Source organism: Panthera uncia, chromosome B1 (genome assembly GCF_023721935.1).
Source record: "Panthera uncia isolate 11264 chromosome B1, Puncia_PCG_1.0, whole genome shotgun sequence".
Lineage (NCBI taxonomy): Eukaryota > Metazoa > Chordata > Mammalia > Carnivora > Felidae > Panthera > Panthera uncia.
In genome coordinates this window covers 198,201,862-198,273,950 of record NC_064811.1, presented here as the reverse complement: position 1 = coordinate 198,273,950, position 72,089 = coordinate 198,201,862, and positions in this window count along the sequence as shown.

Genomic DNA, 72,089 nt, shown 5'->3' with positions numbered 1-72,089 from the left:
ACCTGTACGATGTGCAGCAGGGGGCTGAGGCCACTGCACTGGCTGGTGTCTGGGAAAGGTTTTAAGAGAGTGAAGCATGAGCATTCTCATCACAGGGAGAAACTTTTTTATCTTCTTTTTACTGTATTTACATGAGATGATGGATGCTAATTAACCCTCTATGGTGATCATTTCACGACCCACGCAGAGCAAACTTCTGCCGCACACTGGAACCTTATACAGGAAAACCTTGCATCGTGACTAACTTGCTCTGCGAGTGTTCCGCAAGACGAGCAAACGTTTCTCATGAATTTAACCTGACGAATGAGCCACGTCTTGCAATCCGAGGAGTACATGATGCCGAATGTCACGTGATCACAACTGAGCCAATGGTTCTCTCTCTCTCTCTCTCCGCGGGACTGTGGGTGATCGTCTCCCATGCTCGGATGCTCGGTCTCAGGCTGCGGTGTTTGTAGAAATCACGTTGGAAGGTGCCCACCACTGGCACTCGTGTATTTTCTGTCACTTCCAAGCACCTACGGACAGGCCTTGGCTTTTCCATCCAAGAGGGAGCTTAGGAATGTTCTGCTTCATTCTAGGTCAGGCTGCCTGCAGACAGACCCTTTCTCCTGCTGCCCTATCGCCAGTTACATTAAATGCAGTATATGACAATAGTTTATTAATACCGCACTGTAGTCAACATCTGTGCGAGCACATACAATGGCCGCCATGCAGACGAAGATTCCATGGAGCCAGGAGATAGCAGTGAATCCATTAGCGAAAGTCATTCTACACAACAACCCCTGTCTCTCTTGTCTCCCTCACACCAGCCACGAAGGTTTTCAAAGTGCAGGTTAACTTGTCTGTTTTTCTTCACATTTTGTATTTGCTTTATTACTTTCTATTATATTACAGCACTGTAATCATTTTTATATGCAGATTTTTGGGTTGTGGAATGAACCATCTGAGTTGTCACTGTTTCTTATGGGGGATTCGCTTTGATAAACGAATGCTTTGGATTAGAGGCATGTTTCCGGAATGAATTAGGCTCGCAAACCAAGGGTTTTCTGTACAGGGATGTAGGTCAATTATTTCTCAGTGCAACTGGAAAAAAAAGTTAAAAGATTAATGTTCACATTATTATTCCGTTTCAAGACAAAACTGAGGTCGATGGAGGTGAAGGGATTTTTGCAAATCTATGCAGCCTACAAAACTAATAACAAGGGCCAACTGTGTGCCGGTGGGTGCATTGATTGGTGCCGCCTCACCGTGCTCTAGGCTGCAGCGCACTGCAGCTCCCATGGTGTAGATGGGGAAACTGAGGCACGGGCAGCCGAAAACTGCGCCCCAACAACTCAAGGTCCTAAGCTGCTGAGTAGCAGACGGATGGCTGTGCCTCGGCTGTTGTGTCCACTTTCTGTCTCGACTATTTACAGCTAAATAAAGATACTTGACACATGACGAGCTGCTTCCCCTCACATGGCTTCTGTGCCGACACTGCTTGGTTCTTCGGATTTCTGTGCGTATTTTATTTTATTTATTTTATTTAAACATTTTTGTTTAATGTTTATTTTTGAGACACAGAGAGAGAGGCAGAGAGAGAGGGAGACACAGAATCCGAAGCAGGCTCCAGGCTCTGAGCTGTCGGCACAGAGCCCGACGCGGGGCTTGAATTCGTGAGCTGTGAAGTCGGACACTTAACCAACTTAACTGAGCCACCCAGGGGCCCCAGGATCTCTATACGTATTTTAGAGCAAGCTCCTCAAAGTCCACAAACACCTTCATTGCCGACTGGATTTGGGTTGATTTCCTGTAACAACTGTGTTAACATGTCTATCGTACTGGGTTTGAACCTTCCGCTTGATGAACGTTTGTGTGTACGTCTTTAGAACGTACTTCTAGAATTTTCTCCAGAAAGGTCCTAGCACTGTCTGGTTTATTTGAGCATTTATTATTGTGTGGCTACTGTTGAGTTTTTCTTTTCCTGTAGGATTTTCAATTTGGTTGCCTTTGGTGTGAAATGTTGGGTCCTTGCCTAATGTCCTCTATCCAACAATCCAAGGTCAAGCAGTGTACATGACAAGGAACCACATTATCACCATCAAAGTAAACTCTCCCGGAAGGACACTCTCTTGGTCATCCCAGATGTTGCCAGCTACCTTGTCCAGCAAGCCACTGTCACCGTTCAGGCAGAAGACAACACTTCGCGTTCTCACAGCGGAGGTCCTGTCTCCACCAGGTGGGGCCCCTGTGGGAACCGCACGTTCCTGAGCATGTGACTCCCAGATAAGGTGGGTGGGCACCCTTCATGTCTCCACCCTCTCAGCTCCAAGTCTTGTCCTAGAGCCTCCACGGCCACCACAGCTGAGGAGCGTGATGCCTCCAGAACAACCGTGCTGCTCGTTGCACTGTATTTCCATTCTGATTTAATGTGTAGGATCCTGTAAAGACGTTGCATCCCAGTAAAGGATTCTGATTATTTGGATCCCTTTGGATCCTCTGTCTTCGTGGTTGTGGCACGTGACCACTGGCATTAATTATGGCCCAGCTTTTGGAAGGATGCCTCAGTTTTCAGAGCTAGGAGCAACATTCAGAGTTTCTTGGATTTGTTATTTCCTGCTAAAACTGATAGTATACCTTTTTTTCCCGGTTAAAAGTTATACTAGATGAACCTACACTATGTAAAAGAAAATAATAAGCATAGACACCCAGACAGAAACACAAATTCATAGCTCTACTGACTGTCATTACCAGCAGAACGAGATTACACAAATCTTCTGACACGTAGATTTTCTTACACGTACTGTCTACACATTCATATATATATATATATATATATTTGTAAAGAATAGTAACATTGCCCTTTCCTTGTTAACCCTTAAGTCCTTTTCCCCCCATTAATGCACGGATAAGGACCTCTCATTCCATGCTAAGGAGATTTAGTGATAGCAGTGACCCCCTGGTTCCTCTTCAATTTAATTTTTGTCATTTTCCTCTATCGTGTTGAAAAGTTTCCTTTGCGTTATTAGTCTGATTTTTTTTATTCTCACGACTATCTGCTGTATATTATTGAATGCTATTTTGCTTTTAGAGAAATGATCATATGGCGATTATCATTCAATAGATTATGCAGTGAATTACGTTGACAGGTCCCCTGATGTTGAATAATTCCTGCATTCTTGATATAAACCCTACTTGTTCAGGGCATATTTTTCAACTGGTATTGATTTCATGTCACTTATATTCTAGTTGAGAATACATCCATAATGGAAATTGCCTATAATTTCCTTCGCTGTTCTTTGCTTGTCCAATTTTGCTATCAAGATTATAATTACCACAAAGATGATTAGAGAAGATCTCTCTCTTATTTTTCATATCTATTCCTTGAATTTGGAAAACCACAAAAACGCTCTCTCTCTATCCCTTTTGGTGTCTGCCTTTCTCCTTTTTTTTTTCAGGGAACCCCACCCTCTGGCTCTTCGATCAAACATCTTCCCAAGGACTCACGTGAAGGGACTTTGCAGATATGACCGGCTGCATCAGGTGCCTTAATATATGGAGGTTACCCAAGGGGTCCCGACCCCTCAGGGAAGCCCTTCGAGCAGGCCGTTTCCTCTGGCCGATGGAAGGAGAGGAACGATTGACGTGTGTGGCAGAGTGAACGCGGCCTTGGCAGTTGGCGACGGAGGCAGCCTGTGACAAGGAAGGCGGACAGCCCCCGTCCAGCTGGCCATCCACAAGGAATGGGAACCCCCCACCCCCCGCGTCCAGAAGAGCTGGGTTCTGGCTCACCACGTGGATGAGGGTGGACTTGAATTCTTCCTCCACAGCCTGTGGGGAAGGGCCCAGCCAGCCTCCCTCCTTGACTTGGGCTTCTGGTGCCCTTCTCCCCCAAGCTGGCCACTCTCCCGAGGCTTCTCACCTGGAAAACCATGAGCTAGTAAGTGGGCGTTGTTGTAGCTGCTAATCTTATGCTGATTTTTCCCGTGGTGATATAGAACTCTAGGCAGTGACAGGTGAACGCAGGTGTTTGATACTTTAACCACCTTTATATGGTATTAATTAGTTGATTTCAATATTAGATATGTTGCTGAATTTGAATCATTATATTTTATAGACTCTTGCCTTTACAAGTTCTGTTTATATACATATATAATATGTGAGTTTGCAAGTAAATGTGAAAAAATAGACAAGGTAGTCAATATTCTAAAAAAAGTATAATTACCCAAATTGATTCCAAAAGATATCCCTAAACTACAAATAAACAAATAATCATTAAATAAATCATTAAATAAAGTATAAGGTAGTCAACATGCACACATATTTTAATTTTTTATCGAAACAACTTTTTTTAATGTGCATTTATTTTTGAGAGAGAGACGGAGAGAGCACGAGCGAGGGAGGGGCAGAGAGAGAGGGAGACACAGAATCCGAAGCAGGCTCCGGGCTCTGAGCTGTCAGCCCAAGGCTCGAACCCACGAATGGTGAGATTGTGACCTGAGTTGAAGTTGGACGCTTACCTGACTGAGCCACCCAGGCGCCCCAACACACACACACATACACACACACACACACACACACACACACACATATTTTAAAAGGTCTTTACCACTTTATCGATTTGCTGGGATTTAACAAAAAAAGTAAATGAATGGGGCCAGGTTGGTGACTGCTACCAGAGAGGGGGGTGACAGACAAGGAAGCAAAAATAAACCCTGGGACCCCAGAGCAGGGTCAGTCATTGGCATACACTCTTGCTTAGCAGAACATATATAAAGATGTCTGGGCATACACAGAAATAAGTATAGACGTCTTTGTATACATGGGCTGGAATGTACATCTGAGAATATATATTATACATATTGTAAATTACACATGTATGTATAATCATAGTTATGTGTGTGTACATGGGGTGGGATAGATATAGGAGGATATATATTATATGTATTACGCATTGCATGCATATATGGAATTGTCAGTATGTGTGTGTACATGGCGTGGAATGCATCCTGAGTATGGATATGGTGAACGACCTAAGGCAAGAGAAGGCCTGGAAGATTCATGCTTTGTAACAATGACCATGCCCCAAATCTTGGTGTCTAAATATTATTCCCCAAAGAGGGCACCAGATCTCCTTGAGAAATGCACTAAGGTAGGGGAGAAGGTAAACCTGGATCATCATGTAGTGTCAGGACACAGGGAAGTGCTCTGAAAACGGAAAGGTGGAGGGGGAAGTGTCAAAGGGACACAGGAGCCAGCCGGAAAGACCTCCCAGTGACAAAGGGCGGAACAATTTGCAGACTAACAGTAACATCATATTCTATCAAAACCCAAAGTGTAAACTAGATAGATATGAGTCCACACTGGTAAAAATGTATCACGACATGGAGGAGAAAAGATAAAATCTGTCTCACCGAATAATTTGAAATAGGACGTGTAGCCACTCCGTCCATCCTCAGGGGTGGGCTGGCCTCCTAGGAGCCGCTCACGAGAGGGAGACTAGTAACGTGCCGTGAGGAAGCTGGCAGACGGCACTGCAGCCAAGCAGTGAAGGCGAATGTCAGAGGAGCTGGCATGTGACCGTCACACATCACCGGGTGTGACAGGAGGAGAAGGGCATTTCACAGCTGCAGGATTCTTTCAAAACCCGAAACCGACCAGTGACTTCAGTCTAATCATGAAAAAAAAAAACAAAACAGACACACCCTAATTTGAAGGATTCTACGGAACACCTTATCAGGACTCCTGGAAACTCTCAAGGTCATGAAATACAACAAGGAACGGAGAAACTCACAGTTCCGTGAAGAAACTCACATTCTTCATGGAGAAGACACGAAGACTGGATGATGTCATATGGCGTCCCAGATGGGTCCTGGGCAGAAAAGGGATATTAATGGAAAAGCTTGTGAAATTTGAGAGAATCCTGTAGTTTAGTGAGTAATTAAAAAAAAATCATTACTCGTGGCATGACCTTAGAGAGTGGTCTTGGTGTGGCCACCATGTTGGTGACCGTATGTTGTCGCTCTGCGTCACCTCGGCCGCACGGCACACGTTTCTACGCTCAGCTCTTCCTTTGTCCTCTCAGTCTCTGTCATCCCCGTGATTTTTATTCTAAGCCAGTAGTTACTTCAGTTTGTCTGGTTTCAAGACTGTTATTGTTCTCATATCTTTTGTTTATGATGATGATGTGTCAAGGCAGCCGTCTTTCTGTTGCCTCTACCGCAATCTATTAAAACTTTCCACTTTTATCTTTATTACGGATTGGTGTGTGGAATCCACTCCGTCATTCCATAGCTGAGCGCTTCATTTTATCTCAGGGTAAGAGCGGTTCAAGAATGGGGTGATGAGGGGCGCCTGGGTGGCGCAGTCGGTTGGGCGTCCGACTTCAGCCAGGTCACGATCTCGCGGTCCGTGAGTTCGAGCCCCGCGTCAGGCTCTGGGCTGATGGCTCAGAGCCTGGAGCCTGTTTCTGATTCTGTGTCTCCCTCTCTCTCTGCCCCTCCCCCATTCATGCTCTGTCTCTCTCTGTCACAAAAATAAATAAACGTTGAAAAAAAAAATTAAAAAAAAAAAAAAGAATGGGGTGATGATGAAGATGGGGAGTGAGGATGTTTTGGGCACATTAGTTGGTTAAAAATGGCTAAAAATGGTTAAAAATGACTTTGTGTTTAAAATTAACAGATTGTTTTTGTTTTCACCACGTTGATATTGGTGAAAGTGTTATTGGAATCGCAATAAGAAGATATGCCACTCTCTTTTGTAATTCATTAAATACCCAGACATATTGGAGGAAGAAAAAAAAGCTGAGTCCACGTCTGGGAGATGAAATGCATAAGATGAGCCTAGAACATCTTATCAGGAAGCAAGAAAGCTCACAAAGATACCAGCGACTTGTCAAAAGGATTCAGAAGTCACTACATGGGACTCGCAGTACTCACAGAAGGGACCATCTCAGAAGCAATAAGGATCATAACATCAAAGGATTGAAACACATTAAATATGTTTAAATCATAAGTTTAAGTTCTCTCCCCTAAAAAAAAATGAAGGGAGAGAAAAACCCAATTTAATATCACTAGATGGCACTAGGAATCTAATTTATTATTTCTATTCTTTTTCAAAATATTAAAAAAAGAATCTCAAGCATTTATCATAATTTCCTGGTATATATGGAGGCTCAGTTTAACCAAATGATGGGGTATTAGTGTCCTAGGGCTACTGTGACAAAGTGGCACAAGCTGAGTAGCTCAAACAGCACAGATTCATTGTCTCATAGTTCTAGAAGTCAGAAGTTCAAAACCAAGGTGTCCATTGGCTGGGCCATTTCCTCTGAACACTCAGGCAGAGCTCTTTCCTTGCCTCTTCTAGGCTTTGGTGGCTCCAGGCATCCCTCAGCTGGTGGCCCCATCACTCAGTCTCTGCCTCAGTCTTCACATGGCCTTCCCTTCTTCTCCCTGTGTTTCCTCTGCATATCTCTCATAAAGTCACTTGTCATTGGGTGTAAGATTCACTCAGATTACCCAAGATGATGTCATCTCAAGATCCTTACTCACAGTTGCAAAGTCTCCCTTTCCAATAAAGTCACATTCACAGTTTCCAGGAGTCAGGACATGGACCCACATTTTGGGGGGGCCAATATTCAACCTGCTGCAGAGGGGAAGAAGTTTCTCTAGAGAAATATTCAGCTAAGATTTTTTTTGAGAGAAGTTATACATTCAAATATTACTATGTTGCAACACTTTTTGAAATAAGGGACCTAGGTAATATAAAATGGTGGTTAAAAACTCAAAAAAGGACAACCAGATACTATGAGGATTCTGAGGCCCCATCATCTATGAAGTAAGTATTCAGGCCAAAATCATGGAATTTGGTCAAGCTTCCTGGTTTAGCTAACATTTTAAAGGCAATAATGAGGGTGGAGAAACAGGGTCAACAGAGCCAATGGAATTCAATCTACAAAATCTACGCTAAAAGACATTGTCCAAAATTAAAGTGCCAAGGAGGTGACTGACCTATATATTAAAAGAGAAATATCAATGATCATGATGCACATACCTGATTTTGCTCCTGATATAAGTACACCGTTAGAAGATTAAGGTACAATAAGGATATTTGGAAGTTTATTGGATGTTTAATGACATTATGATGATACTGTTGTATTTAGATAGAATAATAGTGTTGTGTGTGTCTGTAAAATGATTTTTATATTTAGATGCACATACTGAATTTCACGTGGATGAAGTTATAAAAGGTTTGAAATTTATTCCAGGAAGTAATGTATGGGGGGCGGGGAGGCAAAAATGGATACAGGATAGAGTTGCAAATGAAACAAAACTGGGCATGCATTGATAATTATTTAATCTAGATAATGGGCATATGGAATTTAACATATTTTTAACTCTATTTCTGGAATGTTTAAATTTTTTTAATAAGAAAACTCTCAAACCACTTTAGGTAAAATGTCATCAAGCAATATGACCTCACTTTTAAAAAATAAAGGCACATCTCATTTGCAATCGCTTACGTGGTTCCAATAATTAAGCGTCAACTTTCAAAAGTGCTTTTGGCCTCTCAAACTGAGAAACTTTTTATCGGCCCCACAATTTCACTGCAGGAGTTGAGTAACTAGCATTTTGTCTGAGTGACTGACGAGTAGGGAAAAATATCTGCTGTTCCCTTTCACATATTTTCACCATAAATAAGGAAAACATATGCTCTTGCTGGATTTATCGTCAGATATGTCAACTTTTTCCTTATTTCCCGGCCATGGTCGCATAATTCAAAGTGAAGTATCTATCAATGTGAGTTATGTCACTGGGTATTCGTTAGAAGATCTTTAATATAGAAAAGACATGTTTCCTCTAAACATAATGTTGCTTATATTTGACTTAAGTATTTCACACTTCCACGATTTCAGATGTCACGTATATGGGTCATTCTCACGCTTTCAATCTTAACAGTATCTACACGTTTCCACATGTACTCAATTTGGAGAGACTCTAAGATACGCATGGGGATGTGGAAACCTCTTGGACCATATTGACAGGGTTATCAGAGTAAGTAATTTGGGGACATGTACCTTAGCTTTGTGTCACCATCAATGTTGAGTAAGAACAGCAGTCTTTCTACAGTCCACGCACTCATGCGATGAAAATAGAATGAGTCCTTCTATGCAAAGTAGGCAATGTGATGTAGTTAAGAATATGTGCTTTGCCACCCAATGGCTTTGTTATTAGGACAAGTGACCTACCCCCGCAAAACCCTGGGATCCCCAATTGTCACCTGTGACTTTGAGGGGATAATACCACCTACTAGTTGGGATTGCGTGAGGATTAAGTGAGATCACGGATGCAAAAACCTCAGAGGACATCCCATGCACGCAGCAAAAGCTAATCCCTGTAGACTCTGTAACATACACGCCATTGCACTAAGTTCTCTTGAGATAAAAAGACGTAATAGATGTTGCTGCTTTCCTCAAAGAACTTAATCAAACGATGACACACTTGAGTGTGTGAGAAATGCCATCCAAGAATGGACTAGCCATGAAGATAGGCCCAGATCTCCTTTCAAAGGGAAGACAGGGGGTCCTGCTGGGAAGGGCATTCAGCAGAGAGACCCCAGCTCTCTGCTCCTTCAGGGTTGGGCACTTCTTTAGAGATTCGCTTTGTCCCAAGCCCGGCGACTCCAGAGCAGCCGACATCCAGGCGGAGTGGGGGCATCCCGGCCTGCCACCTTGGGCCGGCGGGTGAGCAGGGGGGCAGGCTCATCGCCACAGGTGTCCGCGGGGCTAGCAGAGTCTTTGTCCAGCTCCCGTTCCCCATCTCCCTCTGCCCAACCTCCTTCTTCCCGCTTCCTCCCGTGAGATGTGTGCACATGCACCCACCTCCATCTCATGTCTGAGTCCAGAGAACGGACTGGTGGCAGGGCGCACCAGCTGGGGTCTGAGGAAGAGGGTAACAAGGTGGGCTTCCAGTTGGGCTCCGCCACCTTGGAGCTGGGTCCCTGCGTGGCACACCCCGACGCCATTGTTCTCTCCGGAGCTCTGGTTGGGTCGACCATGGCTTTCTCCGACCGGTCCGGCCTCCTTTCCCTCTTCCAAGGTGATGATTCCTCATAAACAGCACACGGCACAAACTCGGCCTCGTCCCTGTTTCCCGGGGCTTCGACCCCCAGCCAAGGGCTACAGAAGCGTCTGCAGGCCTGACCCTTGGCTTGGTTGTCACCTGTGAAGAGGTGCAGGGATGGCCGGACACGCGGTGGGAGGGCTACGTTTCCGCAGAGATGTCAGGGTAGGACACACGTACCCAGGCGTCTTTGGAAGAGGAAAGTTTCTACGGGAGGAGCACAACCTCGAGGGTTAAATGAGTCAGAGCATAAACGACGAGAATTGAATTTGGCAAGAGAACTCGTGTCTGGAGAGGCGGCTGTGGACAGGCAGGGGTGAGCTCCGGGGACGGGCGTCACTCCCCAGTTTCTTCTGCACCACAAAACCGAAGGGCTCACCAGCAGGATGCATTCTGTTTCCCGTGACTAATCAGTCAGCAAATACTCGATGGCTGGTGAGCTCTCAGGAGGCGGTGGTGCGGGAATCGAACCCCCGGCGTGCCCGCCTGCCTGCGTCGCTAGGGAGGAACCGGCCGTGCACTTGTAGGGCCGCAAAGGGCCCCCGGATTGGCCGTAGAGGGGACCGGCTTTTCCTCTCCTGACATCTCATCTCCGTTCTCATGTTTCAGCTCCTGTTGAAGTGGAATAATGGAAACGCTACTTTTTTAGAGTTATTTCGTTTAAAATTAGGATTCTGGAAGATTCCATTGGTCTTTGTGTCTCAAAGGAAAATATGCCCAATAGTGGGTTTTTAAATCTCTGTCTGGTTTTCTAACATTAAGAGCAGCATGGAGTTTCCAGCCGGCACACCGGCCGTGGTCCTGGGAGCGGCAAGCCTGCATGCATCTGGGCTTTGCCTTGGCCGTGAGGGCTGCGATCCCCTCCCCACAGGACCGTGGCGGGGATTGGTGTCTGCGACATGCGTTAGCGTGCCTTTGATACTATAGTCAGTATAGTTCAGTGGCCATAGTTCAGTGGCCATAGTTCAGTGGCCATAGTTCAGTGGCTCAAGGAAGAAATTTCTTTTTTTTTTTTAAGTTTATGTATTTATTTTGAGAGAGAGAGGGAGAGACAGAATCCCAAGCAGGCTCGGCGCTGTCAGCACAGAGCCCGACGCGGGGCTCGAACTCACGGACCACGAGATCATGACCGGAGCCAAGATCAAGTGTTGGACGTTTAACTGACTGAACCACCCAGGTGCACCTCAACAGAGTAATTTCGAACCCGAAGAAATACTTTAATAATCTGTCAGTTTTATTTCCATTTCTATTATGCTCCTGTATCTTTTCTGATATTTAAAATTTGTTTTCACCCTCCCCTTGTTCTTTGAACATCTCCAGCCTACCCCACCTGTGCCTCATGGGGTTGCCTGGCATGTCCCGGGAGGGACAGTAAAGTAAAATCGACGATTTTGCTTATCGGCATCATCTGTACTTTCTACCCCAGGAAATGGGGGCTCAGGGGAGGTTAGGAAACGCCGAAGCACAATCACAGGGTTTCAGGTGGACGTTCCGCACGTCAAAGGATATTCTTCTGTCCTGGGGTCTCCGGCCCGAGCACCACGCTGACCCTCTGCGTTCAGGCTCGGTTCAGTTACTCCAGCCTCTGCCACCTTCTGAGCACCTTCCCGCCCCTGCCCGGCACCTGCCAGCCCTCCCATTGGTTGCACGCCCTTCCTCTGCCAGCACTTTGGGGAGAAACCAGACTAGGGTTGTTCTCAGATGCCCTCAGTCCACGGTCTTATTCTGAAAGTATCCACATCAGGCAGTAAGTGACTTCCGTTTTGATTACGAGTCCGTACCCTGTCTGACCCTAAAGGAAAAGACTGACCGGACAGCATTGCAATTAATACCTTCCCTTTATCAAAAGACACCACTCAGGAAGTAAAGAAGTAAGGGCAGGGCAGAAGGTACTTGCTGCAAACACTACCCAGATAAGGCATAAATATGCCCAGATAAGGCATAAATATGCCCAGATAAGGCATAAGTATGACAAGACCTGCTACAAATCAGTCAGGACGTTGTCCTCACCACCATCCCTACTGTCCTCACGGTCGGCACGCCCAGAGAGCGGGCAGGGGAGCTGAAGAGGGACCGCACAGAAAGGGTATCCCAAACACACCCCGTCGGGGGTGCACGGCGCTCCTGGGGGTACCACTGTGTCTTCAGAGACGCAAACCACACGGGGACGTCTTCCAGAATATCTGTGAGCAGGAGATAGATATATTACCTATAATAGTATATAGATATATTACCTATATAATATATACATATCTTATAGGTATATAGATATACCAGGGGTATATTCAGACCCTGAGTTGGTGTGGCTGGAGCACGACGTGCAGGCAACACGAGGGACTGTTCTCTGAATGGGTTTCACGAGAACGCTTCGCTTCCTGCCCGTCAGACCCAGACCCAGACGGACTCAGGCTGCTTCTCCCTCGGATGCCACGCGCAGGGAGGGCATCACATCGGACCGTAACTTCCCAGGTGAAGGGAGTAGTATTTGGTCCTTGCGGTTTCTCGTCATGTGTAAATAGAGCCATTTATCCGGGTGGAGAAAAGCCTTTGTGGATGGCTTTGACCTACTGAGCTAATGAAAGGAAAAGAGGGAGGGAAAGAGAGAGAACTTATTTTTATGATGCGCCGGCTCCTACTATTACTCGTGGCTCCTTTGATGAAGTTGCACAATGTAATTTTCACACTAGATAAAAAGGGTGGTGGGGTTATGAGAAAAATAAGATTGTGATGAGCGCTGATCTTCTGAAGATGATCATAATAAGACGAAAAGCAGACAGACGCCAGCCTGGCGTGGATTCCATTATTGCATCCAGAGGTGCTATGTGTGTTCACGGTGAGAGATTTTACTAAGTCCGATAGTTTACCCTGGAAATTGATGCCCCTTTTTGGGGGGGGAGTTAATGCTTTATTCTTTGGGAACATTGGAGAACATGGTGTGCGTAAAGAAACAACGGATTTATAAAGAAAAGAGCAAAAGCAAACAGAATGCCTACTTTGTAAAATAAGTTAAGCACTTCCATTTCCACTAGCGGCTTCTAATATTTGTTCATCAGAACATTCATTTCTGGGTTGGGAACACGAGGTCAGCCCCTGAGACCGGACATCGGCTGGCGGTGGGTTTCGGTTACGGACATGCGTAGGTATAAACAGGGGGCAAAAGAGAATGGGCGCAAGAATCCGTGTAATAAAGTGGATTTTCCAGTGTTTTCTTTTTTTCTGGCCACGCTAGAAAACTTAGCATGATGAATTCATCTTGAAAATAAAATGTGCCTATATTGATAGTTTTATATTTGGGAACAAATCCATACCATCCAATCAATCCTTGTGTGTGTGTGTGTGTGTGTGTGTGTGTGTGTGTGTTTATAAGATAACTGAGACACAGCATGGGTGTTTGAGTTCCTGGTGACCACACCGCCTCTTTTCTGGTAGAGCCGGGACCAGTTTGTGTCTTATTTTCTTAGTTCAATATCCCGATGTGTCTAAATTTGTTAGATGCATGACTACATTACGTTTTTGCAAGTTGATGGCTTAGAAGTTGATGTTGCAGGAGTGCATTCGAGTCCTGCAAGGTTGCAGCTTCATGCTGGTAGTTGCCTCTCGGGAACTCACTGAACTTCCTGGAAGCCTGGGGGGAGCCCTGGCCTGATGCTGTGACCCTGCCTTGATCTCACCTACCTGTTTCATCCCCTTAATGTGTCACGGGACATATACACCCTAGCATTTTAGATTTTACCCGGTCCAAAAGAAACTGCCAATTAGAATACTCAAATGATTGCAACCCTCTGAAATTAAGGTCTCAAAAGAGAAGAAGACAACTGACATAAGCCCCAAATTAATAAAAATAATACTAGAAGGGGTAGTGGTAATAATAACAGTGATAGTAATAGAACAAGAATTCCCTTGGTTTATGAGTCAGACACTGTTCTCACCACTGCCTCGGCCTTTTGCCAACCACGTGGGTTGGGGGGGGGTGCGTAGCTGTCATGTCATTGTACAGATGAGAACATTGAGGGCAGAGCATGTAAACACATTGGCAAAGTCACATATTTAGCTTCGGCAGAGGCAGGTTTCTACCTAAGGCATTTTGATTGCAGAATATGCTACACGTATCCCCGAATATCAAATCTGTTAGGTCCTCATTAAAGTGAGTCTGACTCCACAGGATAGAATATGGCTAAATTTGCAACCGCAGCGTTGATGGCGTGTCCTGTCTGGTCCACGCACGTCCTCACCGCTGCCCGGGTACGTTAGTTCTCCCCAGACTCCTTTGTGGAAAGGACTGACTGCGTTTCCTTGGTGTTCTTTCGTCCCAATGCTCCAGAGTAGACATATTTTGGAATGACGAATAAATGTGGAGTAAGACAGCTTACGGGACGAGAGAGGGAAAGTGTGGACAAAACCAAAGAAGGATACCAATAGACATGTCACACAAATAATAACTTCTGAGAAGCCTCCTGAAACTTAGGACCCACGCATGTATCGTTTTCAAGCATGTCTTCTTAGGAACAGTTTGGGATAGAAATAAAATGATTTTAGAATATTCATAAGACTTGCAAATTAAATATAGTCCCTCTCAAAGAAAAATTAACATTTGTTTTTCACACGGGCACCTGCTAATTTGAAATTCCATTGTAAAATAAAATGCCTTCTTTTCCCCTATGGAATTGGGACCCCTGAAGGATCTGCACGTGTACAAGGGCTTTAGGTTTGACTTTTGGAAAGCAGCTCTCCTTGGGAATTAATTTCCAGAGAGGGGAATCTCTTTTCTATGATGGATTCCAGAGAGACAGACATTTGGCTCCAAACTTTTAAAAGTTGTTAGATGAATCGACAGCCGCACAGTACACGCTGTGAGACTAACCCTCTGGCGTAGCATCTAGTCTACGGGCCGCGGGGCTGTGTACCATCGCACCAGGCGTGCGTTATGCAAAAGTTCTGGCCTGCTGGGGACATCACAAGGCCTCCCCTGACCCTGGACAGTCAGGTTGATCCTCACACACTCAACGTGTCCAGCTGGGAAATAAGACATTGATATCTGCCCATCCTTATCTGGCAGTGCGGTTGCAAGGACCCGGCGTTATGGTGTCTCGGAAAGGCTTATTAAATGTATCAATGACCAAATGTTTGTTGTTGTCAAGCGATAAGAAATTAGACTTTAAATCGTAGCCATGTTGTGTTCATTGCCCCTAATGTTTACCACTCAGAATATACACTCAGCGGCAGGGCATACATGTAGGGGTTGCTCTCAGACTTTGCAGCCGAGTGTAACCGGAATCCGTCCCCAAATCAGCTGGTGGAGTCGCGCTACGACTCATCCGAGTATTTTGTCTGTGCCTTTCTTTTCTGATGTGAGACTTACTCTGAGTTTCTGGTTTGTAGTCCTCCAAAGGAACAATACTAGACAGTTGTCCAAAATATCCCTTGCCACGGCCTGAGAGCGAGAGCCTCTAGACGAAGAAGTCTGGGGATGCGTGTAGGTTTAGCAGGGAAGCTACGGTGGAAATCAAAGGTGGACAGGTTGCTTCCCGATGCCCTGGAGATCCGGGAGAACCAAACAACACATCTGCTTGTACTTTTGGTTGGCTACAGGACACATCCTATCTTCCTTGAAGAGGCTGTGTGTGCGTCTCCCCCACCGGGCGGGACGGACTGGAGGCTGGTGCCCCTTACGCACCTGTCTCCTCCCAGGCTTTGTTCCAAACGGTGTTGCTGTGAAAACCTCCCATTAAATGATTTTGCTCTAAAATATTGATACGACGATCTTCGATGCAGACGCGTTGACATTCAGAAATCCTCCCAACATTAGAATAGGGAAAAGCTACCTCACTGGTCAGTAGATGGCGAACTTGCTACACGGGAGAGGAGCTTTGTTTTTTCTGATAGACCGTTCACTGAATTTTTGTTCCAAAATGTTTTAAGAGCTGCTTTAAATTGGCAGTATATTTAGTTTATTGTAAAGCTGACCCTTCCCTCTGAGAGACGTGTGCATTTATATCAAAGTTCCTGTCTTTCAGGTACTGTAGGCAAGGGCCCTAATTCGTATAAACAAAGGGCACCCTTTCAACCGACAGCATGTAGCAGGGTTTTAATTCTTATTTTCTTTCAAAATATGCTCCCCAGCAGTTACCACACATAACAGCTCCACCTGAAAGAAATACATATGGTCGCTGGAAATAAAATGGAGAGCCCGTGTCCGTGCTATCATTCCTTCATGCTTATGTGTTACTGCTTTAATATTTTGTGACCATGGGGCACCTGGGTGGCTCAGTCAGTTGAGCGTCTGACTCTTGATTTCAGCTCCGGTCATGATCTCACAGTTCGTGGGATTGAGCCCTGCATTGGGCTCTGTGCTAACAGCGTGGAGCCTGCTTGAGATTCTCTCTCTCCCTTTCTCTCTGCCTCTCTCTTGCTCGTGCTCTATCTCTGTCTCTCTCTCTCAAAAATAAACACACAAAAAATTAAAAACAAAAAACCCAAACCTTTAGAAGAAGTCACAGCGGAGAAGTGGAGAATCGCAGTGAATAGGGAGCTAAGTAAATATCCCCTCTCGTGGGACATTGAATAAACGCCCCGGGTTGAGCCAAAGATCCAGCTTATCTATTTTAGAGACACCCCAGAGAACAGGGGCGTGACGTCACGACTATTTTGTCACAATCACGGGTCACGGACACAGAAAGGACTCAGCACGATGCCCGCTCCGTGTCCACCGTGGGTGGCGGTGGCTTCTCTGTTCACTGCTTGCCACTTTCCCTCTCTTGCGGCTGGAATGCTGACATGGTTTCTTTCTGTTGTTTTTGCTTGGTTTTCTTTTTTTCTCTGTGGTTTTGGTTTTCATTTCTTGGCGTTTCGTTCATGTGCTCTTGGCGGGAATTCTTACAAGATGGTGTAGCTATTATGGCAAACATTATGGAGGCTCCCCAAAAAAACAAAAATAGAACTATCATGTGATCCAGCAAGCCCACTCTGGAAGCATTCACTAATCACAATAGTCAAGCTATGGAAGCAACCCAAATGTCCATCGACAGATGTATCGATAAAGAAAATGTGGTTTATATGCACAGTAGAGTATCATTAAGCCTTAAATAAAGAAGGAAGTTCTACCATTTGCGACGACGTGGACGAACTTGGAGGACATTATGCTCAGTGAGATAAACCAGTGACAGAAGGACAAACGCTACGAGATCTCCCTTATATGTGGAATCTAAAATAGCCTCAGAGAAGCAGAGACAACGGTGCTTGAGGACAAGGGGAAATGGGAATAAAGAGATGTTGTGCAGTAGATATAAAGTTTCAGTTTTGCAAGGTGAATAAATTCCAAATTGTCTCTACAGAGCAGTGCCTAGGGCAGCGAGGTTTTGTACGCTAAAATTTTGTTAGGAGCATAGATATCACGTTCAGAGTACTTAAAATAACTAAACCAACCCAATAAAAGAGGCAAAAGGAAACCTTCCGAGGTCATGGATGTGTCTGTCGCGTTGATGGTGGTGCTGATCTCACGGGTCTTTGTATACGTCCAGTCTCATCAAATGGCACACATTAAATATGGACAGCTTTTGTATATCAATTATACGTCAATGAAGCTGCTTAAAAAATTGACTTTTTCGCTCACGTATCTGGTGCCAGGGCCTCTCCATGTGAATTCTTTGTGCTTTCTCATAGCATGATGGTTTCCAGATAGTTGAACTGATGTAGAGCCTAGCTTCGCTCCTGGAGGCCTGGAGGGTCGGGATAGGTTGCGTATGACCTGGCCGTGGGAGTCCTGGGATCTCCCATCTCCCATAATCAATTGGCAAAGAAAAAGCATTAAGTCCGGCCCCGGCTCAAGGGGAGGAAAATTAGACCTCTCTTCCTGGGGGAAGGTGTAGGAAAGAATCTCCAGCCATCTCGGATCTACCAAAAGAAGTACAAAAAGGAAAATTCAATGAGTTCATAGGGAGATTAGGATTCCAGGGTAGAGCCTTTCAGTTTAATGCATTTGATAGTATAATTTTATATGGAAAATGGATGGAAAGGTTTTCCTGTGCTGCAGGTGCTGAAATCACGATGTGTTATAGCTGGAGGAAGGCTTTACAGGGACATCCATTATCTCATGCACATCCAAAGTTTGCAGGCTCTAGAACCAGATTGAATCAGCCACAGGCCTGCAGGAGGCATTCACCTCCTTCTCCTCTGCCTGGCTTCACTTTCTTACTGATGATAAAGAATTGTATTGTCTCCCAGGTTATGCAAATTGCTGTCTGTCCTTTTGTGAAATAAAGTGGCTGGTTTTGAAGGTGCATGCGTACGGTGTCATCGCAAATCTGTATCTGTTTCCATTCATTAATTTTAATCATAAGGATGTTTTTGTCACAATATAATCTGACCGCGTCCTTCCTCCGTTTGTGAAAAAAACACTCCTATAAGGTTAGAAGCGTCCATCATCGTCTCAGATCAAAGATCAATTACACAAAAATCCATAGAGTGGTTCGAATGTGCTACACTTGTCCATAATTAATGACATGTCTCGTTTCTAACTCCCTTATGGGCCTTCAGGTAGAGGCCTGTCTAAGCAGAGTCTTATCTGTCTCCCTCTTGTCTTAATCTAGAATGTGATCTGTTTTTAAACATCAGGTATCTACTTGAGATGACATTTATATTTTACAGTCTTTTTCCCCCCCTAAGTGAGGACTTAAGAGTAACATTTTTTTTTCCCTATCCGGTAAAATCCACATCCTTGTGAGCTTTATTTTCAGGAGATATCATTTTAAATGACGTTGAGAACTTGCGGTTTCTTTTGATCGTCAATGCTGACTGTCCTATGGAGTCCTTAAGCATTTGAATGTAATGGCCAATTATGGTAAACTACAGGTAAAAGAAAATACCTTTTAAAATATATCAAAAAAAACATACACTCCTAGGACACGGAGAGCTCATTCTAAACTCTGCCATTCTTTATTTTGGGACCGCGGCACAGTGTAATTTGAGCGATTCGTGCAGGTTCATTCATTCAGTAAGAATGTGTGTCGGTCACGGGGCTGGTCTACTGGAAGTCCCCACACTCTATATCTTTTATAAAAATATCTCAAACGTTTGGGAAGGAATTGGTAAAGCCAAACAAAAACTCAAGAGGCCACAAATAGAGTAGCAACGTTTTGTTTCAGGTTTTGTTTTCTATCCGATGTACTTTGGGTTCAAAATCCAGACAGTGTGCAAACCAACGAAGGAACGACCTCAACTTTTGTGGATTATGACTGCGTGTACATCCCCAGAACTCGAAATGACCATGCACCGGCTTGAACCTATAAGCTTCTGGGCCATGCGACCTCACGTTCCCTCACACGAATGTCTTACGGTGAAATGACATCTACTTTCCCCTACATGTTCCAAAATGATATCAAAATATGTCTGGTGAAAGTTAAAGAGTTGATTTACTGAACTAGCTAACGATCTCCTTCTCTGCGCCCTTCTTCCTAATTTAAACTATCGGAACGGATCAATGTAGGTTTAAGAAAATGTAAGGATGGGTATATGAATCAGTAGGAATATTGTAACATTTGCATCATGGAGATGCTTTCAAAGTTCATTTTATCAGAGTATGTCATGCGGGTCAGGGACCTTGCCCCTGCTACCGGGTAACACCGGCTGTCACATCAGAGGATAGCCATCAAGAGCTAAGGACCAGGAACCTGGCCAGTGTGTTTTCACTCTGCGCTTGAACATGAACAAGTAGCTGCAAGTGTGTAACGTGACCAGTCAGGACGGGGGCCACACCCGTGGAAGGACTTGCCCCATGCAGGGGAAATGAAGGTTTGCAGAGGGGCGGATCCCCCCAAAGCCACCTGAACAACCCACCGGCTGGCCGTGGCTCCCACTGCCTGGCCCACGCCTCCGGGACCGCATGTGCTACAACACATCTCGGATCCCCACTTACTCGCCTCCCTGGCGGTTCAGTGAGGTCTGGCGTGCTTAATTCAGGATACTGAGCCATCCTCTGGCATTTTCTCAGGTCTTTGCTCATGATACGGCCTCAACTTGTAAAAGCGTTAAGCGTTGTGAGGGTGTTGATTGTATCCATTATTGGGGAAGGCGTGGTCTGGCGCGAAGCTACTAATTTGGCGAACACGCAGGGCTTTTGAAAAAATTGAGCGACACGTTAATAATCACCATCCGTTGAGCCCTTACTGAATCCCCTGCCCAGTGCTGACAGATTCATGGGCGCTGATCTCCTTTCATCTACGTGACAACCTGTCGAGTTCCGAACGTCAGTGAATCTCATCGTGCAGTTGGTGGGGGAGACGCGCCAGAGCCAGAGCTCGGGTTTACTGCAGGAGCCGTCAGCCTCAAGCGGTCTTACTGCTTGGGACCCCCTCACCAAAGTGTTCAGAAGTGGTCAGCTTGCTGCCATGTCATCATCTCTTCCCGGCACCCTGTTTCCGCAGACTCCCGGAAACCCGAACTCCTGTGCTTTGCTTTCTTTGGAACCAAGTAATGAGAATTTGGCAGAAGGCAGTCTCGGGCTGGAGAGCCCTCACCACGGTGACGGCCTCCACTGTATACGTGGGGGCATAAAACTGCGGGTTCGTGGATGCACAATATCTGGCCACATCTTCCAGTGAAAACGCTATCTGAGAGCTATTTTTCCCTTTGCTTTTCTTTCTTTCTCTTTCTTTCTTTCTTTCTTTCTTTCTGTTTCTTTCTTTCTTTCTTTCTTTCTCTTTCTTTCTTTCTTTCTTTCCTTCTTTCTTTCTTTCTTTCTTTCTTTCTTATAATTTAAGGACTCGTTTAATTTTAATTTTTTAAAACCCGTTTCATTTTCTCTTCCATGCCAGAAGCAGGGAAGGAGACAATTTTAGTTGGAAATGATTATTCATTTGGATGTGAAAAAATGGAAATATGTTTACTCAATTCTAATAATGTGTGATCTCTAAATAGTGAAAAAAATGCACTCTTGTTGCTATAGCAACTAGACATTTTCTTCAGTGTCTCTATTTTTTTTTTTATGCTGGATTCAAATGCAATGGCAATTTTTATATTATGCTTACCGCTCGCAACGTTTCTCCTCCAATCCACCTTGCATAGCTTTGCTCAAAAGGTCTGTGGGTGACAGATGCCACTCCGAGACGTCATAAGACCTCCTGGGATACGTATGAATGTATGGCCATGTGCGAATATGAAGACCTCCACGACATTAAGTAAAATGGTATGACAGGGTGGGACCCTCCAAAGTGATTTTTACCCAGTCACATTTAAGGCAATGGCAAGAAAATTGAGGGAGCTCTAAGGATTTGGGGTAAAGATTTTTTTAAAAAACTGTGGAGGAGGTCTTCAAGCATGAGGGGATCTGTATCATGTGAAAGAAATGTCCCCTGGCATTATTTTATTCTTTTTCTTCTATTTAAAATTCCTGATGGAACTGGCCACACGACCGGAAGAGATGACTCTTACCCCTCCTGCAATCTGATGTTCCCAGTGCCTAAGACCGCTCTGTGGACTGATGCATTCCTTCTAAGACGTCATGGGGTCTCTAGCCTGCGTCCGACGTGTTGGTCATCCTGAGGCCATAGAACCGAGCAACACTGTCGAGGTGACCACTCCTGAGAAGCTGCTGGGCTCCGCCCTTACCCTTACCCTTACTCTTACTCTTACCCTTACCCTTACCCTCCAGCTGGAGCCCCCGAGCAGAGATTTGCTGAAAGTTCCAGCGATGTAAGTGTTTACCTAATAGGAATTGGTTATCGGCAACCTTTCCGCCCTGTATCTCTCCATTGGTGACGGTTAGGTCACCGCTGGATGAAGGACAAATCCCTCGGGATTACTGTGGCGCTGTGTCACGTGTATAACGGGAGGGAAATCAACCCCCGGATTCACAGAGCCCACCGGTGGTGGAGGCTGGCATCCAGGCCATGCTGTTTCTGACATACCAGCTGGCCTCCGACAGGATGCCACACAGCTGAGCCCTGGATGCCGCTGAGGATCCGGTCTGCATCCGTGTTCCTCAGTCCCAACCAAACCCTTCCCCCTCTGAGCCAAGGCTTGGATATGTTCTGAGCACTGCCCCGCATGCTGTTTGGCTCCTGAGCGCTCTAATGAGACATGCTTGATACACGAACAACCCGAGACACAGGGCAAAAGCAGTTCTCCAAGGTGCGGCCTGTGGGTGGCCAACACTCTCATTTAGAGCCTGGGGTCTCTGGAGTCGGCGTCCTAGCAACTCAGAACCCTTGGCCTGCCTTCTCTTCAGGCCTCTTCTCATCTTACAGCAGTTTTCACCAGGTCGGTCCTACTAAAGGGAACTGATGGCATCTTCTTTCGCACCTGCTGGGATGATGACCGATGGGGATCCTGAAACCAACTCCATCCACATCTGGCACTTCCTGCCCTACGTCTACTTGCCCTCTTGACTCCTGCCTCGCGTTCTGTCTGCTGCAACGTTTCACTCAACAGGAACACAAGCTATAAAAGCTCTCTTAACATAATAATTAAAAGAATCCTCCTTTGTCTCCAGGAGATCCTTTATGCCTTGCATCCTCTAGAGACTCCGGAAACTTCTCGGGAGGGACTTCTGTAATAGCTGTGTCGAGCTCCCAGGTGAGGACGGCGGGCCTACGCACTTGAGCGTGGCTGGCCCGGGAGAATCTGAGTCCTTCTCATCTTAGAACTGTGTCCAGAAAGCTGTGATGCGTGGCTCTGCACGGAGTCTGGCGTGGCCAGGACAGCTTACCCCGCGCAGCCTGCTGGGCAAAGGTCAGGGCCCAGAGGTCATATGTAAGATGCAGGCTGGGGCCTGACTCCTCCGTCTGGCCCCGCGGGGCCAATCCAACCGTCTCCTCCGCCCTCACTGGTTGACCCACATCATTCTCTCTGCTGGATTTTTTCCGTCTCCCCAAACTAGAAACGCTGGTGTGTGGGCCCCCCAGGCGCTGACTTGGCCGCTTCTCTCCTCCTTCTGCGTCCGTGCCTCAGGTCTGTTGGAGTTCAAGGACACCAGGCAAGGGGAGGCAATGACACCACTCAGGCATCGAACTGGGAAGGACCATCTGAGGACTCGATGCAAAGGGAGCAGAGTAGATCCTTAGGCTGACGTCGTGTCAGCCCAGACCCCAGAGTCCACGAGACCTCAGGCCGAAGGTGCAGTGCAGACCCAATATTGGTGGGGCCTCCAAGAAAACTAGAGAAATAAACAAAGGCCACCCAGACTGGAGCAAACTAAGGCTATTTCTGCCGAGCTTGCTAGGGCCGAGGAATCACCGCTCGTGCCAGTGGAGACCCAGGCGGACAGAGGATGGAGAGAGCTTCCCAGTGAAGAGGGACAGTCAGACGTTTTTACTGCAGTCTGTTGGCCGGGGACGCCGAAAAAGGGTGTTCTCTGTCATCGGCTTGGGGATGTGTCTGGCTTTCTCTGAGTCGTCCTGAATTGTCGGTGGGGGCAAAACCAGAGGGAAGCTGGCCGTCACACACCAGGCTCTGGCGTTTCCGGGCTGGTTGCACAAACGGGGTGGGTCAGAGATCCGTTGCCACTTGTGGCCTGGCCACCAACCCTGTGTCAGTCAGTCTTTCCATCTCTTCCAGAATCCAGACTCACCTCCAATGTCCTCGCCACTCCCCTACTCAACTTCTCGACACTAACGCGCTCAAAATTTAACCCCTGACTCGACGCTATCCTTTGAGACTTGTCCCTTTCCCAACCCTTTCTCTGCTCAGATGCCACCTCCCCCGACAGGGCTGTTTTGATCATGTTTCCCAAAGAGGTGCCCCCTTCCCCACGTCTCGGTCCCCAGCACCCATCTGTACCCAAAATGCTGGTGTTCACCTCCAACGTGACTTTCATTGAAGATGCTCGCACGGTTGTCTCCCGATAGCATGGCACAGTTCAGCTTGTCCAAAGTCAGACTCCTGACGCCCCTCCACCCCGACAATCCAGCCATCTTTCTGCGTCTGTCTGCCCATCTGACGGTCACCCACCCCCACCCGTGGTTGTCCTGTCCACGGTCTGACTTCATCTGCACTGCCAGGGGCCGAGAGCTCTGTCTGAACAGTAAACGCAAGGAAGTAAAAACCAAATAAATCCACTGTGCTGTCTGTCGAATGTGTGTCTTTCGCAACAAAGATGTAGAATGAAACAGAGAAATTAGACTGAGTTTATGCGTAGCTTTTGCTTTCAATTAATCTGAATGCTCCAGGGGGTTGCAATGTGACAGGAGGTAGAGCTGAGACGTGATGGGTCAAGTGCAGACAGTCATAGCGTATAGACAGATGGACAGGCAGTCAGGCCCACTGGTGTGAAATGCTAGAGCGTTACTCCCTGGGGGACCCAACAGGCTGTGGGCCAAATTGGGAAGAGGAGTATCCCGGCTCACTTGCGTTTCTTCCCTGTGGTTGGCATTTCTGGCTGCTCGGTCTTTGCTTTAATCGCTCAAGAGCATGAAACCCTGGCTCCCACCTCGTTCGTCTTCACCCCGTGTTCCTTCCCGCTAACGCCAGGACTGGAAAGACACGGACCCTCCCGCAGACTCACTGCCGTGGTTGTTACAGTGATAACTTACTTATCAGCGAGCGTGTGGATAATGTGGAACTCAAGGTAGAAAGCTGGGTGATGCTAGCTGGCGAGGGGGGGCAGCGATCTGGTAAAAGGGGGCTCCCCTGACTCCTCGCTTCTTACAGGCTGAATCCGGGCTTTGGAGGGGGCAGCAGGGCATGGGAGGGGAACCCCACGGGGCAGCTGGTGGGAGGCACAGCATCCCAGCGGCGAGCGCTGCCCCCTCCATGGTTGACCAGACGGCCGGGCCTTCTCCATTGTGACCATACACTTGACACCCTTGGAAATATTTAAAAATAAAGGCTTGTTGATGTTTACCTAAGAGTACCCCCTGCGATCGATCAAAAAACTGGAAAGGTGCCCTAAGTACTCATTTTGTGGAAGTTAAACGTGAAAATGTTTTTTATTCTTCTTATTTAAAGGGAATGTCTTTGTCCCTTTATGTGAGTTGGCAATCTACAAATCTTATGTGCTTTTTCTGTAATCCTACACAGAGTTAAATCCCCAGTTCCTGATAAAAATCTCTATACCTAGAAACTTAGGTGAAAAACCCCATTTGAAACCATTAACCTTGCCTGAAATGGATATATTTAAGGAACAGCAGAACAGGTATCTTAGAAGAAAAGCTAATGAGTATTGGCTAAAAATTGATTTCAAACCCTTTTGCTCTTTTTGCACATTTTATGGCTGTAATAAAGTATGTGAGATAGAAAATATGCCTGAGAAATTTACATTCCTAAGGAATTAATTTTAATTCTTAGTATATCTGAGAAAAGGACAATTGCGTTGATTTTTTCCCCCTTGATTTTGGTTTCTTTTTAAAGTTCTTTCTTCCAAGGAATGAATGATTGTTTCCTTCTGATGAACAAAGCCACAAAGTTATATTCACTGCCTGGGTCAATGAGATTTTTTTCACACGAGGTGTTTACATAACATTCGAGTCTCTGCCTTTTTGTTATGTGGCCGGTATTTTTTTTTCTCAATAGTTCTGGAACTTTCAGCAAGTGGAAAGCAAAGCTGACTGAGGAAGGAGAGAGAGAGCAATGGAGATGGAGAGAGAGGGAGAGAGAGAGAACAGAAGGAGGAGGAGGGAGAGAGAGAGAGAAGGAGATGGAGAGAGGGAGAAAAGAGAAGGAGGAGAGAGGGAGGGAGGGAGTGAAAGAGAGATGAATGAATGAAGGAGAGCATTAAAGACGTGGCCACTCTGAATCCCTTGCAGAAACCAGAAGTACCATGGCCCCAGTTTGTGGAAATGTCCAGCTGGAACAGGGTGGTGCAGACAGACTTCCAGAAGCCACAGAGGACAGATACACTCCCAGGAGACCTGAAGGACCCTAACAGAGTGCCTGAAGGCCAACATCTCTCAACCATAAGCCCCAATCCAACCATCAGAGGAACGCATCTGTTGGAAGGTTTGCATGTTTCAAGGGCAAACATTCTTGATAAATGAAGTAGGAATTTAGAAGGGGGCTGGGCTGATGGATTTTGTCTGTCCTGTTCTAGCAGTGAGGGAACAGTGTCCCCTTACGCTAGGGAAAGGAGGGGAAGAGAGAAGACATGAGCCTGGTGGTCCCCAGGCGAGACTCTTGTGTGCACAACTGGGTCTGTGAGCTCAGAGCAGTCGCTGTGGGGCTCCATGTCCTGTACCCCCAGTCTCAGGTGGCGTTCAGAACCAGGGAGCCGAGGAAGGTCCCTGAGGTCATGGACATCAGTAGAAGACAGAGGGGTTCTGAGGAAGAAAGTGAAGAATACAAACACTAAAAGATAAGAAAAGAAATCTCACAAAATGTGGATTCAAAATGGAATCAGTGTGTCGAGGATAATGTAAAAGATACTATCTCTAGGGGTGCCCGGGGGGCCTCAGTCACTTAAGCGTCTGACCCTCGATCTCAGCTCAGGTCATGATCTCAGGGTTTGTGGGATCGAGCCCTGAGTCAGGCTCTGCGCTGAGAGGGTGGAGATTGCTCTGGATTCTCTCTCTCCCTCACTGTCTGCCCTTCCCCTGCTCACTCTTTCTGTTGCAACAGAAATAAATAGTCATTTAAAAAAAAGGAAGGTACTTCTCTTGATCAGTTAAAAAATTAGTTTCACCAACAGACAAAACCTTCGCTCACGGTCAAGTCTAACATGTCAGCCGGATCCATTTCCGACGGAGACATAGATGGCGGTCTCCATCCAGGAGCACCAACCACCAGACGCTTTCTTTCTACCACACAAGAAATGGCTTTTTCACTCAACAAAACAATCTGGGATGGAGTTTCTACCATTAACTGCGTCATGCGACACTGTCATCGTTTCCACATCTTATCCCACCAAACCACTCAGGCTTCTCAAGGGTGCCGACTGTGGACTTGGTCCCTGTGTCCCTGGGTGTCCGCCCTCCCACCAACCCTGCAACGTGGGAAACCAGCCACACGCTCGGTCAGTGGGTAAACTTAAGTTGAAAACAAAGTAAGCTTAAAATCTCTTTAAAAGAAAAAGTTGAAAACGTTTTGAGGTTTGTCTCAGATGTGCAGATCGGAGGCCATCTCACATCTGAGAACCTTCCTGTTCCGTCCTTTGTTTCCACCGGTTTAAGGCACAGGATGTGGAGAGTCCCTGTCTCTTGCCTTGAATTTATCTATTTCATTTCTAATTAGAATATAGAGACTCACAAAGATTGACATTTCTCAGAAATTCAAAGTAAGAACGTGTTTCAGAGGTCGCCCGGGCTCACTCCCAGCTGGGTCCCTGGGTAACACTTGAATAATTTCTACAAAATATGAATCAGCCCCAGCTATGGGCCTCTCTTCACACACTTCTATGCACCTCATTTGGCATTCAGGAAAATTTTAAATGATTAGAAAGTTCTTAGCCATCTTCAACCAGTTATTTCGATCTTTTTAACTCTTCCGACGACTTAGATACAGGCATGATCTTCAAGATTTTTACCGAAGGCATTTTCTTTCCTTTCTGGGTGATTTAGGCAAGAACCTTTCACTTCCAACTTCTGTATGCTGCACCCTCGGCGTTTGAAGGTCTCCAAACCTTCGTCAAGGCACGAAGCGCAGACTTACCACCTCGTGTAGAAACGCGGGAGATTCAACACAAGAGAACTGAGATGTCAGAGATGCAAGGTGGCCTTTTCGTAGGAGCTGGACCTCCAGATGGCATCGGAATGTTGGAGCTTCAGTACTCTTAATAGGCATGGAGACTTAAAAGAAAGATTTGATTTTAAATCCTGAATACCCTGGCTTCCGACAGCCTTCCTGGTCTCGATAAAGGAATCGCCTGAGCAAGCAGGAGACAGAGATGGGTGTTGGAGTGTCTTTCTCGGCAGACCACAGGCTGTGTCTGAACAAATGCTCTGATTTCATGTAAACAAATGGTTTAATGGGCTTTATCTTACTTTGTATCACAAATAGAAAGAAATTCAGAGGGCAAAGAGGCACAAGATAGCCTGTTAAAGACACTGTGTAAATCAATACTCTCATGAGACACCACTGAGTGCTTTTGAATCAACAGCTAATGTGGACAGAAGGCCAAGGTAAGGAACACTTAGGGTTTTTTTTTGTTTGTTTGTTTTTTGTTTTTTGAAGAGGGGCCTATAAATATGACGGCTTAATTTCACGAAAAAAAGAGGACCTATAAATGTGGCAGCTCAATTTTAAAAAGTTAATGTACTCATTCAAATTTACATCAAAGGAAAGCTGGAAAAATATTCTAAAAAGAATATCTAATAAATAAACTCATAGAATAGTGTTTCTCATTAGGTAGGGACTATTTTTCATGTTTCACATAGAATATCAAGCATTTAATGGTTTTTATGTCCTCTGTAAGAGCCACTCATTGAGCCATTGAGATAACCAATAGGCAATCTATTCCCTTCACTGTCTTCACTCCATAAAGTTGAACTTTCACGGGTTTGCTTAAATTAGTCTGGGGGAAAACCAGGGATGATCAGAAACTGGCAGGGGTGGAGATGTCACCTCACAGGTGCCCAGGTTTCGACCCTCCTGATGTTTCCTTCTCAGTTCAAACCTGTATTTGTAAATTTTTACTCTGATATAATTTGAAATGCATCAGAAGTTACAATAATAGTAAAACAAAGTCATATATTTAAAAAAAATTTTTTAACGTTTATTCATTTTTGAGAGGCAGAGAGAGACAGAGCATGAGCAGGGAAGGGGCAGAGAAAGAGGGAGACAGAGAATCCGAAGCAGGCTCCAGGCTCCGAGCTGTCAGCACAGAGCCCGACGCGGGGCTCGAACTCACGAGCTGTGAGATCATGACCTGAGCCGAAGTTGGATGCCCAACCGACTGAGCCACCCAGGGGCCCCCAGAAAATTCATATAATTTTAACCAGATTCATATTGACATACTTGCTTTCTCTCTTCCATCCTTTTCTCTCCTGCTCCTTATACACATGCACACACACACATGCACGTGCACACACACGCAAACACACATGCAAACACGCATTCAGCACACATACATATATACGCATGAACACAATACACTTAACATATACGTGTGCATGTATACACACCTGTGTGCACATATACACACTCGTGTGCGCACACACACACGTGCACATGCAAGCACACCCACATACACATAGGGACACACACATTTTCTGAACATCTTGAGAAAAAATCGGGAACGAGAAGTGCTTTGTCACTGACATTTTTCAGTGTGATTTTCCTAAGAACAAGGGCATGACTTTCTGTGACCAAAGCACCACCATCAGAATATGGGAAGTTACTTTGATATAATGCAGTTGACTGTTCCCTTTGATTCAATCGTCTCAAAAATGGCGTTTGTGGCGATGACCCTGACCTTTACCTCCATGCTCCAGGCTCAGGGTCTAACTCCCTTTTAATTTAGGAAATATCCTAAGCTTTTCTTGTCTTTGTCCTTCTTCTTGATGATACTTTCGAGGGGTATAGATCATTAATTTGCAAAATGTGCCACAATTTAGATTAGTCTGAAATTTCCTCAAGTATATATAGAGATGATGAATTTTGGCAAGAAACCACCAACGTGGCATTGAATACTTCTTCATGAAAGCCGTAAGGAGGGACAGACACTGTGTCCTTTTTTCCCAGTATATGAGATAGTGACTTTGATATCTTACTGAGGTGGTAAAAATATAATGTAATAATTTACCCCTTTTGATTAATAAGTAATTTGTGGAAAGGTAATTTGAAATGATGTAAATATCCTGTTTGTTTTCAAATTTTTAGCTACTAATTTCAGACTTCACTGATGATCTTTTAAATCTATCATTCTTCCATATTTATTACATGATAATATCAGTATGGGATGCTGACTTTGTATTTTATTCTGCTTCTATTTTGTATCTATTTTACTCAACAGGATAATCTTTTACTGTTATTATTTATTCAGTGTTCATATTTTCCCATATACGGCCACTGGGGACTGTTTCAGGCTAGTGCCCTGGTCTTTTTGACATGTCCCCAAGTTTACTGAAATTTTCCTCATTTTCTGGAACAACAAGATGTCGAAAGCTCATATTCTTAATGTTTCCATTTCAAGAATGAACCATTTTCCAAGAAACTGACTCCCTTTAGTGGAAAAGGCAATTTATATGCCAAGATCATGGGGTTAGAATGGCCAATGACTGCTAAAATGTCATGGATTTCAGGCTGTCTCAATGGACAGAGATAGAGTGATATGCACGTGCAATGTGTGTGTGCATTTTCCATATCCATCTCTGCCTGTCTATATATCGATCCGTCATCAATACCTATCATCTATCTATCTATCTATCTATCTATTATCTGTCTGTCTATCCATCTATCCATCTTTCATCTACCTATTATCATTATCTATCTAACTTACCAGTAACACTGGAGTATGTATGAATAGCTCCCATTGTAATTTCATTCCAGTCTTGAAGGGTAAATTTGAGGATTCTATTTTTCTATATCGATTCCCAGTCCCCCAGCAGGAAAAAAGAAGGGAAACAATACTACTGCCTCTTATTCTCTTCATTGAGAATACTGGAGACATCTTGTCTCAGTCCTAGAATACAAAAAGGTAGTTTTAGAATTACTAACCCATATTACAATGAAAGGCAAGATAATTCAAGTTCTTCTTAGAATAAGGTCAAGATTCAAGATTCTTTGTCTGGTTTTAATGCGAGTGTGGCGCTGGCCTCATAAAGGGGTTGGGAGGATTTCCTCCTCTTTCATTTTATGGGGTTGTTTTTGTTTGTTTAGAATTGATATTATTTTCTCTTTTTAATGGTATTTTAGACTTCAATAAAATCTTGAGGCTTGGAATTTTAATTGTTAATAGATTTTTTATTGCAAATTCTAGAATTGTAATGGACAGAGATCTTTTCAGGTTATCGATTTCCCTCGAGTGAATTTGGTGATGCCTTGATGCAGGTCTATCAAGAAATTGGCCCATCTCACCTAAGGTGTGGAATTTATAGGCATAGTTATTCCCATGCTATCACAACGTAAAACTTTTTGTTTTTTTCTTAGTATGGCTAAAAGTTTATCAGTTTTATTGCTTTTCTCAAATAACCAACCTTTTCATTGATTTTTCTGTCTTTTCATTTTTTCTTAAAATCATTGTTTCTTGCTGTAACCTTTATTTTCCTCCATCTACTTGTACGAGGTTTATGTTGCCCTTCTTTTTCTAGTTTCTTTAAGTTAACATTTAGATAAATGATTTGACAGCCTTATTCTTTTCTAATAAAGACACCGAATGCTGTAATTTCCCTACAGCCACTGGTTAGCCTGGGTCCTGCATATTCTGACGTGATGATTTTTCATTTACATTCCACTCATGGTAATTTTTGTTGTTGTGGAGACCTTCTCTCTGTCCTGTGAGTTATTTAAAATTGTCTACTTACTCCCCAAATATTTGGGGATTGTTCAGATAGTTTATATCATTGATTTTTACTTTAATACCATTATGGTTTGGGCATGTTTTGTATAATTTTTTTCTTTCAAATCTAAGAGGTTTTCCTTATGGCCCACAGTATGGCCAATCTTCTTAAGTCTTGTATGGAAATATTCTTGAAAAGAATGGTATATCCCACTGCTGAGTTGGGCGTTCTATCGATGACAGTTGAAGACATCAGGCTGATGACACTGGGGACGTCTTCCTTGTCCTTGCCGATCTCACAGCTCATTGTCCTATGAGTCACAGACTGGAGGGTGCAGAAGTCCTGCACTGAGTGTGGGTTTGTTCCCTCTCTCACTTCGTTCCATATCTGTGTCAGGTGTTCAGAAGCTCTGCTGCCGGGAGATTCAAGTTTAGGATTGTAATGTCCTTTTGGATAATTGACCCCGTTTGTATAATGCAATCCCAGCTTGTTTTTAGCCACGTTCCTTGTTCTGACACCTGTTTTGTCTGATTATAATGTGATGACTCTAGCCTCCCTTGTCTCCTATCGCTTTATATCAAAGTTGGTTTCCTGCAGGCAGGGGAAAGTGTCTCTTTTGTATGCAATCTGACTCACTCTATTTTTTATCGGTGTGTTTACAGCATTCTCATGTAATGCGGTCACTCATATGTTTGGATTAAAATCTGTCATCTCTTAGAGTGTTTTTGTTGTTGTCTATAATGGTTCTGTCTCTTCTCTACTTATTCTGCCCTCCTTTTCTGCCTCTTCTTTTAATTGTGCATCCTTTTTGAATCCATTCTATCTCCTTGCCTCATCTATGAGGTACATCTCTTGTATTTATTTACTTTTTCAGGAGATCCCTTTGGGGTTACAACATACACCTCAAAAGAATCAGAGTCTGCCTTTTATGGCCAGGACTTCACAATAATTTATGCTCAAATTTCCCATCACGTTGCTTGAACTATTTTCTCAGAGTCCACTTTTGCATATGGTAGAAACACACAAGCTATTGCGACTATTTTTGTCTTGAATGAGTTATCTTTTAGAGCATTTCACACCAAGAAACATAACATTTAATTATACTTTTATTTTTTTCCATTTGCAGGGTTCTTCATTTCCCTGTGTAGATCCACATTTCAGTAAGAAACATTTTTCAAGCCTAAAGACTTTCCTTTAACATTTCTTATAGGCTGGGTCTCCTGGAAATTAGTCCTCTCTCTCTTTTTCTCTTTTTTTTTTTTTTTTTTTTTTTTTTTTTTTTTTTTTGATCTGAGAAAGACTTTAGTTCTCAATCATTTTCGAAAGACTTTTGCTGGGCATAGAATTAAGATTGACAGTTTTTATTCTTATAGTACGTTGAATATGCAGCTTAGTTATCTTCTGGCTTACAGGGGTTCTGATGTGAAATCTGCCGCAATCCTTATCCATTTTTCCTCTAAAAAAATGAGGTATTTCTTTTTTCCCCGGCTCCTTTCTAGATTTCCATGTCAGATAGTTGCAAAACGTGTGTCATATCTGAGCCGTTTCTGATGATTTCTCTGTTGGTGGGACGTGGGTTGTTCATTCTCGCCTTTTATGTGCCTCATCGATTATTTTGTCCCGAGCCATACATGTTGTGGAGGACAACAGTGACCACGGTGGATAGTTCCTGTCTGGAGGGGGCACTACTTTCCTGTATGAGGCCTTCCGCGTGGGATCTGCATTGATGTACTTGGGTGTGTGTCTGAGATTTTGTGGCTACGGTGACCCTTCATGCCCACAACTTCCAAATTCTTCTAGAGACGCCATGTTTCTGGGGTGAGAGGGGGCTGGCTTTTTTTGATTCTGAGCTTCCTGATGTGCTCGGCAAGGGCACCTTTACAAGCTCTGAGCCTTTCTTGTCCCTCCAAGGGTAGTAACTCTTACCACACATTATTCAAACCTGTGGCAGGATGGACGGGACCTAATGTAAGAGGCTTAATTCCTCAGGTTGAAAAGAAGAGACTGCCACCCTTCTTTTTTCATCGGATCCTTTGTTCTAGAAAACATAACCGTAAGCATTTTCTCCTCTTTTTGAAATATATAGGAGTCCTTTTATTTGTTTCTTTTTTTAATGTTTATTTATTTTTGAGAGAGAGAGAGACAAAGCATGAGTGGGGAAGGGGCAGAGAGAGAGGGGGATACAGAACCTGAAGCAGGCTCCAGGCTCTGAGCTGTCAGCACAGAGCCCGACGCGGGGCTCAGACTCACGAACAGCGAGATCATGACCTGAGCTGAAGTAGGACCCTTAACTGACTGAGCCACCCAGGCGCCCCTATATGAGTCCTTTTAAATGTTAGCTAGGACTTGTGTCAGTTTTGTGACCCAGGAATGCCTGGGCCAAGGACCTGAGGGCCGTGTCACTAAAATGCCAACACCAGGTGAGAGAGATCCCCTCTCTCTCCCATGTTCCGTAGGAAGGTGGGAGCCTAACCCAGGTGGGCGCCTTGCTCTAAGTTGCCAAACTCCGTCCTGCCAAGAAGATGTGAAAACTGTGTTTCTCTCTGAACAAAGCCCTTTGGCAAACACGGCAGTCACCCCAACTACCAGGGGAATTGAGTAGGAGCGCATTCTGACCCATGGTGCCTTCTTATCCTGGTCCTTGAGGACTAGCTGCTGTTTATCATAATGATGTGGTGTGAAGCGTGGGGGTTCGGAGCTGACGGTGCAAATGGGTGGTTTTATTTATAAAGCACAGGGACAGGACTCATGGGCAGAAAAAGCTGCCCTGGGCTTATGACTGGTGACTGATTATTTACCTTCAGGTTGGGGAGGGGTCCGGGATTGTATTCCTGGCTGCACACGGGGGCGGATCCTGCAAATGCAGTATTGACTTTCATGACAAACAATAAACCTATTTTGTTTTGGCATTTAAAAAATGTGACAGAACCTTAGAATAGTAACAAGTCTGTTCACAGCCTGTATCGGAGAAAACAGGTGTAATTACTGTCAGCCTTAACGATGATTGTTTCTTCAAGATGGCTTTTTTTCTGTTCATCTATCAATATTAAACACCCCCTACAATTCATGGGATTTTTTTTTCCTTCTTAAATAGCATAAAAGTCTTAGTTTAACTCATTTTTAAATTTCCTGAATAGGTGATTGTCATTAGGAAATGTGAGGCTAATTATTTTTAGCTCTGCAGTTACCTGTTTCCACCTTAACGCGGTTGTCTATTCGCCGCTTTCTTGCTGGTAAAAAAAGTGAATGACATCTTAAAGGAAGAAAAGTGTGCTCTCCACTGGTATCAGCAGGCTGTCTGTCGCGAGTTCTAACTTCAGTAACTCCGTTGGAATTTATATTTATTTGCAAACGTGTTTTTAGCTTCTACCGACGTCCCTTTTACAGTTGTTTCAATGTATTAAAGAATTCTATAGGGGCGCCTGGGTGGCTCAGTCGGCTAAGCGTCCGACTTCAGCTCAGGTCACGATCTCACGGTCCGTGAGTTTGAGCCCCGCGTCGGGCTCTGGGCTGATGGCTCGGAGCCTGGAGCCTGCTTCTGATTCTGTGTCTCCCTCTCTCTGTGACCCTCCCCCGTTCATGCTCTGTCTCTCTCTGTCTCAAAAATAAATAAACGTTAAAAAAATATTAAAAAAAAAAAAAAGAATTCTATAGTATTCAGTTTGGGAGGGCCTTTCTGATTTCCTGCTTGCTCTCATGCCCGGGCCCAGTTTCTTTATGGACTTTGTAAATGGGAATTGTGACAGTCTCGCAAGGCCGGGCTTGAGTGTGTTCTCTATCCCGAGAGCACTTGCCTTTGTGTCTGAGGATGCTACCAACCTGGACCCCTTGCAGTGAGGACTGCTTGGGGGTCCCCAAACCACTCGGGACACGCGTGTCCAGTTGCACTGGAGAGCAGGCCGCGATGATGCCATACGGGATGGTGGGTGGTCTGAACCACGGACTGAGAGAGAATGATCTCTTGTCATTTCTCGTGAGTCGGTTTGCTGTAGAATGTTCTCTCACGGCATGTACAGTCCTTCGATGGCCCTGGTTCTATTTTGGCGTCTCAATTCTTCATTTCCTGCCCTGTTATGGCCCAAAGTGTCATAAGTCCTAAAACCAAGCTTCTGTTCCCAGAGTCGGGCTTGGCTTGACCACAGTCACGGCCTCCATATCAAGCTGCCCGTCCAGGGTCTGCCAGGAGGTTCATCGTGGGGCCCTTACGGGTTTTCCTCACTTTTAATTTTTCCACCAAACCAACCATTTGTTTTGCCATGGTTATGCTGAAACCTAGGTTCCTGAAAGTGATGAGCCCTGTATTGAGATATTTTCTATGTCTGTTCAAGTCTATCCCCCTCCAGCTGCCTCAGTTACAGGCACAGTTAACCTACAGGTGGGCCTTCCCTTTCCAAAGGCCTCTGCCCGTGGTGTCCTGGGTCCTCCCATATCAGTAATCTCTGTCTTGCCTCAATTTTTCCCCCTTCCATTAAATGATTGCTCGTTTACTCTCCAGTACCCCTCTCTGATTGACTCTGTGTTACCCCTCCCCGAGGGACTCAACTTTTCTTGTGATTCGTCTCTAGTCTTGATGAATCTGCTTCTAGATAATTCTCAACCCGTACTCAGTGACATCAAAACGTGCGCTCAGCTGATCCGGTGTCAAAAGGTTCGGTCCCACCTGACTTCATGTATCACATGTGGACACACTCATACTATATCTTACAATTTTCTCTTAAAATTTGTAAGTATTGATTCTACCTCTCCCTTCTTACTCTCAAAACTCTTTTCCAAAACTCTAGTCATCGAAAGTTGAGGGAATTGCAATATTTACGACTCAGCATGTTCATTTAGCCCTGATGACCCCTATAAATTCATTTTCTGTAAAGAGTTTTCATTATTCCACTACCCTGACAAATTTGTCTTAAAGCCTTACTGTTCAGCCACGATCGAAGGTAAGCATTCCACTCTTGGGGTGTCATCTCCCACATCCTTTCCGATCTATGTATGCAATTTTGCATCCAATTTCTTTCCAGAAGATTTTCTTTATACGAGGGTTAATTCCTCTCTTGTTCTAAGAACACAAGTTAATCCTTGCCCCTTTTTCCCTTCATGGTTTTCTCTTAGGTAGAATCTCGTGACTTTTTGAAATTACACAGTCCTCAAACTGCACAGTGAGTTGTACCCTTCCTGGAAAGACTTTTGTGGTAATTCTGATTCTCATGGAGCTATTTCTACCCTAAATACTTATGAGCCTTTATAAACTACATATTGTGTTTGAAATTATTTTCTTTGTATTAGTTCTTTTTCCCACAAAAACAAGTTTTTGAGGTCCCAGAAGACAAAGCTGTTCATGTAAATTGAATTACTGTACATGAATTTTCTTCTATATACTAAGGAAATTGGGGGATACAATGATCGCAGATCTATTTGGTTAAGCGTCTGACTTCGGCTCAGGGCATCATCTCGCAGTTAGTGAGAGACTGGAGCCTGCTTTGGATCCTGTGTCTCTCCCTCTCTCTGCCCCTCCCTTTCTCGCGCGCTCTCTCTCTCTCCCTAAAATAAACATTAAAAATTATAAAACAGAACTAAATACAAGGGAATTTCCCTGTTAAAATTATAACAGGTCCACATTGGTTTTACTTGAAAATTATGTACACGCATACATACACGTATGTGGCACAAACACATTCACACGTACACACGTGCATGCATATACACATAAACACATACGTGCTGGGGCTCCTGGGTAGCTCAGTCGGTTAAGCATTTGACTCTTGATCTCAGCTCAGGTCATTATCTCACAGTTCGTGAGTTTGTGAGTTTGAGCCCCGAGTGGGGCTCAGTGTTGACAGCATGGAGCCTGCTTCGGATTCTCTGTCCCTCTCTGCCCCTCCCCTGGTCATGTGCGTGCTCTCTCTCTCTATCCCTCTCTCTCTGTCTCTCTCAAAATAAATAAATTAACATGGAAAAATAAACACACATATGCTTACATACTCACACTCGTGTACACGCATATGGACATACACACAAACACATATAAATAATTTCTAACAATAGTAATTTCAAGCCATTCAGATCTTTCTTTTATTGAGACTAGGGACCTCAACGTGGCGAGGTTGTATTTTTCTTTCAGACTATTGCTGAAGCAAAAATCCCTTTTCATCACATTTCCTACTAAGGCTGTGATTGTGGTTTCTGAACTTGGAGGATAAGCTTTATTTGCACTAATTATTTGTTCTATTTGTGCTTTCCTTAAAGTGGATGAAGGAATAGCGTGTTTTCTCTAGAGACTACCAGTTCATCCTAGAAATGAAAATGTTAAAAAAAAAAAAAAGTGCTTTTTCTATGGAATCCTGATTAAATGTTGAATTGCATTTTAAATGTTTGGCAAAAAGAATACCTGTGCTTTTGTGTCATATCTGTTGAAGAACTGTTGTCTGGTGGCTTCTAGGAGGAGTAGAATCCTGAGAACCTCTGCCCCCTGCCCTCAGCATCTGAGGGCAAGCTCCAGTGGGCCTCGGGTCCCCTAAAGTCCCTCCAGCAACGACACAAGGTCATTAGCCCACATCCACGCATCCTGCGCCTCAGATTGAAGGGTCCTCCCACGGGGGCGGACGTAGCTGTGGGCTGGCCAGATGCTACCTAACACCGTGCTATGGGGTAGACGAAAATATTCGCAAGCCGTGGATGGCGTAAACATCTAAAGTTCAGCGTGTGGTAAGAACCCTTGCAAGCCAGCAGTAAAAAGACCAATAGAACCATGCTCCCCATCACTCGTCATTAGCAAAGTGGAAATCAAAATCACAATAAGATCCCACTTCACATGCACTAGGACGGCTGTATTAAAAAAGACAGGAAATAAACAACAAGCGTTGGCAAGGTTGTGGAGACGTTTTACCCCCGTGCATTCCCAGTGGGGACATAAAATGGTTCAGCCACTGGTGAAAGCAGTTTGGGGTTCCTCACCATGTGACACATAGGGTTACCGCATGACGTAGCCAGTCCTGTCCCAGCTATGTGTCCAAGGGAATTGAAAACATATGTGCACACAAGAACTTGTACCTGAATGTTCACGGAAGCATTATCCGGGGTATCCAAAGAGCAGGGGAAAATCCGAATGCCTAGCAACTGATAAATGGGTAAGCAAAATGTGGTCTGTCCATACAATGGCGTCGGACCCAGCCCAAACAAGGAAGGAGCTGGGAGACTGCCGCAACATGATGTACCTCAGAAACCCTATGCGGAGTGAAAAAAAAAAACCCAAAAAACCCACCACACGAAAGGTCACATATTGTATGATTGCATTTGTATGAAATGCCCAGAAAGAACCGAGTTGTGGAGACAGAAGGTGGATGAATGATTGCCAAGGATGGAGAGAGGGGTAATGGAATAACTGACACCTGACAGGTGTGGACTCACTTTTTGTGGTGGGAAATTCTCGGTGTAGACAGTGGCGAGGGTGCACAGTGCTGTGGGCGCTAAAAACCCCTGAATGATGAACTGTGTCTATGTGTAGATGCGGTTACGTGAATTATTTATAAAAGAAAAAAATTGCAAAAATAAAAGAAAGTAGGTAAGACGGGTATGAGATACTCTATTGAAGCTCCTACAAAGTTTTCCTAAAAAGAAATATCAAGGTTTTACTCTATAAACTACATGGTGAATATTTGTACTTTGTGCTGAGAATTTAAATGTACTTAATCACATTGTTAGATTTAAAACGAAAATAAATACGTATTTTCCCATAGATGTGTCCTTGCAAAAATAAACAAAACGTAATTTAAATCTTGGGATTAGCTTTTCTGTAGACGACTATTCCCTTTTTGTCTCTTTCCAGCTCTGGGTATCAACAGAGACCAAAACTAAAATTGTTTCTTTATATAAGGAATCCAAGGGCAATTGATATGTCTGCACATGCATTTGAAACTGATTCCAGCATAAGGTGAATTTATCAGTACATATCTTCAAGTTTTTAATTAATTTTCTCACTATATTGTGATCAAATAATAAAAATTTTAGGATACTGTTACACATTACATATTTTTTGATAAAGAGGATGATGAACCTATAAAAGATTAAAAATCAACTTTCTTTGTATAGAACCAAGGGATAAAAGTCTGCGTTGGCAATTTTTCATACTTTCCAACTTTCCTTGAAGTAAGGCATTTCTATTCATTAATGATTTTCAAAAGATTGTAGTGCGAACATTAAAATGTAGCATTAGCTATTTGTATACGTTGCTTTTTTAAAACTGGCCCTCTTTTATCTGAATGTTTCTACCTTTACAATACTAGCTGCCTTTGCTTTCAATCTCCTTCCCACCTGAAATCCAAAAGGGGAAAAAAAAAAGGAATGAAGAAGATAATATGTATATTATAATTAATGAAGTCATTCGTTTTTCGCATCAATTGCAAATTGAATATGTGAACTGTTTTACTTTTAATACAGTGTTTTGAAAAACTGTATTTATTACTTAGAAATATAATTAATCCATGGGCCGCACCTCCTGTCTTTTCATAAATTAGATACACAACTTAAAACAGCACTCCTTCTCTCCTCTAACTACCTAGTAGACCACTTATTTCTGAGTAATTAACTCAAAGCAAATAATGATTGTACTTTCCCCAAGAAAACTCACTCCTGGACCATTCATCATTAAGTTCCCAGAAAGGTTAAACATGTCCCAGGGAGGGTGTGGGTTTCAGCAATTCATCAAAAACTTTCTCCTTAGATGATTGAATTTTTATTCCATTTTTAAGCAATGATGGATGGGAAAAAGAAGGGAATAGCGGAATAATCGGGTCATTTGGCCGATAGTGTAGAACTGTGCCTTCGTGTTTTTTCTTTTCTTCAACATTGAGAGATAAGTACATTGCCCTCGCCAGTTGGCTGCATCTGGGCTTTCTGTGTCTGTGTGGGTCTGTGTGGATGTGTTCTTGGTGAACCAGAACGACAGCCAGCTAGCTGTTGGAGCACAGGGCAGGTCACCACCACGAAGGGTCTCGCCCGGAGTACTGAGACCCAAGACAACGGAATTCGGTAAGGTAGCGCGCGGCCTGGCCAGAGTCTATTTGATTTCAGTGGGCCCTTTCTTCTACCTCTGTGTTATACACTTGATAAAGAGTGCAACAGGGGTGCCTGGGTGGCTCAGTGGGTTAAGCATCTGAGTCTCGACTTCGGCTCAGGTCATGATCTCACAGTCCGTGAGTTTGAGCCCCACATGGGGCTCTGTGCTGACAGCTCAGAGCCTGGAGCCTGCTTCGGATTCTGTGTCTCCCTCTCTCTCTGCCCCTCGCCTGCTCGTGCTCTGTCTCTCTCTGTCTCAAAAATAGATAAGCATTAGAAAACAAAATCAAAGGAAAAAAGAAAACTAAGGTTCAGTGATGCCGTCTTGTTCAAGGACATGTATATTTAGTAAATGTTGGATAAATTTATATAAGTAAATATAAATTTATGCAAATAAATTTATACAAAACTAAATGTATTAGTTTATTAATATAAATATATATTTATATTTATACAATAAATATTATTTATCACATAGAGGTAATAAAATTACATATACTATACGTAGATCTATATAAATACATAAATACATGTATACCAGGGTGCTTGACAAATTTTATGTTCTTTTCACTATTCTGCTTTGCCATTTGCCCTGGTCTTTCAGAATTAGAATTTTTAATATCTGGTTGGGGGGAGAGAGGCTCTACAGATTTTAGAAAAAAAATGTTTTTAACGTTTATTTATATCTGAGAGAGAGAGAGAGAGAGAAGGGGAGGGGCAGAGGGAGAGAGAATCCAAAGCAGGCTCCACACTGTCAGTGCAGAGCCTGATGCAGGGCTCGAACCCACAAACACTTAACCGACTGAGCCACCTGGGTGCCCCTTGAAAAAAAATTCTTGATCTGCTATTAGAGAAATGGTGAGAAAGGTAGAGTTGTAGTATAAAAATAGAAATGCAAAGTCCAATAGAAGGAAGGTGCTACCTTACATTAAATAATTATTCCGCACCAGATGCTGCTAAAATACATTGCATGTGTTACTAACTTTAATCTTCACTATGCTCCTGAGAGCTACAGAGGAGAGAAAGCAATTCTGGACAGGTATTAGTTTGCTAGGGCTCAAAGACGCTGTAGGTCAGAACTGTACTCTTCAGGGCACCAGGGAACAGTAAAGAACACTCTGGATGTTCCCATGACGGCCTCTGGCGCATCACACCGCCTGGGATTCTGTCCCGTGCGGTCCTCTTCCACGATGACCTCACACTCGGCCACAGGACTTGTTCTGGTCAATGTGAAAGAAGGGTTAAAGCGTCTGCATGTTAGACCTCTCTAGCTCCTGGGAGCTGTCTCCCTGTCACATGGGTAAGTCCGGGCTGCTGGAAATATGTGGCCCGGCCAGCAGCATGCACCGGGCACATTTCAGCAAGTCTGCCTCAGACAACCAGCCCCCGTTGAGGTGCTGACAGTTCATTCATACAAACGACCCCAGGCACAACCAGTAGAACATTCACCCTACAGAATCCAGAGCAAATAGAATGGATACTTTTTACACATTTCATTGTATGTTATCCTCAGAGGGCTCACAGAGTCACATTTTAAGTAGAGGAAACTGAGATTCAAAGAAATGAGAAAGTTTCTCCAGAGCAACGTGGGTAGTAGGTCCTTCTGGAATTAGAAATGACGTCTGCTGATTACAAGAGCCATATTCCAGAGAAAAGAGTTTTAAATATACTCTGGCATTGAAGTGAGAAAACAAAATCTTTGACATTAAATTTTGCTAAATTTATCTGATACGAATTTGCAAAATCTGACATCTGGGGTTTTAAAAATCATGCCTCAGAAAGGCAAAACCCAATCGGGTAACGAAAGAGACCCACTTCTCCACTAAGCCCAGCCTTTGCTCATGTCCTGATGGTAACAGTGGAAAGAAAGCAAATCCTTGTCAGACCCCACTGTTGCTTGCTAAAAAACCCCCTCTGGTTTCTGAATCAAGAATAAATATCTTTGTAAAAGAATCTGACTTTCGGCGGTCTTCGGTCAGATTACCCACGTATTTTATCCAGAGCTGTCTCCATTTAATGGGTCATTCGTATGAAAGCACTTAATAGATTACTGTACTGGGAAACAACTTTTGTGATGAGTTGTGCAGGACTCTCCTGTCTGTGATAGAATCTGAGCCATCACAATACGGCAGGGGTACAACCAGCATCAGTCTGGCATCCGGAAGCCCTGGGGTCAGATCTTATCGCTCCCGTCTCCTGGATGTTTTCTTTTGGGTGACTTATGCTTCTAATTTTGGAGGTTCTCATGTGTTAAGTGAAGGTTATAATGCCTCACTTGTAAGACGGTTAACAGAATTGGAGACAGCGTAGGGTTTCTGACATAATGTTTCATTGATAGAAGATACTTGATAGCTAGCATCTTTCTATTGCCAGCAAGAGTTGAGTCAAAATGAGTTAAAAGTCTACAGTACCTTACATTTTCTTGTGTTTAGATGTTCTCGTTTATGTGCCTTCAAGTTCCGTAAGTCACATGTCAAAGCGGAAATCGAGGTTGCCTAGAAAACCTGGGTCCCCTGGGAATACGTCTCATGGGCTTGAATTCCTGCTTCCTCCTTCAGCACCTGTTTATCCTTCTGGTTTCAGAATATATTCTACCTTAAAACTCCAAAATGTTTTTTTTCTCCATAGCTTAAGGGCTTAAGAAATGTCTTCCTAGGACAAAATAAAATGTCTTCCAGTCTCTTAAAACACCTTGCTCTTGAGACTACTTTTTCATTTGGAACTAAACTCTGGAAAATCAATCCATTTTTCTTTTGTGCATATATGTAAAGATGAAAACCGTGTCCATATATTAATGTTCTAATTCCAGACTAAACATCGTTTCTTCATTCCTTTGTTCTTTATGTCTCTTCTATTCTGATGCGGACTTTAGAAATAAATCTAGTAATCTCTATGTAATTGACCTATGTCTCAGGATAAAGCTTGCATTTTTCTGTCTTTTAGGCTATGATAGCTTCCTATGTGCACCCTGAGATCACAAGAAAACATGTTTAACAAGAGTGAACTAGGATCTTCAAGTCTTTTCTCTTCTAAGTTGTTAATAAGATAGAATTCACACATTTTCCTATAATAAACATATGTATATATGTGTATATATATACCCACATATATATCTCTCTATATATAGATATAATAGATAAGCTGATAGAAGCCGGAAGCTGCTGAATTGTGTGTTTGCGACCCATGCTTCTCCCCTGCTGTGGTAGGCTCCCGTCCCTAAGGAGAGGAAAAAAGAAAACAACAACCTGAAGGCAACCTGGCTATACACGTACGTGACAACATCCCTCACGACCTTGTAACATGAGACCACTTAATCAGACCGCGTGTTTGTGTGTTACCATATATGGGAGACAAAGGAATAGAAAATATATAAAAAATGACACCACGTGGGGTTCAGGGCTCAGTTCTCCAGGTCCGAACCCAACTGAGCGGGGCCGGCACGAATAAAGTTGTTTCCTGGAAAGAAAAGACTCGTGGTCACGACTCTCTGTGTGAGAATCCTGCTACCCTATGGTCTGACTCATGAGTTAATCAGTCAGTGGGGCAGGGCGACGTATCATTGACCATATATGTCCTATATATGTGTATATACCTCTGGAATCCAAAGAGGTTCGACAGAGAAAATTTTAGGGTACAGGTCGCAGCAGGTGTTACTTAATCTCATAGGTGGCCAGTGTGATGCCTTTTGGAGTAGCAGGTTGGCCAATATCTCTGTAGACCAGACAGCTGGAGAGAGGAGTTAGCCCTGAATTGGGACAGTGAGGTTGTACTGCTGGGCCATGCCAGATGAAAGCAAACCGCTTCTGGAAGTCCTTTGTTAACAAGTAGAAAGGAAAAAGCAATTTCGAGATCAATGGCCACATGCCAGGGACCAGGACCGTGTTCATGTGATCCAATAGAAACACCACTTCTGGAACTGTAGCTGTATTCCTTCATCTTTGGTGTATTGACTATAGGTTCTTGCCTTGTGGTTCCCATGAGATACTCTTCATTTCCTGATACGCGGCCATCCTGTTAGATGTTTAAAGTTCCCACGGGGCATGTTGGGAGGAATATTTACAGCTGTATATACTACATACTGTTGTTACACTAAATATATACTCGTGATCACAGAATAACAGTATTCTTTCTCAAAATGGCTCGGACTCCTCCTTTCTTTAAGGATTTCTGGGTCTGTAAATATCCTCAGCCTGGAAATGGCGGCAGGGGGTGGGGTGGCCGTGCTGTGGCTCATTTAGGTCTCCGTTCGCCAGAACGAGAGTCATTAATTGCACCCATCGGGAAAGACGTTAATGTATACTGCCCTGCCTTATAATTTATAAGGGTGCCATAATCAGTTAATAATGGACAGAAATGTTTCTGGGTCAAATTCCTCCTTCTTCTGCTCTGACTCTGCTGTCCGGTGGGAACCATGCTCACGTTGTCATTGGAAGTGAGTTTTGGTAGCTCAGCCTGTGCTGTCATGTGATCCCATCCTTCCAGGGAACTGAGGAAGTCACTTCAATGCCAGCGCTGCTAACGTCCTCACTGGCCTCCAGGGGACAGCCACGGGAGAACTTGGAAATGCCTCCCCTTTCCTCAGTGCTTCGTGGTCCTCTGGGCAGACCCAGGGCATCACTGTCGGATGAGGGCAGGTAACATAGCAAAGCTACCCTCATATTTATTCTGTTAAGTCTTTATTTTTATTATTCGTTTTATTATCATTATTACTTTAAGTAGGCTCCGCGCCCAGGGAAGAGCCCAATTCGGAGCTCAAACTCACGACCCTGAGATCACAACCTGAGCGGAGATCAAGAGTCTGACACTCACCAGACTGAACCACACAGGCGCTCTTGTCTTCTTTAAGTCTTTCAAAGCTTTCTCTATAGTATGCCATGGACATTTTTAATTTAATTTAATTTAATCTAATTTAACTTAATCAATTTAATTTAATGTAGGCCACACTGAGAACAATTTCCGTCCCCACCAAATAAAATTTCAAGTCACTATGAGCTGTTCAAGCTGCCACATCAAATTTAGAATCTCTTGCCAGGGTACCCATATAAACACGTTTACTTCGATCCAAGATCAACCTTTTTTTCTCCCTTATTTCTCCTAATGAATCATGTTCATACATTGTCTCTGTGTTTTTATGAACACTAATTGCAAAGTTAGTGCAATTATTTGGGGATGGTAATGGCCTCTCCTGGTAAATGGCTTTGTTTTCTTTCTTGGAATTGGCTAGAGTTTGAGTCTAGGTATGGTCTGGAAACAGAAATGGTAGAACAGGCACAAATGGGCCTGGGACGAGCGTCCTCTCTTTCAAGGCAACTACGTCAGCTGAGACTGTCATGGCGCCATAGGGCCGGGAGAAGCCTAACCCTCTCAGAACGGGAAAGGGTGCTTCCAGTAGAAAAAGAGGTTCAGCAGTACTTAAGGTATTCAATTATATTTGGTGTATACATTGGAATTTGCCCCAATATTACCCTTCCAATCTTTAGGATCCCCCTGTCTAACAGTGTTTCCTACACCAATTTAAGAGGCCAAGCCACGTTGTAAATCCACCCGGCCTTGTGATTCAGCTGTGGGGCCTGGCTCAGGGTTCGCTATTCAGAAAGCGTGGCTCCGTGATGGCAAAAGTAACATGGCGTCTGAACACAATCATGTAAGTGTCTTGTCTGGATCTTTACCCATGGCCAGAGTTAGAGAAAATGTTTTTTTTATTTGCTTTTTGCAACGGAAATAAGCAGCACCCTGTATACCCCCACAGTACTTAATCCATTTCCTGTCTTGGGTTGTAGCTTATTAGCAATAAAGAACAACGATACCACTAGCTACATAGTCTCCCCAAGGCTTCTTTGAGCACATGAAGCCAAGTAACCATTTCAATATCTGACATCAATGTACATGCCTTGGATCCCCGGGGTCTCGTTTCTTCTCCCCCTAACGATGAAGTCACTGTTCCCATGGCATATAATCATATCAGAAATTGAATTCCAGATTCCCATCCTGGTAGGCACCATAAATGTCCCCACAAGATGTCTGTACCTTAGTTCCCAGGCCCGATGAAGATCACAGGAGGGACCTGGGAGTTTTCCTGTTGTAGTGAGTCGGGTTCTACACCTGTTAGGAGAACTGGCAATGTGACGGCCGGAGAAGCGAGCTCCATCGGCCTCGGGCTGAGGATGAAGCACTGGTTCCTGAGAGCTTGCAGGGACCACCACAACGCAGGAGAAGCTCTGGAGCGCTCCCAGCCACAAGCTCCACCCCAACAGAACGGTGGGTCCTTTTCGTAACCATGCCACCAACCCCTGTGGGGCTCTCGTCCAGAGCTCCTCTGAGAGAGCTGGACCTTCCCGTGGAGAACAACGGCCTCTCCTTCCAAGGGGGCATGCAGAGGACCAGAATCTGGGGACTGTATCTCCGGGCTTGCTCTCCACAGGCAGAGGTGACCTTCAAGGAGCTAGTCACATACCCAATTTGCTAGCAGATAAGCTGAGCGGCCCGCTGGGACTCAGGAAACTTTGGTAAGCCGTGCATTCTCTCGGAAAGATAGCGCAGGTTCGGGAATCGTGGGGGGGATTGCCAAGTAAGGATCCGTCACTCAGAAGTTCTGCAGGCTTTCTCAACATCCTCTAACGTTCTGCTGGTTAGACCTCCTGATCTGTAAGGTGAGAACAATGGTAAGTGTCCACATTAGTCATGGAGGTTTTGAGATTAAAAGAGTTAATAACTGTAAAGACTTAGACACGTTTTCTGAAAATGTGGTGTTCGTTATCACATTTCCTCTGCCAAAAAGATGAAATGCCATCAACGGAGTGAATTTAGAAACTGATGGTCAACACTGAAAACATAAGTAGAGCCTAAAGCTAAACACTCATGGCAATTATGGTTTAGAACAGGAGGAAAAGGCCGTAGACCTTGTTACCTTGTTAATAAATATTAACAGTTGGAAGTAAAAATAAGAAGGAGGAGATATGGAGCACATCATGTTACTTACATGTCTCACAGGGATGAGTCAAAGAGGCTGTCTAAAGCTCTGTAAATCCTAGGAGCCGTTTGGTATATTGTTAGGCATTCTAAACATAAGAATAAAATCCTCAAAATACATTGTAAAACTTATAAGGCAGTGGAAGAAACACATATCCCCAAACATCTATGCAAACTAAGGAGATAGAAAATATATCGGAAAGCACTTGAAGAACACATCACAAACTCTACTGCTATAGATTTCCCCAAGAGAAATTAAAAGAAAAACTACAAAGGTATTTGTAGTGACATTATTCATAATATTCAAAAACTGGAAACCACTCAAGTGCTTATTAATGGTAGGCTAAGAAAAATATGGCATGTTCATGCAACAGATTCAACAATGCAAAAGGAATTAACTATAAATATATACAGCCATAGGGAAAATTCTTACAAACTTGTTAAGAAAAGGAAGGCAGGGGCGCTTGGGTGGCTCAGTAGATTATGTGTCCGACTTCAGCTCAGGTCATGATCTCATGGTTCGTGGGTTCAAGCCCCGTGCCAGGCTATCTGCTGACAGCTCAGAGCCCGGAGCCTGCTTCGGATTCTATGTCTCCCTCTCTCTCTCTGCCCCTCCCCCACTCTCTCTCTGTCTCTCTCTCTCTCTGTCTCAAAAATAAATAAACGTTAAAAAAGAAAAAAGAAAAAAAGAAAAGAAAGGAAAAGGAAGGCAGACACAAAAAATTGGGAAGTATCCAATCCCACGGTGGAAGTGTGCAGAGCTAACTGGCCACGGGAAAAATCTAGAAGTGGTTTCCTGTGGGTGTTGAGGTTGGACAAAGAACAACATGAGGAAACCGCCAGGGGTCTTGGAAGTACTTTATGTCTTGAAACAGGTGCACATTTCATCTGACAAAATCGCCAAAAAAAAAAAAATTAACCAAATACTTCTATCACTTTATTGTTTGTAAGTGACACTTCGAGGAAACGGAACCACCGAATTGAACTTACAGAAAGGCTGAATGCAGGGAAACTCAATTTTTACGTGAATGGAATTGGCCAGCCTGTCCCAGAGTCAATTACAACAACATACAGCCGACAGCATCTCTGAGCTCTGTGAGTGAAATTCTGAGAATAACTGATATACATTTAACACGGAGGAGAAGCAAGTCTATTTGAAGAGTTACACAAAAAGCTTATGGTACATTTTTAATAGCAAAAGATGGAAAAGAAAAAAATATCAACTAAATTATAGCAATTTCCCATGTCGAAATACAAAGTTTACATTTTATAAAGTTTCTTTATTTATTTTGAGAGAGGGAGAGAGAGAGAGAGAGAGAGAGAGAGAGAGAGAGAGAGAGAAACATGGAGGGATAGAGAGAGTGGGGGGAGAGAGACTCCCCAGTAGGCTCCATGCTCTCAGCACACAGCACGATGCAGGGGTTGACCTCACAAACCGTGAGATCATGACCTGAGCCCAAATCAAGAATCAGACGTTTAACTGACTGAGTCACCCAGGTGTCCGAAAATACAAATTTTAAAAAAGAAAAGATATTTCTATGTGATTTCTAAGTATTTTATAGGATGCGTCCTCTTATGTTAAAAAAATGCATATTCACAAAATAGATGAAAGAGCTAAGAAAAATAATTCAGGTTACGCTAGAAACTTTATTTTAATACGAGGTGGTGAGAGTTGAATCTGGTGAGAAAGCCCACGGAGAAAAGCTTATATCCTGAAAGGAATCTGACCAATAGCGTGACAGTTGTGCAGGAGAGGGTTTTGAACTGCCCCCTTTCTGCATCGCCCTTTCCGCACTGTCGACTAGACCGGACTCGGTGTATTAATTAAAAGTCAGGCACAACTTTGGGTGGAAAAGGTAGTCTGGCAGAGACTTACTCTAACTTTGCAAACGTGAAATGCATTATTTCCTTCTGCAAATTCTTTGATAAATCCTGGATGGAACAAAGTTACATCAGGTTGGTAAGCCTGTAAAACCAAAGCCAATTTAATGATGGCAGACATTTCGCTGAATCTGTCCAGGTAATTAACCCTCATTACTTTCATTTTCACTTGGCTAGCAAGCCAACTTTTTTTTTTTTCTCACCAGATATCAAATTTTGCTAAAATTTGGAATTCAATTTTCTACTCTTTTTTTTCCCCCTCTTTTGGGGAGCAGAGAAGTAACTGGTAATCCACTCGCCATATATTTGTTCCTGGATCTTTCTTTGGGTTTTCCGTAGGTGCAGTTATATAATAAAGTGAACCATGACTTACCAAATGCATATTCAACAAGGCATTCTCCCCCAACCTGAGGCGTAGCAACAGATTTATCCTGTAGGTAAAACCTCAAGCTTTCCGTCAAGTATCTTATACAGTCATTGTCCATTGTTTTACACAGCCATGTGCTTGGGCTCATTGTTTTGTAACAGAGAGAGAAGAAAACAGACTTGTTTTTTGTTTGTTTGTTTGTTTGTTTGTTTGGCTGGAAAAGTATGGAACGGCAGCAAGGAGGTGGGTTATTGCTGGAATCAAGTCTATTTACCACTGAGGTGTTTGAACTCCTAAAAATGGAGGAGGGAAGAAATAAACCAAAACCACTAGGAGAATCATTGCGAGACTCTGGACCCCACAGCAGCTACTTGGTAGTCAACATCGAAGGGCACTGCAGTGTCGTGTCGGAGGACCAGAACTCGGCATCAGCGGAGGATGGGCCCCCCCAGGGGTAGGAGCATTGGCCATCTTGGGGCAGGCATCCACCCCACCCATAGAAGGGTGTCAAACAGTCAAAGTAAAAAAAAAAAAACATCTAACAGAAAGTTGTAGTTTGGGGACTTACAAGTTAACCTGGGGGTAGTTTGTGGAAGAACAAAAAGCTGGTGGCTAAAGACATACTTCGAATAGGAAAATACACGCGATTTTTCTTATCACAATTCAGTTGCTCCTAATATTTCCCTAAAATGGTTCCTGGCAAGGTTAACAGTGACCAGTTGCTAAATCCAAAAACCGATCCTCAAACCTTATCTTAATGGACAACTTGGAGGCATTGGTCCAGTTCATTAGGATCCCTGTACTTGAAACGCCTTCTTCATTTGCATCCCAGAAGCATTCGCTCACATAGTTTTCTTTCTGCCTTATCCGGTGTTCCACCCACGTATCCTTTGCTGATTTTTCCTTACATTCCTCTTCTTAGGGCTCATTGTTTGTATTTATGTATTTGTTATTTGTTTGTTTGTTTGTTTGTTTGTTTTAGAGACACAGAGCACATACAAATGAGCAGGGGAGAGGGAGAGAGAGAATGAGAGAGAATCTCAAGCAGGCTCTACACTCAGGGCAGAGTCCAATGCGGGGATCAATCCCACGACCCTGGGATCATGACCTGAGCTGAAATCAAGAGTCTGAAGCTCAACCACTTGGCCACCTAGGTTCCCCTACATTTGAGGTTTTAAATAGTATTGATATACTAATGAAACACAGGCTTAAACTCTAACCCAGCTGTTTCCTGAAAATCAAACTCATAAACCCAGTTGCCCAAGAGACAAGTCTCCTGGATGTAGAAGAGGTGTCTCAAAGTTTTCACCGTCTTGTCCAGACTTTCCATTTATACCCCACTGACCCGTCTCAGTCCTTCTCAAGTCAGTAAGCCTCAGCTCTGTTGGGTTGTGAGGAACTTGTTCTGGGAGTGTTCCACAAGACATTTCTAATAAATGTTAACTGGATGAACGAGTGATGTCTTGCAATACACGTGTCACATGACCACAATGAGCCAATGGTTTCTGAAGTTCGTTTTAATGAGTGCTTTGGAAGAAAGCATGTTTTTTCAGAATGAATTATGGTCGCAAACCGAGGTTCTACTGTACATCTGATGATCAGGAAGTAACCCTGTTGAGACTTCACATGTGGTCCGAGGGCTCATGTTGACATTTAATGCAGACATTTTCAATTTCTTCCGTTTGCTTTCCCAGATATACAGAGCAAAAGCCAAATCTCTTATAATGACAGATGATGTCGTACCTCTTCTGCCATTAACTTTCTTTCTTTTTTTAATGTTTATTTTTGAGAGAGGGAGGGAGTGAGAGCATGAGTGTGGAGACAGAGGATCCCCAGCAGGCTGACAGCATGGAGCCCAATGTGGGGCTCAAACCCACGAACCCGTCAGATCGCGACCTGAGCCGAGGTGGATGCTGAACCAACTGAGCCGCCCTCTGTCATTGCCTCTCTGACCTCAACCACCCTTAGCTGTCACAGCTACAGTGGCTGCCATGTCCACTCTTGCTCACAGAAGCCAGACAAACCCAAGCAACCCTCCGTTTGCTACATCCTCTGCCAATGGCTGCTTCCCCTAGAATCCACATGCTTTAAATGTCCACCAACTTGAGGTTACTCATGGTAGTAGCTATCTTTACTGCATAACACATCATTCCGTCGTTTGTTCGAGTGGCCTAAAACAAACAAGATTTCACAGATTCTATGGTTCCGGAATCCAAGCATGACACAATTGCCTGTAATATCCAGGTTTCTCCCATGGTTTCAGCTGCATGAGTGGCTGTTCCACAATCTCCTCTGAAGATTTAACCAGGGCAGAACTGGCTTTTAATCTCAGGCATGTGGTTGCTGAAAGACCTCCAGAGTACCATCACAAAAGATCTGCTCCCTTCCTCAGGAATGCCTCCTCTCAAGGCTGCCTCAAGATATACAGCTGACTTCCCCAGACAGAAAGCCAGAGAGAGGACTCAACCTGAAGGCGTGACCTGTATAAGCTAATCTGATAAGAGACAATCCATCACGGTCATATTTAACGTGTTAGAATGAGTCTACGTAGAAACGGAGGGCCTTATATGAGGATTTCATTACACGGATGCTGGGATCATTGGATGAACACCACAGGAGTCAGTGAACACATGCATTTCAGTTTAAAATAGAACAGACAGGGGCACCTGGGTGGCTCAGTCGGTTGAGCATCCTGCTCTTGATTTAGGTTCAGGTCATGATCCTGAGGTCATGAGATCGAGCCCCGAGTTGGGCTCCATGCTGAGCACGGAGTTTGCTTAAGACGCTCTCGCTCCCTGTGTCCCTCCCCCACTGTGAGCTCTCTCTCTCTCTAAAATAACAGAACAAAAACAGAACACAAATCTCAGCAACATTTTTCTGCCTTATTCTTTCTTCACCTAACAGATTTTTAAAACTCTTTTTAATTTTATTTTTTAAATTTTACGACCAGAACGTAAGGTCCATGAGAGTAGGGGTTTTCATCTCCTTTGCTTACTCCTATATGCCTAGGCATTCAACAAGCATTTAGTGACAATTCTGCATTTGTCGACTAGTTAACATTTGTTTCTTTTTTAAAAAAATTTTAATGTTTATTTTATTAAAATTTTTTTTTGATGTTTATCTATTTTGAGAGAGAGAGAGAGACAGAGTGTGAGCAGGGGAGGGGCAGAGGGAGAGACACAGCATCCGAAGCAGCCTCCAGGCTCTGAGCCATCAGCACAGAGCCTGATGCCGGGCTCAAACCCATGAACTGTGAGATCACGACCTGAGCCAAAGTCGGACACTCAACCGACTAGTCACCCAGTCGCCCCCTTGGAATTTGTTTCAATGCAGCCTCAGAGATGCTATGACTTAACTAAACAGAATGCTTAGTTGTCAGTCAGCCCTTCTTTTTAGAAAATATTTTCTATTATTGAATGGAAATCTATCTTGTTAAAAAAAAGAAGGAAAAAAAAGATGGTAGTATCTTAGGGCACTACCTCGAATTCTGTCCTCATCTTTTACAGTTCTGAGATTTTCCACAGTTCCTTCCTGGGGAATCTATGGTGAATTTGTTTGCTTACTTTCCTAATTTCTCTGCCAGGCATATATTCCACTATCCATTACCCCAGTCACTCACAAATATCCATGACCTACTTATCACATTCTTTCTCTGTCCAGCAAATTCATCTCTCATTGACTCAACAAAGTCGCTACTTTCAAATAAGCCTGTGCTGGCCACTTAGAACTTCTTTTTATATTCAAGTATATATGACTTGCAACATTCCATTACACTCAGGGGTGCGTCACAGTGATTTAACATGTTGACACGTTACGAAATGCTCACCAGTTCATAAATCCAGATATGTCCACTTACCATCTGTCACCACACAGAGTTCTTACAATATTATTGCCAGTATTCTCTATGCTGCATATTACATCCCATGACCTAATTACTTTGTGACCAAGAGCCTGGAGCTCTTAATCCCTTTCACCTGTTTCACCTACCCGTCCCCAACCGTTTCCGTTTCCCTCTCTGGTAACGTATCCATGCATCTGGTACCGAGTTGTTTTGTGTTGCTTGTTCCTTTATTTTGTCCTTAGATTCCATGCATGACTTCTCAACAAACTCTTCTACACTGGAGGAAACAGAAATATCCACTGTCTGTAGCCTTCCATGGCACAGGAAGGCAGTTCTCCTCAGAACAAGACCCAGCTGGTGCCTTGATCTTGGATTCCCAGCATCCAGAACTCCAAGAAATAGATTTCCGTTGCTTATAAGCTACCAGGTCTGTACTAATGTGTTAAAGCAGCTTGAACTGACTGAGAGAGCCTCTGTTTTGATTTTCTCCTTTCTCCCCCTGTTCACGGATGAACCTAGAGAAGCACAAGTTTGTGTTCCTGCATCCATTGTCCACGACGCCTGGAACCTCACCTCCGTGCATCGCCCACCACGTCTCAGGCACTGGCTCCACTCCCCACCGTGCCTCGCTCTCAAGCACTCACTCTGGTTTCCCCCCGCAAACAGTCCATAGTTGTGTTTTCTTTTTTCTTTTTTTTTTTTCTCTGCGAGGTCATAAAGGATTTTCTCATTCATAGATATAATAAGCATTCTCAATCATGATCTTAATGATTGTCCCAATTAATGGCAGGCAGCCCGCTGGCACCAAAGCCGCCATTACTTTGACTTTGCACTTCTGAGAGGGCACCCTTCCTGGGGCTTCTATGTCCAGGGCTTCTGGTTTTCCTCGTACGTCTTGGGATGCTCCTTTGGCCTCAGAACATGGGATTTTATCTTCTAATCTTTTTATCACGTCACACACTCTTACAACTAATACCATTCGTGAAGACACATTTTGCTTTGATTTCTAAGTCTACCTTCATCCCTGGCTCACTCCTGGGCTTCACGCCTCAATTTCCAACTGCGTCTTATAATTCAAATCAGTTATCTTGACTTTAAAGTTGTGGACCATACATACACCGAATGTAGTAAGAAAGTGGAAACAATGATTGAGCTATAATGTTCAAACATTAAATGATGAACACATCAAGTTATCCTGAGTTAATTTAAACGATCAAGATAAAAAGATAGGAAAATATTTTATAGCATCAATTGTAATTACATTATGAATTCTGCCGTTAGAAATTGTACATTGAGAACAGGAACTGATGGGACACCTGGGTGGTTCAGTCGGTTAAGTGTCTGACTCCATTTCATCTCAAATCACAATGCCACAGTTCATGAGTTCGAGGCCCACATCAGACTCTGCAGCTGGCTGTGTGGCGCCTGCTTAGGATTCTCTCTCTCCCTCCCTCTCTGCCCCACCCCCACTCACACTGTCTCTCTCTCTCTCAAAATAAATAAATAAACTGAATTTAGAAAATTAAAAAAAATAGGGGCGCCTGGATGGCTCAGTCGGTTGAGCGTCTGACTTCGGCTCAGGTCATGATCTTACAGTTCGTGGGTTCGAGCCCCGTGTCAGGCTCTGTGCTGACAGCTCGGAGCCTGGAGACTGCTTTGGATTCTGTGTCCCCCCCTCTCTCTCTGTCCCTCCCCTGCTCACGCTCTGTCTCTCAATAATGAATAAACATTAAAAAATAAATAAAAAATTAAAAAATAATAGGAACTGATTATGAAAAACACTTAGTGACAAAATGCGGGTTTTTTTTTTTGCCCAAAAGGAAAGAAATTAGAAAATCAAACCAATATTTGAATTCAAATAATTCTATTTAAAAAACATTTTCTATATGATTTTGTGCACAGTCTCCTTTTAATAAGTGAATGCGTGTTTATAAATTCAACTTTCCTTTTCTAAAGAGCTCCGTGAATAATACATTATTAGTATAACATCCAATTAACGTCACAATCAAAACCCAAGTCATGCTATGAAGTAATGAGAAAATGCCAAGAGAGTGATAGAAAATAAAAAGTTATTTATCAAAAACCTACCACTCAAAACGCTGTAAAAATACAGTAAATACATGCAGCAATAAAAAAGCATTACCACAAATACTTAAAAGCTTGTTGTTTACAATCTCGAAATAAGATAAACTGTTGATTCAAACTGAAGACTGCTCAAATCCCTGGAATCAAACGTTAAGACTTACCTGCGAGAGCCCCTATAATTCCAACTCCATCACTCTACAAACACGCCCACTGGAGCTCAGGAGCTTAATGGACTTTTACGTGGCCACCTAGTGACGGCCTGACTTCCCCCCCACGCCATATGAGCCTTCGTTGAGGAATTCAGGAATATGACCTTGAACACACTTGCTTCTTTGTGGGCTTAATCCACTCCAACCCAAGAAACAGAACAATGTGGAACAAAATGGTCAATTTTGAGACCTGCATTAGTCCAGTGTGAGGCACCGAAGAAGCCAATGGAAGCCTCTTTTTTAGAGGATCTGGAGATAGGCTCCTAGTTGAGTTTGCTAAGGATTTCGGCAAGGCATTGATTGGTGGAGGGAGGGGGGGTGGGTCACAGCAGTTAATCCCAGATGTGCCAGATGTATACAGAGTCAGACATAATTTGTTCCACAATGAACACATGTTTTATCTTACCCCTTTTTCCTTATTAGTTTATGAGCCAGCAAAGGAAACCTCAGGTATGAGGGAGGGACCCTGGTCAAGAACGAGATCCATCATGAACTAGTTGGATCATCCTGTGGTCTCTGAGCTAGCCTGTGTCTGGTCTTGACTCGTCTCCAGAGCTGACCGATCTCTCCTCTGTGGACCTCCTGCACTCACATTTGTTCTCTATTTCTCCCTGCAGTGGGTGTGAGGCACAGCACCGGTTGGGGGTTCCCTGGGCCCCACTTAGGCAATCTTTATCACCAACGGGAGAGGAACAGGAAACAGATAATGGCTGAGAGAGAGAAAAGAGAGAGAGAGAGAGAAAGTCAGAAGAAAGGACTGCGCTCAGAATGAAAAGCACATAACGTGTTCCCCCTTGTCACGCCTTGTCACTTGAAAACCTCCAAACCCTGGAGTTACAGAACTGTGCCTGATGATGCTGATGTGTGATGTGACCCGTGTCCTTGCCCTACATGCACATTCATGGAAATTCAAGAAACTTTGAGCTTAGTAGGTGGGAGCACTTCAAGGCTTAACACATTTGTCATGGGGCAGGGTCTAAGCAGGGTCTGTTTTGCCACCTCAAAGTAATGAAACGTATTGGGAACATTGGCAAGCACTTATAGATATGGGCTGAGGTGAGTAGTTACACACACACATACACACACACACACACACACACATGTGAATATGTAACCATATAACCCGGGGATTTAAATTTTTGTGATAAGCACACAAACAGCAGAAGGAAACCACACCCTTTCCCTACATTTAGGGTCTGATTTTAGAAGTACAACAGATATTAAATACGACAAGTCAAGTCTGCAGTGAATTCTCATGACTTATGTTATTAATTTGTAATCAACCAAAAAGCCTCCAACCTGTGTCCAAGAGTGTGGTGGAGAGCTGTAGGTTAGGCCGTCACATCTAGTTGATTCAGAAAGTGTTTTTTTTTTTCCAATAGTATAAAAAAATCTTTGACCAAATCCCTGTCTTAGCCGGATGTCTCTCTTTTGATCAGCGAGAGGTCTTGGTGGCTGACCCTGCCACATGAACCTTTTCTTCTGAGAATTTTCATGGCGATTTCATCGTTCCATATGTTGATTACCGCTCGAATGATCTCATATTTCAATATTTTAACCATATTTCAATATAGGTAAGTTTGACAAAATGTATTATTGCATAGGATGGGGGACTTTAAAGACATAAGGACCATATCCTGAAAGCAAGATGGCATGGAAGAGTTATTTTTGCACTATGTGGATTAGTACTCCGTCCATTTCATTCACGTATGTGATTTATCAGGTGCCACAAAGAGAAGCATTACGATTAAGTTAAGCTTTTTTGTTTTACTATTTTTCATTTGTTTAATTAAAAATTTAGACGTTTGCTTATGCCCAGAACTATTAAGTGTGCATATGGTCATATAAAATTCCTGCCACAAACCTGAGATCCAACTGTCATCATTTCATTGTTTTAAGGAGGAAGGAAGAGCCTGACGCTTGGAGAGAAGAAGGTGTAGCAGAAGGAAGTTCCACCTTCAGCTCTGCTGGCCTCCAGAGTTGAATAATGGAGTCAGCTTCTATCGCCAGTTGGGGAGGGTTGTGTCCATTCGGTGTGGCCAAACACTATCCAGTTCTTTCAGAGATACTGAAACGGTAGACTTGGAAAGGTATCGAATCAGGGCTCACGTATGCGGCCAACAGCTGGGAATTCAGTAGTGTCGCTTGACCTGGAGAAGGCAGCGTTAGGGGCCAGCAGCTGGGTTGCCCAGGGTCATTTGGCACGCTCTGCCTGAAGCCCCAACGAGCACGCGTGTTGGCTTGCAGACCCAGCATCTGCCAGGAGCCTCGGGGTTTGTCTTTTAGACATGAGCCTTGGGCATCTCAATGGAAGTTTGGGTGACCTCCAGTTAAGGTGTTCCCTCAAATGCTCTTAGCGTTGTCTTCAGATCTAAGAACTGAATAGCCAGCACGCTTTGCCTCTTTCTAGATCAGGCCAGTTGTTAACTCAATCAGAGCAGCAAAGTGGGGCCATGTCCAAATGTTTGCAAGGAGGTGAGGGGTGGTGGTGAGGGGTTGGGGGGGGACTGGAGATTCTGGTCCTTGACACTTTCTGTAAAAGGCGAAGCAGTTATTATGTTATGTTGGCCTAATCTCAGGTTGTATAGTCTCTTATTCGCAATGCAAATTCAATGAATCAGAGCAAACATTATTGTAGATAATTATTTTAATAATAGCAAACATCATTCACTCAAGACGTCGGATTATTTTGTAAAATGGGGGACTCCGAGAATATCTTCAGCATAAAAAGACTGGAAATGGAGATTCCACAAAAGCAGTCCCACTGTGACAGGGTGATTTGTTATTTTCAGGTAATGATAGTTCGGTGAATGGTGACTCATAACTCAATGAATAACCGTGATGAAAAGTACTAGCTGTATTCCACCACTGATTTCTAGCTCTCAGGTTTTCGGGATGGATGATGATTTACTTTGAAATCCAGGCTGTAAAAATGAAGAATATGCTGAAACTTTTATAAGACATTTATAAAACTTTGTATTTTTGCTTCATATGCAGCTTCTGCAGCTATAACATTTATTAAAACACCAAATTCTTTGGAGACTTTAGGCTGTTGAGAAAATTCTTTCATACACAAAAGCCATAATTGCCTGTTTGATCCCAATATGTAGTATCTGCATATTCATAGGTATATAAAGTATGTTATTCTTTTTAAAAAATTAGGATCACATTCTATATGTTGTTTTAGTAACATTGGGATGTGTCTTATATACCAATGTGATGTGCATAAGGTAGATTTTCTGGCTCTCACTTCGAAGACGCATGCTTTGGGTATCTACTCTTGATGTATATTTGTGGCAAGAAATACTAGGCAGGAATGCAAGTCTGACCCACCGAGGCATCTTTCTAAAGGTAATAACCTATATTTATGCTCCAGCCACCGAGTTTTTATCAGAATCTCCAGAAATAACATCAGGCATATGAGTTTTGAATCATTCAAAGGTGATTCTGATATGCGTCGTGGTTAAATCACAGACTTAGGAAGGCAAATGTTTCCAAGAGAAGGAGAGAGAAAGGGATTGGGGCGGGGGGGGGGGCGCTGAACAAAGGCATTTTGTTCCAAAATAAAAAGTGTTTAGGTTAATAAGAAGATTTAAAAAAGGGAAGCCATGATAAACAAAGCCAAGATTTCTCAAAATTATGGACAGCGTCCCCAGGAGCCCTCCAGTGCAGTTGTGTGTAGCAGTTCCGAGGGGCATCCTTGGGATTCGAGTCCCCACGTCCTAGCACCACCCCCTGAGAGCAGCCGAGGAATGTGGAGGCCTGTCTTGGAATGGAGCTGACGTTATTGATTTGAGGATAGCCCTGGCAAAGCCTCGCTCTAGTCGGAAGGCATGAATTGTGGCAGAAATTTAGTCTTCAATTGTCTGTAGTAAATGACATAGTCTTGGTGTTGATTAAGCATGCATGAGGGATGCTAGACAAAAAAGCAACTAATACTTAAAGATGGGGTCTGGTAAACAATCTACGCCTGTGATTTCATTCAGTCCTCTTCACTGCCCGTTTTCCCTGAGCGCTGGCTCAGTGGAGGACACTGTGAGGAATTTGCTAACTTGACATCCCTCTGGAGGAGCTGTTGTTTACAGTCTCTCTGAACATTTGAATCCTCTCATGGAGCTTAGAGAAAATAGCAGTAACAGGTCCTCGTGTCCCATATTCTAGAGTTTCTGATTTCTTTTGTCCGCAGTGGAACCTAGGTTGTGGTAATTGTTTCAAATTTCCCAGATAGCAGAGGAGCACACAGGCAAGTAACCTTTATGACACGGGCTGTAGCAGCTTCTTTTTAGATATGTCCCTTCAGGCAAGGGAAATAAAAGCAAATCTAAATTATTGGGACTTCATGAAAATAAAAAGCTTCTGCACGGTGAAGGAAACAATCAACAAAACTAAAAGGCAACGTATGGAATGGGAGAAGATATGTGTAAATGACATATCCGATAAAGGATTAGTATCAAAATATATAAAGAACTTCTAAAACTCAGCATCTCCCAAAATGAATAATAATCCAATTAAAAAATGGGCAGAAGGCATGAACAGACATTTTCCCCAAGAAGACATACAGATGGCCAACAGACACATGAAAAGATGCTCACCAACAGTGGTCATCAGGGAAATGCAAACCAAAACTACAGTGAGATATAGCCTCACACCTGTCAGGAGGGCTAAATTCAACAACACAGGAAACAACAGGTGTTGGCAAGGATGTTGAGAAAGGGGAAACCTCTTGCACTGCTGGTGGGCATGCAAACTGGTGCAGGCACCATGGAAAACAGTATGGAGCTTCCACAAAAAGTTAGAAATAGAACTAACCTACGACCCAGCAGCTGCACTACTAGGTATTTACCCAATGGATACAAAAATACGAATTCAACAGCATACATGCACCCCTATATTTATAGCAGCATTATCAACAACACCCAAACTATGGAAACAGCCCAAATGTCCACCGACTGATAAATGGATAAAGCAGATGTGATATGCACACACACACACACACACACACACACACACACACAATGGAATATTGCTGAGCAAACAAAAGAATGAAATCGTGCCATTTGCATTTACATGGATGGAGCTAGAAGGTATTATGTTAAGCGAAATACGTCAGAGAAAGAGAGATACCATATGATTCCACTCATACGTGGAATTTACAAAACAAAACAAATGAACAACGGGGAAAAAAAGAGAGTGAGGCAAACCAAGAAACACTCTTAAGTATAGAGAACAAACCAACGGTCATCAGAGGGAAGGGGGGAGAGGGGTTGGGGGAAATAGGTGATGAGGGCACTTGTGATGAGCACAGAATGATGTAGGGAAGCGGTGAACCACTAAAATTTTCACCTAAAACTAATATAATACCATATGTTAACTAACTGGAATTTCAATAAAACTATAAATAAATAAACAAATAAATGAATGGAAAATAAGAAAATAAATAAATAAATAAATAAATAAATAAAGTTTCCCATATTATTCTAATGCTGAATTGGGAACTTCTTATCTAGAATGAAAGTGATTTTATGTCAATATTTTAGAGATATTTGACAAGATTGAGGAATATGAACAATTACAAAATATATACTAAAATGAAGCCAGTTTATAGTTCACATAGATATCGAAATATTATAATGTGGTTTTCTCTGGCAATGAACTTCAGTAACAAGAATTAATCCATGTTTGAGGGAGAAGAATTTGTCTCGTGAAAACAGAGAAAAGAATGCTAATTCGCAGAGACAACACTCCACACTACGAGACAGAAAATATAGCATAAAATTAATAGGTTTGACATTTAGGGAGGCAATCTTGCCAAACAAGAAAGCAGGTTTGTTCTGAATAACAATAGATAATTTTGTGTGGGTTGGAAGAGTATGAAAACCAACGTGAGAAAATTAAGACACACACATGCGTGGGCACATGCGCACACGCACGTATTTCTAGTTGGGTCTTTGGAGTTTGCTTGTTAATTCTAGAGCTGATGCACAGCTGGGTGACAGTTAATTAATACAGTTAGCGACAGGTGGGAAACCTTCACTGGTTAGAAGACATCATACTTTCACCTCCTATTCCTATTTGAGGAAAATGATAAACACATTAATCATAATTCAAATCTTAAAACCAAATAGTTATTTCTAGATAGCATTTTTACTTTGCCTTAAAGTTTAAAGGATAATTTTCACATTGATCATTTCAACATTGTCATGGCTGCTACGATGAAAGAGATAATGGATGTGAAAGTGTTTTAATTCCTCCTTGCTGTCTTCTTTGTGACGGTAGCCAAGCAGATGTTATTTTCCTCACTTGACAGAACTGGATGATATTAAATGATACATTCAAGGTAAATTATGAACAGAGTATTATTTAGATAGGTCTACTTCCATATTTGAACTCTCCCCATACCTGTTATCCCCTCCTTCAAGTGCTCACACTTATGCACGCCTGTGCGCACACACACACACACACACACACTCACCCCACCCACTTTTACAAATTACATGTGCCTATGAGTATATTATACCTAGCCATACCTATGCCTGCACATGTTCACATCCATGCATATACCATACTTCCAACGTTAGTATTGATGCGTCTCACCACCACCACCACCACCACAACGAAAAAGCAAAAACAAAGAGACTCTATAGGATGGACAATGAAATGGAATTTTGAATTCATCTGATTCAATGGATCAGCCAAAGTCACATTCTCGCCTACTGAATCAGGTGTCTGTTGAAATTCTCTCAGTAATGGGAAGCTGGCCTGTCACAGGACGCTTAACGATCTCTCCACGTAATAAATGTACCCCTTTCATATTATAACGGCATTTTGTTCCTGAGAGAGGTCAAGCTTCTGATGTGTTCCCTGAAGCTGGACAGATCTATTTAAGGCCGGTTCTCATACATATCCTCCTGTGGACAGACGAAACTGGCAGAGTGTGAGGAGGGGTGAGAACTGTACTTGCTACCTACCATAGAATGTGCACTCTACACGCACTCCAGTGTCAATCCTCGTACAAACCTGCCAGAGGTGTGTTTTTATGTTCTTTATAGACGAACTGCAGAATCAGCGATGGGAGGTGACATTCTACACAGCTGTTGAGAGCCACAGCCCCACTGACACCTTGGTTTCCCTGGTTCAACAGCACATCTGCTTTCCTGACATCACAATCCCCACTCACCCCCAAGATGGAGAGGAATTTGAAATAGTTCCACAGATTTTCCTGACACATGAGGTTTCATTACTTACAGAAAACCACATTTGGGTAAGTTGCTGGAAATCTGACTTCCTACACATCTTTCTTTGATATTTAGGATGTTTGGTCTAAGAGAGTGGGGAGCACACAGTAGGTGGAGACAGACTGGCAGGAAGGTGAGAAATCTATGAGAAAGTATAAAGAAATGACTCGATTTTTATACCCTACTGCATTGTACCCACATCTGCTACTCCTGTTCATCTACTCTTGATGAACCTGACAGGATCTCATTGTGTTTGCCCTGTTTGCCTGACCTTTACTTCCTCCTCCCGTCTGGTTTGGTTCAGTACTGCAGGGCTATGTCAGGAAACTACTCCTAGGGCAAACCCGGGAATCCCCCTTCAGGACATTTGTTGCTGGCCTCCATTTTCCCCGGGCACTTTTTCTGGCAAATGCAATGAGCAGTATCTTTCAGATTATGCATGGAAGGGCACTTACAAACTGAAGTGGGCTGGTGGCCCCCTCTGCTTTATTTCTGACTCTTCAATCCTTCTTCAAAGGTTCTCTATTTCTTCTATAGCTCGGAATATGTCAGGGTATCCCTCTATGTATGCAGAATATAACCTGAGAATATGACAAAGAGGAACCCATCTATCAAGTCAGTAAGTGAAACAGTTTCTTTCCTCTCAGTGTATCCTCAAGGGAAAATTTTGTTACTTCTGACCCTCCTTAGTTTTCTGGCTTCAGCGATTCAGTGTAAGAACATGTCGCAAGCATAGAACATTCTGAGACCTCATAAAAAACTGAATATCCCTACAATGAGAAAAAAAAAGAGTGGCTTCAACTTTAATTATGTATCTACAACAACAAAGAAAGACACACTTTATAAAGCACTGAATTTTATTCAAAGCAACATGCTCAGGTCTGGTCCTAAAGAATAAATAATTCCTGTCCCAGAGTTTACAAAGCAATCCTTTCTTCCCATCTCTCTGGAGAAACAGCATGTTTTATCTAACTTGGGTTTCCACATGAATAAGTCGATCTCCATTGCAGCATATGAAAATAGAAGTGTTTCTTGTTGGTTACTGTGTATTTGCTGAATGATTTTTTTTTCTTTAAACGGTGCTGCGTTAATCAAAATGCCTTCCAAGCCAGGCAACATGTGACGTGGCCATTTTCATTTTTCCGCAGCTCATCCCCATTTTACTTTCACACCCGAAGATTGAACATTCATTCCTCAAAACGATGCCAAGGTGATGGATATCATACTGAAATTCTTTCTTACTGGCAATTTACCACTTTGGAGTATTTGCTCAGATCATTACAATGAAAGGGTGATGGGCCCAGGCGCAATTCAAATCTTCATGTAACGATAAGACTTCATTGAAAACTCACCTAAACTTACCGGGCATCTAAAATGTATTCAAAATAGTAATATGCTTTACCTTTGAAAACATGTCAGTTATAAATAGACAAGAACAGAGAAAAATACCACATTGAGATTGCTCTCGAAATCAGTGAGGGAAAAGAACAAAGATTTAAAGCAGCCCATTTGGGCCTTAGCTATACAACTAAGCCACACGGGTTTTGTTAAGAGAAGGGGACTCAGATGGCTGATGGGAAATATTGAGACTAGGGCAGATTTTCTTTATCCAGTCATCTGTCAATAGACACGTAGGCTGTTTCCATATGTCGACCTATTGTCGACAATCCTGCGGTGAACGTGAGGGCGCAGGTATCTCTTCAGGATAGTGATTTTCACTAGGATGTATACCAAGATGGGGGATTTCTAGATCACGTGGTAGTTCTATTTTTAATTTTTTGAGGAACCCCCATACTATTTTCCAGAATGGATCCACCAATTCACCGATTCACCAATCCCCACCAACAGTGCACGAGGGTCCCCTTTTCTCCACCCCCTCACCAACACCTGTTGTCTCTTGTCTTTGTGATACTAGCCATTCGGACAGGTGTGAGGTGGTATCTCAATGTGGGTTTGATCTTTATTTCCCCGATGATGAGGCTGAAGATCATCTCATGCACCACTGCATCATCTCATGTTGGCCATTTGAATATCTTCTTTGAAAAAGATACCTATTTAGGTCTTTGCCCACTTTTTAATTGAATTATTTGTGAGTGTTTTTTTGCCATTGAGGTTTTTGAGTTCTTTATATAGTCTGGATATTAAACCCTTATCATATATATGATCTGCAAATATTTTCTCCCATTCACTAGGTAGACTTTTCATTTTGTTGGTGGTTTTTGTTTGCTGTGCAGAAGCTTTTTAGTCTGATGTATCAAATCATCATGCTGAACATGTTAAGCTTATGCAATGTTATAGGTCAACTATTTTTTTAATTTTTTAATGTCGATTTATTTTAGAGACAGACAGAGGGAAAGAGCACGAGCAGGGGAGAGGCAGAGAGAAGGAGAGACAGAATCTGAAGCAGGATCCAGGCTCTGGGCTGTCAGCACAGAGCCCGATGTAAGGCTCAAACTCACGAACCATGAGATCATAACCTGAGCTGAAGTTGGACGCTTAACTGACTGAGCCATCCAGGTGCCCCAAGGTCAATTATTTCTTGATAAAACTAGAAAGAGAGAGAGAGAGAGAGAGAGAGAGAAGAGGTAAGAAAGTCAAGACAATGAACTTGGAGCAAGTAGGAGTGAACTTAGAGCCACAAAAACAAAGCAGTTACCTGCAAAAGCATGATTCTACTCTGGCAGGTGCTTAAGGATCTACTGAAGACCACAGGATCGGGTGCCCATACAGCAATGCAATACAACCTTTATGTTTTGACAGGGCTCTGATAGAGCCTTCAAAGAGTCTTACCAGAGGATGCCTGGGTCGTACAATGGGTTCAGTGACTGGGTCTTAGTTTTGGCTCAAGTCATGATCTCACAATTTGTGAATTTGAGCCTCCCAGGGTTCTGCGCTGATAGTGTGGAACCTGCTTGGGATTCTCTCTCCCTCTCTCTTTGCCCCTCCCCTGCTCATGCTCTCTATCTCAAAATAAACAAATAAACTTATATAAAAGAGTCCTACTGGAATATGCAATAGCTCTTTTTATTCCAGCATAGAGAATTAAAACAAATAATTCCAGGGGTTCCTCAGTGGCTTACTTGGTTGAGCGTCTGACTTCGGCTCAGGCAGTGATCTCACAGCTCATGAGTTCGGCCCCGCGTCGGGCTCTGTGCTGACAGCTCTGAGTCTGGAACCCGCTTCGGATTCTGTGTCTCCCTCTCTCTCTGCCCCAACCCACTCACATTCTGTCTCTGTCTCTCTCAAAAATAAAACACGAAAACAAAATAATTCTGTGAAAGGAAGCATTTTGAAGGTATTGGCTCCCTATGAACTATTAAAAATATGTTAGATCAATTTATTAGTGCAAATTTGAAAGATAATATAACCAGGTGTGTTTTCAGTCAATGCCTTGACTTTTGTTTAATAGTGGATATTTGCTTTAATGAAGGAAAATGTAGAAGAATGTTTCATTCTTTTGTTGTTGGTTGGAGGATGTATTTTGGGAAGACCTGGGAATGAGCCTGGATAAGAAGCCTGGTGCAGAGGATTAAAAGGAAGCTTTTTGGGGGGACATGGCTTAAGTGGATTTGATTTGCTTCATCAGCAGTAAGATAGAATTTGAACGTGATGAAGAAAGAAATCAGCACATCAAGGTTCTCATAACCAGTCTTCCTTTGTTCGGTGTAGTCTGTGTGTTGGGAGAATCCCACCAGGATGGAAGAATACATTGAGCAAGAGCCCAACAGCTTTTTCCTGTTGTATAATTAGACTCCGAGAAAGACATATCAACACTGAAGGGTCCACTTCCAGCTCTATAGGAAAATTCATACTTAATATTGACAAATTGAATGCTTTCCCACGAGGATTGAACATCACGCAAAGATATTCAATCTCACTACTCCTATTTAGCATTGTAATGGAAGTTCTGGCCAGTGTCATGAGGCTTGGAAAGAAAACTGAAGCACAGATGTCGTAAAGGAAGAAGTAAAACTCTTTATTCCACACGTGACATATTCTATTTATAAAAAATCCTCTGGCATCTAGAAAGTAGTACATGAGTATTATGAATGAGTTTAGCAAGGTTGAGGATACAAGATTAGTATACAAAAACCAAATGCAGTCCTATATCCTAAAATCCTGCAAACACAACGGAAATAAAACAGTATCATTCACAATAGCATTCGTTTTTAACAGTCTTACCGAGGCTGCACGTATTTAATGGGTGCGGTGTGATGAGTTCGGACACATGCATGTACCTATGATTCCATCACCGCAAGCAAGGTAACAGATGTATTCAACATCTGCCGCTTTCCATGCACCTCCTCATCTCTTATTTGGAATATGTTTCATGATATCTACATATCATGATACCCTCTTCACGCGTTCGGAATCACACAACGCTGTATTCTTAACCATAGTCACTATGTTGTAGAGCAGATCTATAGAAATTGTGCACCTAGCACAGCTGAAATTTTAACCCTTTCGGTAAAAACTCCCCGTTCCCCTCACCCCTCAGTTCCTGCAACTACTCTCACAATCTCTACTTCCATGGCCATGACCATTTTAGATACAGAAAATAAGTGGAACCTTCTGTGACTGGCTTATTTCTCGGAGCATAACTTCCTCCACATTCGTCCATGCTGCTGCAAGTGACAGGATTTCCTGGTTTATAAAAGCTGCATAATATCCCATTGTATGTGCCTAGCACATTTCCCTTATCCATTCATCTGTTGGTGGATGCTTGGGCTGTTTCCATATTTTGGCTCTTGTGAATAAGCTGCAGTAAACATGGGGTGCAAATATGCTTTGAGATTCTGATTTCAATAGTTTTGGATACAGACTTAGGATTGGGATTGTTGGATCATATGCCAGCTCTATTTTGAATTTTATTGAGGAATATGAGTATTGTTTCTCATAGAGGCTACTTCCTTTTCCATTCCCACCAACAGCGTACAATGGTCCCAATTTCTCCACAACACTTGTTATCTTTAGTGTTTTCAATAATAGCTATCCTAACAGGTGTGAAGTGATTCCTCATTGTGGGTTTGGTTTGCTTTCCCTGGTAACTGATGATGTCAAGCATTTTTTCATGTATCTGTTGGCCATTTGTATGTCTTTGGAGGAATGTCTGTTCCGGTCCTTTGTCCATTTTTTAATCAGGATATTTGTTTTTTGTTTACTTGTTTTTTGAGTTTTGTTTTGTTTTTGCTCTGATTTCTAGTTTCATACCGTTGTTTTTGGAAAAGATACTTGGTATAACTTTAGTCTTCTTAAATTTGGTAAGACTTGTTTTGTGGAACATGTGATCGATCCTGGAGAATGTTCCATGTAAGTTTGAGAAGAATCTGGGATCCGCTGCTGTTAGGTGGAGTATTTGTAAACGTCTGTTAGGAACATTTGGTCTATAATATTATTTAAGTCAGTTATTTTATCATTGATTTTCTCCGGACCTGGTTTATCCACTGTTGAAAATGGAATATTCATTTCATTGTCCTATTATTATTACATTGCCGTGTCCTATTATTATTACATTGCTGTACATTTCTCCATTCATTACTGTTAAGATCTGTTTTATGTATTTGGTGTCAATTATATATACATGCATTTTTTAAGTTTATTTATTTATTTGGAGAGAGAGAGAGAGAGCATGAGAAGGGGAAGGGAGAGAGAGAGGGAGCCAGAGGATCACAAGAAGGCTCCACACTGTCAGCGCAGAGCCTGACGTGGGGTTCGAACTCACGAACGGTGAGATCACGACCTGAGCTGAAACCAACAGTCAGACGCTTGACGAGATGAACCACCCAGGTGCCCCCGCTTCATATACATTTATAATAGTTATATCATCCACATGAATCGACCCTTTTATCATTATTTGATGTCCCTTTTGTCCTTTTGACAATGTTTGACTTAATATCTATTTGTCTGATGTGAGAATAGCCATCTAGTCTCTCTTTTGTTTACCATCTGCACGACGCATCTTTTCCCACCACTTCACCTTCACCTTCGTATGTCCTTAATCTTGAAGTACGTCTCTTATAGATATTACACCAAAGAACGTCTTCTAATGGTTAGCCTGATCATATGAGAGAGGGCTCAACATCACTACTCATTCATGAGATGCACACTGAAATCATGAATCACAACTAGACCTTGACTAGAATGGTTTTAATGCAAATGATTGATACTAACAAGTGGTGGTAAGAGCATAAGAAAGACGGAAACCTCTTATGTTGGTTATGGGAATATAAATTAGTAAAGCCATTTTGTGAAACATTTTTGACAAGTCCAAATAATGAACTATATGCTTCCCCTATGACTCAGCATTTTATTCCTATGTAAGTATCCAAAAAATATTTTCACAAAACGACCATCACCACAATGTTTTGAGAAACTTTATTTATAGAAATCAGTAACTGGAAATAATCCAGGTAGACATCAAAGTGATGAATTGAGAAATTGTGACACATCCATAGAACAGAACATTACTTGGCAAAGAGAGAGATGAACACCGCTACCTGCTGCAGTGTAGACGAACAGTACTTGGCACCAAGATGGGTGAACACCACTACCTGCTACCCTGTAGGTGAGCCTAAGAAACACAATGCTAAACAAGACAGAGAAAGACTGAATATTGCATGGTTCTAGTTATAAGATATGCCTATAAAAACATACTGATGGAGACACAAAGAAGACAGGTATATGTCTGGGACTTGGGATGGAACTAGGATTGAGGACAAAAGGGCATGAAGAAGCTTTGTGGGGTGATGGAAATGTGCCTAAACTGGCTTATTGTAATGGCTGCACAAGTTCCACATTTTCTAAGCATCTTTGACCCTTAAACCCACAATGAACAGATTTTATGGCACCTAAATTATACACTAATAACAGTATTTAAAAACACAGAGGGATATCAGAAAATGAAGTAAAGGGACTTGAGCTTTCCAATGTCTAAAATCAATGGATTTATTCTCTTTATTGTCAGCCATCCAATTCACATTTTTATTTTTTACTACCATATTTTCATAAAACACTTTTCTATGATAAGGTCAAAGCTATAATTTAAGAATTAGTAGGACTATTTTTTATATCTAAACCCAAAATATAAGCACTAAAAATGCTTTAAAATATCAAAGAACTGCATTGATTAAATAATGCTTAGACAGAAAATGATGGTGTTTTATAACTCACCAAATATTTTTAGTAGCTTTCAAAGGTTGTCAGGATAAACCACCATTTTGTTCTTTCCTTGGAAGATAAATAAATGTAACAAAAAATAAGATTCAACACAACAAGGATAAGTAATTTATGATGTCTAACTTAGAGTGGAATGCATAGGTGACATTTCTGTAACAAATGCCCCAAATCATAGTGGGGTAGCCAATAAAAAATGTGGTTCTCACTTACACAAGACTTTGATAATGCAGGATAACTTCCCACTCTGCACTGGTTCAGAATCCAGACTGCTTCCATCGTTCACTGTGTATCAATGTGTGTTTTCCAGATGAGGTCAAGTGGTTAGAGTTGGTAGAGGGGTCAAGTTCCAATAATGAAATGTGTCCTCCTAAGGGAAATAACAAGTGTAGCTTCTGTTTGCACTTCATTGGCTGGAACAGTTCATTCAGATTTCCCTAACTTGGAAAGTTGCAAAAGGGAAATTTCTCATAAGCCTGGAACAGAAAGGAACCTCATATTGGTAAAGAGTCCAGGAGATCTCCCCCAGGGAAATCAGTTATACAAAATCAGTATCTGTCTATGCCATACTTTCCATGCACTTTCTTTAAGCAATCACCTCCATGCTTAGAAGAAATAAACCCAAAAGACAAGCACATGAACCCAACATTAGTAGAGTGGACAGCCACTCTGGGGTTGTGAGCGTGAGTCCAAGGATGGGGATCTTATTCCTTCCACTGTTACTCCATGGCTGGGCGAACCTGACAAAGTTAAGGCATCTCCTCAGAAGTCATTTCCATAAAGCCTACTACCAGTGATGTGTTTAGGATTCAGTTAGAACAAAAACACGGAGGTTCTCAGCATAGTGTGTCATATATTGTCAGCTTGTTGTGTCTGAATCATTCTCTCTGGACCTTCGTTTATCTAATCCAGGTGCCAAAACAAAATCAACATGTTCAGGGCTGAAGTGTTTGTAAGCTGTTACATTTTAATTTGTTATGCTTTATTAAATAAAGTCCATTCTCCAAGCAGTAACAGAATTTAATAGTGTATGAAGTAAGCTTTGGGCTATGAGTTGGTTTCCATCAGTTGAACAATCGCCTTTCAAGTGCTCAGTGTCATGAATCCATAAACAAATGTTAGTGTTTCTAATGAAATAAAAAGAAGCCAAGAATCTGTCATTAGGATAGGATAGTGTCACATCACGTTATGATGATATGGGTTTCTGAGTGCTTAATTTTGGGCTCCATTCAGGAATTGCCCTTGATTTACCCCTAGGTCTTCCTTCCCATTAATATTTCCCCTGCTTTTTACCTCAGTATCTACAGCAAAAACAGCTTTCTGATCACAACATCTTAGTCTAATCTTCCCTTCTAGAAAAGACAGCACAAGGTGAAAACTTAAAAACCCAACAAAACTTAAAAATCCATTATCTTTGGATGGAGCAGAACCTCATCATAAGCAGGAATCCCAGTGCCCAGAAGTCAAACTTGCCACGACCCAGGTGGTGTCACGCCATGGGGGGAAACAAGTCAGGAAGGTCCACCCAGCTGTGAGAGGACTTGCGGGGCATTTGACTAAATAGATTGTAGATATTTTGAGGAAAAATCCAATGGCTGTATCATAGATGGTAAGTATAAATAAAGTGTAAGCAGAAATGCATAGTTTGAATGTTCTTTTGATGTGACAGGTGAACTTAGGCCGGCATCTCTAGAAAGCAAAGCCTTGGGGCACTTTGAGGGGACTTCCCAGGGCACCCGGACTTTGGGAGAAGGAGGAGTCAGGAAAGAAATCAAGCTAGTCATAGATGTGGGATGTCTTCTTTCAGGACACAGGGAGAGAG